Source organism: Ambystoma mexicanum, chromosome 7q, assembly GCF_040938575.1.
Source record: "Ambystoma mexicanum isolate Mex_15411 chromosome 7q, UKY_AmexF1_1, whole genome shotgun sequence".
NCBI classification, from domain to species: domain Eukaryota; kingdom Metazoa; phylum Chordata; class Amphibia; order Caudata; family Ambystomatidae; genus Ambystoma; species Ambystoma mexicanum.
In genome coordinates this window covers 1,171,248,963-1,171,309,910 of record NC_090941.1, presented here as the reverse complement: position 1 = coordinate 1,171,309,910, position 60,948 = coordinate 1,171,248,963, and the positions used below count along the sequence as shown (strand labels likewise).

The 60,948-nt window shown below is 45.5% G+C and overlaps 1 protein-coding gene across 1 annotated transcript; it reads right to left on the bottom strand.

The window, feature by feature from the left end:
• Positions 1–213: 213 nt before the first annotated feature.
• Positions 214–41,131, bottom strand: LOC138528250 (vomeronasal type-2 receptor 26-like). The gene is made up of 5 exons (XM_069639702.1): positions 41,040–41,131; positions 40,403–40,454; positions 34,081–34,170; positions 32,293–32,416; positions 214–1,115 (listed from the first exon to the last, which is right to left on the bottom strand). The coding sequence occupies exons 1-5, from the start codon at positions 41,129–41,131 to the stop codon at positions 214–216; spliced, it is 1,260 nt and encodes a 419-aa protein (XP_069495803.1).
• Positions 41,132–60,948: the final 19,817 nt, after the last annotated feature.

The window sequence follows — 60,948 nt, the reverse complement described above, 5'->3', positions numbered from 1 at the left end:
CATATTTATCATGGTTGCTAGTCTGGATTTCCAGCTTGAGATGGCTAGCAATGCCCTATACCTGACTACCACATATTTATCATGGTTGCTAGTCTGGATTTCCAGCTTGAGATGGCTAGCAATGCCTTCACCCGACTATAGTTTATTCATCATGATTAAATGGTTGCTGGTCTTTGTAGCCGGTTTCAGATAGCTAGCAATGTCCTGCACCTGTCATTTATTCCGCATGGTTAAATGGTTGCTAATGTTAAGATCTGGCTTGAATAGAATGATGTAACATTTGGGGATGAATATACAGCCCAGCAGTCCAGCGCTGGAAGCCAAGATGGCAAAGATCTCCACAGCCACCATGTACCTGCCCTTAGTGCTGAGGTAGGCTGGGATGAAGGAGACCCAGACACTGCAGAAGACCAGCATGCTGAATGTGATGAGCTGGGCCTCGTTGAATCTATCGGGCAGGTTCCTGGCTAGGAAAGCCATTATGAAGCTGGCAAAGGCCAAGAGTCCCATGTAACCAATCACACTGTAGAAGGCAGTGACAGAGCCCTCGTCACACTGCAGGATCATCTTCCCAGTCTCAGAATGCATGTCAGTGTGAGGATGAGGAGGAGAGGTGAGCAGCCAAGAGAGGCAAATTACTAACTCCCCCAATGTGCACAAGAGAACCATAGAGAAGGACACCCGGGACCCCAGCCATCGGCTCAAACTGCTCCCAGGCCTGGTGGCATTGAAGGCAATGACAACAGTGATGGTTTTTGCCAAAACACAAGACACAGCAACAGTAAAAACAATCCCAAACGCAGCTTGTTGGATGAGACATGTCCATGTTGCTGGGCGCCCAATGAATAATAGGGAACAGAGAAAGGCCAACATTAGGGAGACGAGGAGTGCTTCGCTCAGATCCCGGTTATTGGCCTTTACTATTGGTGTATCTCGATGTCGGAGAAATATTCCCAGCACTCCAGCCGTCGTTATAGTGAAGAGAATTGCCAGGGATGCCAAACTCCCACCAAGGCTGTCACTGTATGAGAGGTATGTTACGACCTTCTCCATGCAGGCATCTTTCCTTGCATTGGGCCACTGGTCCTCAGGACATTTCAAGCAGTTCTCCATGTCTGCAAGTAAAAATAATGCATGAGTGCTTTCAGGAATAATTTCTTTTGGTTTAGGGATCTGAACTAGGCTGCAAAATGGCAGGTGTTGGAAGAGTATAAAACTGAGGGCTGTTCTTTCATTGTTTATTTGCACTCAGAGAGATCATACACTCATTTATTCAATCATTCATTAGATAGATTTTTTTTGTGCAGCAGATATCACTCCTAGGAGCTAGGATTAACATTCATCATCAACATTATCACCATCAACATAACCTATTTCAGTTAAAAAATTAAAAAATACAAAAATTAAAGATCAATAATTAAATGTTTTAATGCAATTCATTGTAAGATAGAAGTATATAAACTCATAAAAAATGATATCTCACAAAATCCAAAGAGATTCCTTGCAAGGACACAGACCTAAAATATGGAATAATAATCCCGAGAAGGAAGGAAGTAGATCTGAAATACAAGAACGAGACCTAAAATAGGGACCAGGAAGCCCTACTAGTAAATGAATTTACACTACAGGAACAAGACCTAAAATAGGGACCAGGAAGCCCGACTGGGAAAGAGACTTAAATTACAGGAACAAGACCTAAAATAGGGACCAGGAAGCCCTACTGGAAAAAAGACATACACTACTGGAGTTAGACCAAAAAGCGAAACCAGGTTGACCTACTGGTAAATGTACTTACACTATGTGAAATAGACCTAAAATAGGGACCAGGAAGCCCTACTGGGAAAGAGAATTACACTACAGGAACAAGACCTAAAATATGGACCAGGAAGGCCTACTGGGAAACAGACTTACAATACATGAATTAGACCTAAAATATAGACCAGGAAGCTTTACTGGGGAATAAACTCACACTACAAGAACAACCCCTAAAATAGGGAACAGAAAGTTCACTGAGAAATAGACCTACACTAGAGGAACAAGACCTAAAATAGGGACCAGCAAGCACTACTTGGAAATAGACTTACACTACAGGAAATAGACCTAAAACAGGGACAAGTAAGCCCTACTGGGAAAAAGACTTACATTACAGGACAGAGAACTAAAATAGGAGCAGGAAGCCCTATTGGGAACTGTACTTACACTAAGTAAAATAAACCTGAAATAGGGACCACAAAACCTATTGGGAAATAGTTACACTACAGGATATCGATGAAAAATGCGGACCTGGAAGTCCTACTGAGAAAGACACTTACACTAAAGGAACGAGACATAAAATAGGGTTCAGGAACCTTTAATGGGAAATGGGCTTAATCTACAGGAAATAGACCTGAAATAGGGACCAGGAAGCCCTATTGGGAATTGAACATATACTACAGGAAATAGACCTAATATTGGGACCAGGAAGCTTCCCTGGGAAATGGATTCACACTACAAGAACGAGACCTAAAATAGCGACCAAGAATTTTCACTTAGAAATAGACTTACACTAGAGGAACGAGACCTAAAAAAGGGACTCGGCTACCCCACCAGTTAATGGACTTAGACTAAAATAGGGATCAGGAAGTCCTACTGGGAAACAGATGATCCCTACGGTAAATAGACCATAAATAGGGACCAAAAATCCCTACTGTGAAATATACTTACACTTTGGGAAATAGACCTTAAGAGCAGAGAACTCCATCTTGGCATTCAGATAAAAACTGAAAAAAATCTCTCTTTTCAACTAACTCTACCTGCATCCTTCCAATTGCCCAGCCACACAGCCTATACACTCTACTGCATGTACTTCTCAGGGTCTCGGCCACTTCTGTGATCGCGCACAGCTCTGTATCTGTATGCATTTCCTCATCTGTACAAAAATGTAAATATTGTTTAACTCCTGTAACTAAGCATTTCTATGTAAGAAGTGCCACGATGTCCCCGGGCTGTTTGCGCACTACAAATGTGAATAAATAAATAAATAAATAAAGACCAGGAGGGCGCATTGGGAAATGGACAAACACTACAGGGAATAGACATAAAATAGGTTCCAGGAAACCCTACTGGTAGATATACTTACCCTGTAGGATTGAGAGCTAAAATAGTGACCAGGAAGAATTACTGGGAAATAGACTCAAACTATGGTAAATAGACCTAAAATAGGGACCAGGAAGCACTACTGGGAAATAGACTTACACTATGGGAAATATACCTAAAATAGGGACCAGGAAGCATTAGTGCAAATGGATTTACAATACGGGAAATAGACCAAACATAGGGACCAGGAAGCCCTACTGGGAAATGGATGTACACTATGGGAAATAAAGCTTAAATAGGGACCCGCAGGACCTCTTCCTGCTCCCACCGGTGAGGCTAAAAACCTTGGAGTTATCTTCAACTCCATACTTTCCTTCTCTCCTCACATCTCTGACGTCTCTAAGAAATCACACTACCAGCTGCACCTTCTTAAAAGTATTCTTCCTTTCCTCTCCTTCCCCCAGCCCAAGAAGCTCACTGTCTCCAGAGCTCTGGTTCTCTCCAGGCTCGACTACTGCAGCAGCCTCTTTCTAAATCTGCCTGCCTCTACTCTAAGCCCTCTGCAACTCATCCAAAACAGCAATGCACTACTTGTCCTTGGCCTCAAGCCCAGGGATCGTATCTCTCCAGGAATGACATCTCTGCACTGGCTCCCAGTGATGGCAAGGATTAAGTTCAAAACCCTCTGTATTGTCAACAAGGCCTTCTGGGGCCTCAATACCTCAACTCTCTCTTCCTAAATATCTTCCTTCTCGAGCTATTCGGTCAACCGCCTCCAACTCCCTCAGGGTCAGTCGCTTTTCCAAGCAACAAGTTGGTGGTAGATCTCTTTATTGTGCAGGGGCCTCTCTCTGGAACAGCCTCCCTGCCTCCCTGAAACTTGAGGAAAACCATCTCCAGTTCTGGAAGCACATCAAGACCTTACCTGTTGCTTCTGCTTTCTCTCCTCCTCTACCCTGCTGATCTAATGGCTGAAACTTAAACCGCACTGGTTACCTGGGTATCCTCTGATCTCAGGCCCCCTCCCCACCAGTTGCACACCTGCATTGCCCCCCTGGCAACCCTTGTACTTGGGGACTGTTTCTGTATCCCTACAGCCCCCTACCAGTTCTTGACACCAGATGTTTGCACTTACTCTTGCACTTGCCATCAGCTGGCCGCACTTTTATTTATTATCTTTATTTATTTTATTGTTATCCTATGTACTGCACTACCCCCTTCCACTTTCCCCCGCACCTTTCCCTTCTCGCCTCCCCTGCACTTGCGCAATCTCAATGTCATCTGGCCTAGTAAGATCATTGTCTCTGCCTTCCCTCTGTTCCCCCTCCCTTGCCTCGTCGCACCTTTAAACACTTGCGTATAGGCGCATTATAAATGCCATATCATATCATATCATACCAGGAAATGGATTACACTACAGGAATGAGACCTAAAATTGGGACCAGGAAGCTATACTGGGAATATAGATGTACACTTTGGGAAACAGACCTTAAATAGGGACCAGTAAGACCTACTGGGAAATGAATTACACTACAGGAACAAGACCTAAAATAGAGACCAGGAAGCTTCACTGGGAAATTGAATTACACTACAGGAACAAGACATTACATAGGGACAAGGAAGCCCTACTAGTAAATGGGCTTATTCTACAGGAAATACACCTGAAATAGGGACCAGGAAGCCCTATTGGGAAATAGACTTACACTACAGGAAATATACCCAAAATAGGGACCAGGATGCCCTACCAATTAATTTGCATATTTAAGTAACATTGGGTGTCACCCTAAATTACTAGGGGAATCCAGACGTGGACCCCTTGCTCACTATTCTTAGAGAGGCACAGCTACACCCTACTGAAGAGGTTGAACCAGACCGAAACACGTGTCTGGGGTTGCTGTTGGTACTCTTGTTCAGAGGAGAATTGTCTAGCATTTCGGTGCAGGACAAAGACTGATATGTTTGGGATATTTCTTCTCTGTGAAAGATAGTGAGCTAAAGACTCTAGCTAAGTTTCTCTTAACCAGGACTAATGTCTGACAGAGGAACTCCCAGGACCCCCCGTGTTAATTCACTAAAGGAAACATACCTGAAATAGGGACCAGGAAACCCTACTAGGAAATTAACTTACGCTACAGGAACGAGACATAGAATAGTGACCAGTAAGCTCTACTGGGAAAAGACTTGCACTACAGGAAGGAAACATAACACAGAGACCAGTTCTCCCAACTTGGAAATGGGCTTACTCTACAAGAAATAGCCCTGAAATAGGGACCAGTAAGCCCTATTGGGAAACAGATTTACACTACAGGAAATAGACCTAAATAGGGACCAGGAAGCTTCACTGGGAAATGAACTCACACTACAAGAACGAGACCTAAAACAGATACCAGGAAGTTCACTGAGAAATAGACTTACACTACAGGAATGAGACCTAAAATAGGGACCAGGAAGCCCTACTGGGAAATAGATTTACACTACTGGAAATATACCTAAAATAAGGACCAGTAAGCCCTACTGGTTAATGGACTTACACTACAGGAAATAGAGATACAGGAACATTATCTAAAATAGCTACCAGAAAGCCCTACTGGGAAATGGACTTACACTAGAGGAACAAAACCTAAAAAAGGGACCAGGAAGTATTACTGGAAATGGATTTTCACTACGGGAACAAGACCTAAAATAGGGACCAGTAATCCCTTCTGGGAAATGGATTACACTGAAGAAATGAGACCTAAAAGAGGGACCAGGAAGGCCTACTGGGAAATAAACCTATACTACAGGAAATAGACCTCAAATAGGGACCAGGAAGGCCTACTGGGAAACAGACTTACACTACAGGAACAAGACCTAAAATAGGGACCAGGAAGCCCTGATGGGAAACAGACTTACACTAGAGGAACAATACCTAAAATAGGTACCAGGAAGCCCTACTGGAAAATGGATTGGACTACATGAATGTTAACTAAAATAGTGACCACTAAGCCCTACTGGGAAATGGACTTACACTAGAGGAGCAAGACCTAAAATGTGTACCAGGACGTCCTACTGGAAAATGGATTACACTACTGGAATGATACCTAAAATAGTGACAATTAAGCCTTACTGTGAAATGGACTTGCACTTAAGAAACAAGACCTACAATAGGGACCACGAAGTCCTACTGGGAAATTGACTGGCACTAGGGGAAATAGACCTTAAATAGGGACCAGGAAGCCCTGCTGGGAAAATGATTTACACTACAGGAATCAGACCTAAAACAGGGACAAGGGTGCCACATTGGGTAATGGACATACACTATGGGAAATAGACCTAAAGGAAAGACCAGGCCGCCCTACTGGTAAATGGACTTGCACTACAGAAACAAGACATAAAATAGGTACCAGGTAGCCCTCCTGGGAAATAGACTTACACTACAGGATTCAGACATGAAATAGGGACCAGGAAGCCTTACTGGAAAGGGATTTACACTATGGCGATAAAACCTAAAATAGGGATGCAGAACACCTGCTAGGAAATTAACTTACACTACAAGAACGAGACCTAAAATAGGGACCAGGAAGCTCTACTGGCAAAAAACTTACACGAAAGGAAATAGACCTAAAATAGGGAACCGGAACCCCTACTGTGAAAAAAACTTACACTACAGGAATGAGACCTAAAAGAGGGACCAGGGCTCCCCACTGGTAAATGGACTTACACTATGGGAAATGGACCTAAAATAGGGACAAGGAAACCCTGCTGGGAAAATGACTTACACTACGGGAAATAGACCTTAAGGAATCAGGAAACCATACTGGGAAATTGACTTACACTACAGGAAGAAGACCTAAAATAGGGACCAGAAAGCCCTACTGGGAAATGGACTTACAGTAAAGGAACAACACCTAAAATAGGGACCAGGAAGCCATGCTTGAAAAATGGTTTACACTACAGAAATCAGACCTAAAACGGACCAGGAAGTCATCCAGGTAAATGGAATTACACTAAGGGGAATAGACCTAAAAGAGGGAGCAGGCCACCCTATTGGTAAATGGACTTGCAATACAGGAAATAGACCATAAATAGGGACCAGTAAACCCTACTGGGAAATGGACTTACACTACATGAACAAGACATAAAATAGGTACCAGGTAGCCCTCCTCGGAAATAGACTTACACTACAGGATTGAGACATAAAATACGGACCACAAAGCCTTACTGGAAAGGGGATTAGCACTATGGCAATTAAAACTGGAAATAGACCTAAGATACGGTAAATAGACAATCCTTGCTATTTACCGTATCTTAGGTCTATTTCCAGTTTTAATTCCCATAGTGCTAATCCATCCCCTTTCCAATAAGGCTTTGTGGTCCGTGTTTTATGTCTCAATCCTGTAATGTGGAAATTGACCTTAAATATGGGAACTAGACCTAAAATATAGGGAAAAAGACCTGATATACAGGGCATAGACCTAAGATACAGTAAATAGACATGAAATGTGGGAAATAGACCTTAAATATGGGAACTAAACCAGAAAAATAGGGAAATAGACCAGATAAACAGGGAATAGACCTAAGTTATGATAAATAGACATGAAATGTGGGAAATAAACCTTACCGGCCAATCTCCTCTCCTCCTCTTTGATAGGCAGTTCCCTCACTTCATCAACTTCCTTTAATCTCCGGCTGTCCCCTCCTCTCATTCCTTGGCTACCTTCACCACTCTTCCCTCCTCCTCTGCCCCTCTTCACGCTACCTTCACAACTCCATAGGGCATACCTCTGATTTGTACCCCTCCCCAGAAGGTCTTTAAGGCCGGCAACCTTCTTCATCTTGCCACTCTCAACTCTCGCTCTGCTGTCAAACACTCCTCTGACTTCTGCCACCTCCTTGAAGAATTGGACCTTGATGTCCTCGGTCTTATGCAGACATGGTTCACGGCCAGCTCTGTCACAAGCTATGACTCCTCCCTGATAGTTACAAGATCCTCTCTGCACCCAGTTCCACCCGGCCCGGATGGGGTGTAGCCCTGATCTTTCCTGAGTGATTCCTGCCACTATCATTCCCACTCAGATTTAGTCCTCTTTTGAATGCCTTATCTGCAGGCTCTCAATCTCTCCTAGCCACTCTCTTACTGTTGCTACTCTCTACTGGCACCCTGGGCAAATCTCCTCTTTTCTTTCTGAATGGGCTGACCTCTTCGCCTCCCTCCTGACCTCTACCACTCGACTCCTCCTCCTTGGTGACCTCAGCATCCACCTCAATTCCCTCTTTCCCTCATCTCTACTCTGTCGTGACATTTGTGATTCCCTCTCTCTCTCTCTATCCTCCCGCCTGGCCTAACGCACTCTGCAGGACACACACTTCATGGCCTGATCTCCTCTGGCCTCCCCCTCTCTATCCCTCAGTGTTAAAACGGATTTCTGAACTCTGTCCTGGTGGCGCAGAAGTTCAGAAGGCCAACCTAATTACTTGGAACAGGGTAACCTCTGGACAAGCCAGACCAATCAAGGTAGCGATCGCGGCGGTCAAGACTAGGTCTCAAGAGGGGTGAGGGTGACTGAAAGCCTGCAATGAGCACACAAAGCAAGAGCGCTTACAAACTACTCCAAACAGTTGTTATATCAAAAATAGATACACATTTATTTTAAGGCCTTTAAAATAATGACCGTAGCGAGAAAATCACAATATCACAATACTAAGCCAACACATACCATATCAATACAATATATATACAAATGCAACAGTCTCAAGCATTAGAGGCACGAAATGTGTAGTCCACCTGCAAGGGAAGGAAAACAGGCAGTGCGATAATGCTTTAGACTTAGTTCGCCTTCAGAGGCACCTAACTAGATGGAAGTCCGAGCCCTGCGAAGAGTGGAGCCTTGTGCTCAAAGTACCTGCACACGCTGGTGCCAACGGGCAAAAGGAGAAGCTCTTCGGAGGAAGTCAGGCAGTTCGGGTTAGTGCACAACAGAAGAAGAACAGGTTCCGCGACTCAAGCGCAGCCTCCACAGCGAGCAGAAGCAGAGCGCGAGTACGGACAAAAGGGTGCTGTTTTTACACAGCGGGGAAAAGCAATGGGCTACTGCAGGAGGGCGACCAGATCCTAGCTATACTACTCACCGGTCCCCGATGCAAGCAGACCCAGGCTTCTCCACGTTAGTTTCAGCAGCTGGCAGGTTCAGAAGAGTCGGGAAATGCCTCGTCGTCGTGTGGAGCAAAAAGACGTGCCAATCGAAGAAACCTGCACAGTTTTGTCACCACCGCAGGGCAACGGAGCGGCCGTGTGTATCCGAGCCAAATGTACACTTCTCACTTCAGACTTGGGAACGCCAAGTGTACGAAGCGTGTGAGAGTGACAAGGACTCGAAATACAACACAACCTGGCGGCGGTTACAGAGCAGGACTCCCTTGAAAGCTGGTCAGTCAACTGGATGGCCCAGAGACGCTTCCGAAGGCTTACTTGGCAGGAGATGATGAAGTCGCCGGGAATAGCTGTTCCTGCTATTCCAAAGGTTGAAGCACCAGTACAGGCCTTCTGGTTCGATTAAAGGAGGAAAGGGTTTCACAGGACGACAGCAGTGCAAAGGAGGATTCCTTCAGCGGGTCACCAGCGATTCCTCGGTCCAGCCTCGTGGTTGCAGGATACTTGGCTCCTGTATTCCTTCGTTCGTGAGAACTCAGGAGATCGACATGGTAGTGGTTTTTCCAGCCCCCTCTTATCCACGGTTCCCTTTGCGCCAAAACGGAGGGGAGCCAATGGGAGATCCGCTCATCAACACACATACCATACGTGGACCAATCACGGACCACGGTGGTCCCAGGCATTCACACCACCCTAGACTCTCCGGCACCCAGGATGTGTATTGGGACCAGACATCCCAGCCCACACCCTGGAGGCACACAAACGACATGTAGAAGCCCGCGAAAGCAACCACGTTTCGCGGGAAAGTACATGCCCAAATAAGGAAGGCCCCGGGTCGCTCGACCTGGGGAAGGTGAAGGGAGCAAGACGGTCAGTGGACAGGACAAAGGAGCCTCGTGGTCTGGCCATTTTGGGAGCCAGGCCACCATTTTGGGTTCAGTGCGAAAAACGCACTCAGAACGCCAAAAGGAGCTCAAAATACACAAATCGATCGCTGCCACCATTCCAGTCCCTGAATGACTTGCACCGATCAAATACCATCCTAAACGAGTATCTAGGGCCTGTAGAAGGCTAGAGACCCAAGAGAGCTGTAACTTAGCTTACACTGCCCTCTTGTGTCATGTTGCACTAAAGCCGCAACAGGATAAAAGAAACTACGGGAAACAGCGTTCCCCGGTGCTGACTGTCTTAAGGGCATGTCAGTTTCCCCCTAAGAAAAGGAGCGAAAGCCCAGAGAAGTGCGGCAGAAGGCTGCACTTCTCTGGCAAAGTCAGGAACAAGGTGAAAAACAACAGCAAAAAGTTTAGGGGTTGCCACATGGAAGGAAAAATACTTACAATTACAAAATCTTTCCTAACACTCGCCCCTCCCAGACTATGGACAGGGGGAACTAATCCACCCCTGGATGAGTCTCTTGTTCAGGTCGGTTAAACATTCTGGACAACCCATCAGCATTGCTATGTTGGACACCTGGCCTATGCTCAATAGTGAAGTCGAAGCCTTGTAGACTTATGGACCACCTAAGCAACTTTGGATTCTCCCCCTTCATGTTCATTAGCCACTTTAACGGCTTATGGTCAGTTTGCACAGTGAAGTGGGTCCCATAGAGGTAGGGCCTCTTCCTTAGGGCCCACACAACAGAGAAACATTCTTTCTCTACCGTGGACCATCTGAGCTCTCTGTCCTTAAGCTGGAGACTAATAAATCCGATAGGGTGTTCCTTACCCTTCTCATCTACTTGTGATAGTACAGCTCCTATCCCAGTGTCAGAGGCGTCCGTCTGCACGATAAAAGGTCTTTGATAATCAGGGGCTCTAAGGACAGGGGCCTGGCACAGGGAGTCTTTTAAGCCATTGAAGGCCTTCTCACACTCGTCGGTCCAAGTTACCTTCTTGGGTTTCTTCGGAGTTGTGAGGGCAGTCAGAGGAGCAGCTATGGTGCCATAGTCTGCCACAAAATTGCGGTAATACCCCGTGAGTCCTAAGAAGGCTCTCACTTGGGTTTGCGTAGTGGGGGTAGGCCAGTCTTGTACTGCTTGTACTTTACTGGGTAGAGGCTGTATCCTCCCTCCACCTACTTCATGTCCAAGGTAAACCACTGAGCCTTGTCCAATCTGGCATTTACTAGCCTTTATGGTCAAGTGGGCTTTCTGAAGAGCCTGGAGCACAATCCCGAGGTATTTCACATGGTCTTCCCAGGTGGCACTGAAAACTGCTATATCGTCCAGATATGCAAGACAGAATTCGTCCAACCCATTCAACACATTATTCACAAGCCTCTGGAAAGTGGCAGGTGCATTCTTCAACCCGAACGGCATTACCCGGAATTGGTAAAGGCCGTCTGGAGTAGAAAATGCTGTCTTCTCCTTGGCATGTTCTGCTAAAGCTATTTGCCAATAGCCAGCAGTGAGGTCAAACGTGCTGAGGTACTTGGAGGCACCCAAAGTATCCACCAGCTCATCTGTTCGAGGCAAGGGGTGTGCATCTGTCTTGGTGACAGCATTCAGAGCCCTGTAATCCACACAGAACCTCAATGCAGAAGTGCCTGCCTTTGGAACCAACACCACAGGGCTGGACCAAGGACTACTAGAGGGTTCAATCACCCCAAGATCTAACATCTTGTTGACCTCTGTCTTAATATAAGACCGTACTTTGTCTGACATCCTGTATCCCCTACTTTTGGTAGGTACACTGTCTCCTGTGTCAATGTTATGTTTGCACCAAGGTGTCAAACCAGGGGACTGTGAAAACAGGGGGGAAAACTGCCTAAGCAAACTTTTCACCTCAGCCTGCTGATCAGAAGTCAGGTGAGGGGCCACTCGGACACCCTCAAAGGAGCTATCTGAAGGACCGCTTTGGAACAGGTCGGGGAGAGGTTCAGACTCCTCTTCCTCAACGTCTGAAGCCAGTAGCAGTGCTGCGATTTCGACTCTTGGGACGAAAGCCTTCAGCCTATTCACGTGAAACACTTTTGGAGCCTGTCCAGGCCTTCCAAGGTCCACTAAATAGTTGACCTCACCCATGGGCTCCATCACTGTGTAAGGGCCTGACCATTTGTCCTGTAAAGCTCGAGGCCTTATTGGATTCATGATCAGGACTTGCTGACCAGGTGTAAAGTTGATGAGGGAAGCTTTCTGGTCGTACCAATGTTTCACCAGCGCTTGCCCTGCCTTCAATTTATCACTAGCCAAGCCCATCAGAAGTACCATCCGTTTTCTGAGCCTTAGCACATAATCAACTACGTTGGTAGTAACAGGGGGAGTGGGCATCTCCCATCCCTCTTTGACGATGGCTAAGGGTCCCCGTACGGGATGACCGAACAGAAGTTCGAAGGGGCTGAAGCCAACACCCTCCTGTGGTACCTCTCGGTAGGCGAACAGTAAGCATGGTAAAAGAAGATCCCATTTTCTTCTCTGAGGCTCCTCCCGAGCCCCAATCATGCTCTTTAACGTTCTGTTGAAACGTTCCACCAGACCATTGGTCTGGGGGTGGTATGCAGAAGAGAACTTGTAGGTGACCCCACATTCTTTCCACATAGCCTGCATATACTTCGACATAAAGTTGCTGCCACGATCTGACACAACTTCTTTAGGGAAGCCAACCCTAGTAAATATGCTGAGTAAAGCTTTTGCAACTGACTTGGCAGTTACAGTTTTCAATGGGATGGCCTCAGGATGCCTGGTTGCATGGTCGACCAGCACCAGGATAAACCTATTGCCCGAGGATGTTTGCGGGTCAAGGGGACCAACGATGTCGATCCCTACCCTTTCAAATGGTACCCCCACAACTGGGAGCGGTACCAACGGAGCTTGGATTGTCGCGCCAACCTTACCAGACAACTGGCAGGAGGCACAACTCCTGCAGTGACTTTCTACTTGCACCCCCATCTTGGGCCAGTAGAAGTGCATGGATAACCTTTGCTTGGTCCTCTTCATACCAAGGTGACCAGCAAGGGGAACTTCATGCGCCAACTGCAGAAGGAAGGGCCTAACAGCAAGGGGAACCACCAACCTCCTATGGTCTCCTTCTGTAGACTCTGTGGGCTCACTATACAGGAGTCCACCTTCCCAATAAATCCTATGCTTCCCAGGAGGTTCACCCTCAAGCTGGGAGCAGGCCTGTCTCCTTAGGCCTTCCAGAGATGGGCACTCACGTTGGCCTTTACTGAATTTGTCCCTATCAGGACCTCCTTCAACTAACAAGTCTTTTAGTTCAGGATGATCGTTGGGGTCGAATACTTCAGGCATCGCCACCTCCTCGTCAGGCCCGGGCGATTGACCAACTTCCTCCACCGCAGTGGTAGGCGAGCTCGGGGGAATATTCTCTTTCCCTCGTCGTGACTTGTTGACTCCTTTCGCCTTGGTTTTCCCCTTCGGCTGGGGCGGCGTATTGGACTTGGCCAATGCTGCCCGTGCTTGAGACCGTGTGTAGGGTCTTTCGGCAGTGTCTCCTACGAGCCCTAAAGCTCTGAGATCATTACCCAACAAGACCTTTCCCGGGATGTTTCTCTGAATGCTCACTGGAATCCTGACTGCTGTACCATTTAAAGTAAGATTTACAGGTATTACTGGAAACATACGGAGGGGGCCGTCAGCCAACTTAGTGGGCATCAGAGTAGCTCTGGCAACTTCCTCTGAGTCTACCAAGGTAGAATCCACTACAGTGCGACTGCACCCACTATCCCTAAGAGCTGGAGTATCCACTCCATTGATCAGCACACTGTCTTTAAAGTAGTGCTTGGTATTATCCGGAATCCTAGCATAAGCCTCTGCGACTTTAGGCTCCCAGGAACCCAGGGACACTAAAACTACCTCAGCCTCTATTCCGCTGGGAAATGAGTCTGAGGAGAAGGATGCTCCTGTAATCTCTTCTTCCTCGTAGGAGGAGAAGGCCAGATTAGCGGAGTGGACCCCCAAAGGTCTAACCTTACACCGGGGATCCCCCTTCACATGGTCAGTTGCTCCACAAGAAAAACAAGCCCCAGTGGGTCTGTTTACGTAGGGAGGCTTATTGTAACCAGAGTTCTGTTTCAGAGGCGGACCTCCACTACCCTGTGAGTTCTCTTGTGTCTTACCCTTGTTTTTCTTTTTGTGGCCCTTATGGGAAGAAGGTTTAGCAGATTCCCCACCCTCCATATCTTTGGACTTTTTCCCTTCCTCCTGCTTACCAGGATGAGTTTTGTCCTTATGGGACACTCGATGTGACACCCATAAGTCTGCTGCAATGGCCAGCTTCTTAGGATCTATCTCCTTCGAATCGGCCAAATGCTGCTTAAGCTCCGGGGAAGAAGAAGCAAAAATGTGTTCCAGCATGACAAGATTTATCATGCCTTCGAAGGTAGAAACCTTATAACCTTCGACCCAGCCAGTTAAGTTTTTCAAAGATTCAGCGACATAAGATACCCAAGTACCACCTTCCTTTTTCTTATACTCTCGAAAACGCTTTAAATATTGGGCCGGAGTCTTCCCAAACTTTAAAATGAGAGTTTGCTTTAACATTGCGAAATCAGCTCGCTCAGCCTTCGACATTTCCATAATGGCATTACAGCCAGAATGGGGCAGTCTACTGAGCAACCACGCAATCTTATCAGCATTGTCAACTTCTTGAACCTCGCATGCATACTCAAACGCATTCAGCCAGTCCATAATGTCATTCCTTTCTTCATACACACTGAGCAGATCTTTCGGAAACCGTGGATGAGAGGAAGCCCCAGACCCATGTCCAGGACCCTTGGACCCATTTGCAACCTGAAGCTTGGCCAGTTCCAACTGGTGATCCCTGTCTTTCTGTTTTTCTGCCTGTTCGATTTTTAGTTTGGCTATGCTGAATTCAAGCTCCTGCTGCCTAAACCGCAGCTCTTGCTTCTTGAATTCAAGCATAGCCTCCCCATCAGCACTGGCAGAGGAAACATTAGACATCACATCCTCCCTGTCCTCGTGGTCGCGATGGATCAGTGCGGCGGCAGAACCGTTGGTTCTACCAGTGAGAGCAGCCCCACCACCTTCCGCACTGTCCTCAGAAGTTATAGCGTCAAGCTGCGCTTCTTGCCACGCCACGATTCTTCGGATCATTTCCAATTTCGTGCCTTGAGAGGAAACACCTCTCTCCGCACAAATCTTCTTCAATGTTTCTGATTTGGAAGCATTTAAAGTTAACAAGGTGTTTGTTTCCATACTGTTTGATAGGACTATGGCCTTTTTAAAGTTATACTACAACAATTCACTACGTGTACTGGTTAGAATAACCTGAAATGCCTTAGTTCGAGCGCAACACTGGATACCTTCAGTCGTATCCCACCGCTGTACACCAATTTGTTAAGATGGATTTCTGAACTCTGTCCTGGTGGCGCAGAAGTTCAGAAGGCCAACCTAATTACTTGGAACAGGGTAACCTCTGGACAAGCCAGACCAATCAAGGTAGCGATCGCGGCGGTCAAGACTAGGTCTCAAGAGGGGTGAGGGTGACTGAAAGCCCGCAATGAGCACACAAAGCAAGAGCGCTTACAAACTACTCCAAACAGTTGTTATATCAAAAATAGATACACATTTATTTTAAGGCCTTTAAAATAATGACCGTAGCGAGAAAATCACAATATCACAATACTAAGCCAACACATACCATATCAATACAATATATATACAAATACGACAGTCTCAAGCATTAGAGGCACGAAATGTGTAGTCCACCTGCAAGGGAAGGAAAACAGGCAGTGCGATAATGCTTTAGACTCAGTTCGCCTTCAGAGGCACCTAACTAGATGGAAGTCCGAGCCCTGCGAAGAGTGGAGCCTTGTGCTCAAAGTACCTGCACACGCTGGTGCCAACGGGCAAAAGGAGAAGCTCTTCGGAGGAAGTCAGGCAGTTCGGGTTAGTGCACAACAGAAGAAGAACAGGTTCCGCGACTCAAGCGCAGCCTCCACAGCGAGCAGAAGCAGAGCGCGAGTACGGACAAAAGGGTGCTGTTTTTACACAGTGGGGAAAAACAATGGGCTACTGCAGGAGGGCGACCAGATCCTAGCTATACTACTCACCGGTCCCCGATGCAAGCAGACCCAGGCTTCTCCACGTTAGTTTCAGCAGCTGGCAGGTTCAGAAGAGTCGGGAAATGCCTCGTCGTCGTGTGGAGCAAAAAGACGTCCCAATCGTAGAAACCTGTACAGTTTTGTCACCACCGCAGGGCAACGGAGCGGCCGTGTGTATCCGAGCCAAATGTACACTTCTCACTTCAGACTTGGGAACGCCAAGTGTACGAAGCGTGTGAGAGTGACAAGGACTCGAAATACAACACAACCTGGCGGCGGTTACAGAGCAGGACTCCCTTGTAAGCTGGTCAGTCAACTGGATGGCCCAGAGACGCTTCCGAAGGCTTACTTGGCAGGAGATGATGAAGTCGCCGGGAATAGCTGTTCCTGCTATTCCAAAGGTCGAAGCACCAGTACAGGCCTTCTGGTTCGATTAAAGGAGGAAAGGGTTTCACAGGACGACAGCAGTGCAAAGGAGGATTCCTTCAGCGGGTCACCAGCGATTCCTCGGTCCAGCCTCGTGGTTGCAGGATACTTGGCTCCTGTATTCCTTCGTTCGTGAGAACTCAGGAGATCGACATGGTAGTGGTGTTTCCAGCCCCCTCTTATCCACGGTTTCCTTCGCGCCAAAACGGAGGGGAGCCAATGGGAGATCCGCTCATCAACACACATACCATACGTGGACCAATCACAGACCACGGTGGTCCCAGGCATTTACACCACCCTAGACTCTCCGGCACCCAGGATGTGTATTGGGACCAGACATCCCAGCCCACACCCTGGAGGCACACAAACGACATGTAGAAGCCCGCGAAAGCAACCACGTTTCGCGGGAAAGTACATGCCCAAATAAGGAAGGCCCCGGGTCGCTCGACCTGGGGAAGGTGAAGGGAGCAAGACGGTCAGTGGACAGGACAAAGGAGCCTCGTGGTCTGGCCATTTTGGGAGCCAGGCCACCATTTTGGGTTCAGTGCGAAAAACGCGCTCAGAACGCCAAAAGGAGCTCAAAATACACAAATCGATTGCTGCCACCATTCCAGTCCCTGAATGACTTGCACCGATCAAATACCATCCTAAAAGAGTATCTAGGGCCTGTAGAAGGCTAGAGACCCAAGAGAGCTGTAACTTAGCTTACAGTGCCCTCTTGTGTCATGTTGCACTAAAGCCGCAACAGGATAAAAGAAACTACGGGAAACAGCGTTCCCCGGTACTGACTGTCTTAAGGGCATGTCAGTTTCCCCGTAAGAAAAGGAGCGAAAGCCCAGAGGAGTGCGGCAGAAGGCTGCACTTCTCTGGCAAAGTCAGGAACAAGGTGAAAAACAACAGCAAAAAGTTTAGGGGTTGCCACATGGAAGGAAAATTACTTACAATTACGAAATCTTTCCTAACACTCAGATCACTCCTCTCTCCTGGAGTGACCACTGCCTTCTCTCCTCTCTCCTCTCATCTCTCACTCTCTTCCCCCCAAGCCAAGCGCACCCCAACACTGCCACCTACCTTCTTGAACATCTGACCTATAAAGCATGTGTCAATTGAGGCTTTCGCTGCTACCTTCTCTCCCCCTCTCCTCCTCTGGCTGACTCACACCCGGACACAACCCTGTCCCTTCTCTACTCTTCCATTTCTGATACTCTTGATGCTCTTGCCCCTGCCATGAGGATCCCCTTGAAGTCCAAAGTGAAGTGTAATTACTGGTATGACTCTGACCTAGCTACACTTAAAAGTAAGTGTAGGGTGGCTGAGAGGAAATGGAGGGCTTCTTTTTCATCCTCTGATAAACTGGCCTGTTGCCTACTCCAAAGGCAATATCGACTCTCTGTCTGCAACAAGAAGAGAGTCCACGTTCTAGCCTGTGTCTCTGCGGCATCTAACAACTCGGCTGAACTCTTCAAAATCTGCAAGGAGCTTGCCAACCCTGCTGCAATCTCTACTCCTCCTCTTACCTCCCAAGCTCTCTGCAATGACCTTGCCTCTCACTTTATCTCAAAAACCCAGGACATCTTGTCCACCCTCTCCTCCCCTGCCCCCCTATTCCCACTCAGTCTGCGCTTGCTAACCCCCCTTTAACCACACCCCTCCCTTCTTCTCTTCCTTTCCTCTCTTCTCCCCTGATGAGGTCGCTAGACAAGTCCGATCTATGAAAGCCTTGTCAAAAAAGGATCATCCCTGTTACTCTAAAACCATCAAGGACCACATTGAACCCTCACTCCAGCCCTTGCCTATTTTTGCAACCATTCCTTTGCTTCAGGATCCTTCCCCTCCCCCCTGAAACACTCCCATGTGCATCCACTTCTGAAGAAACCAACAGCTGATCCTTCCTGTCTGGCTTACTATCGACCAATCTCCATTACTCCCTTTCTGGGAAAACTCCTGGAAAAGCTGGCCATCTCTCAGCTTAACCTTCATTCTGATTCTGTTAGTTGTCTCCATGACCACCAGTCTGGTTTCAGAACAGCCAGAAGCACAGAAACTGCTCTCCTGAACATCCGTGAAGATCTGCTCTGCAACCTTGACTCTAACATTCCCTCTGTCCTCATCCTACTTGATCTCTCTTCTGCCTTCGACACAGTCAACCATGCCATCCTGCTCAACGTCTCTGTGAGAACCAGGTTATCACTGATCAGGCTATAGCCTGGCTGACCACTTTCCTCTCTGATCGACCCACCCAGGTCTATTAAACGGGAAATCATATTGTGCCTCCTTTCTAATATATATTGGCCTAAGCCCAGTCGCTCTGCAAAGAAAACCGTGTTGCAACGTTCCAATTTTAGATCGACTTCGCTGCCATTTTAGGGTCATCCACCATTTTGATTTCTGTTCATATGTAATTCTGTGTTCTATAATGGTGGGCTGTGTTTCCAACTTGTAACCAAGCCTTCCCGACCTCTGCACCTATTTAATGGTTAGACTGTCCGCGGGCTGAATGTTTAGACTGGATAAAGAGACCTTGTCCAATACATGACTTGTGGTGTTAGGATTATCTGCACCAATAAGCCTCATCCATGAATATACATCAAAGACAATGTAATGTAAATGTTGAGCGTGGGCACTGGCTTAACTGCATTGTGAAGGGATATGTGCTAAGTCTTACTGCTAAATCTTGGAATACACTTTGCCATTGTAACTTGTTTGAATGTAAACCAAATGTAATCCATGTGCATATTGTTGTATGAGCCATAAGCAAACTCGGCACAAACTCTGGACCACAGTTTATTAACCTGCAGAGGGGCTAAACTTTATTACTAAATTGTATAAAAGTGTGAATGTCCAGATGGTCAGTACCTCTCACTCCTCACACTGAAGGGCTGGTGCTCACTGTGATGTACTGAGGGCCAGATAGCTATCTGATTTTGTTCTTTGTAAACTGCGCAGTAGAATAAAGATCTGTGAATATTTATAGGCCCGTTTTTGGTGTATTTCCTTTTGTGGTACTCAGCCTCGATATTTCCTCTTGCTTTTACAGATGGCGTCAAATTGGGACCCTCAAGATTGATGCCATCTCGTTGAAGGTTGATGCGGCTATCGGACCGGGATCGGACGGTGCAAAAGGGAGCCCCTTTCTTGGATGAGAAGTGATACCTCAACAGTACTGCACGACCCCATCCCTGGACGGTGAGCCCGCGGTCCGAGACGGCATCTTGACGAGGGTCCACATATCGAGGCAGGCAGTTTTGCCGAAATCACCAACCACGTGTGTCCTTTGTTGTCCTTAGAAATCCGATCGGACCTCCTTTGTCCTTTGATCAGGTGAGTCGTGACCCGATTCTTATGTATCCTGATAATTTGTTTTGGCGTATTGTACTCGCGAGCACAATTATTGACCAGGTAACACCAGGAATCTGATAGGCCTGAGAAATTGTCTGCCTGCTTCAGGGCATTATTCCGCAAGGACAGACAATCTTTGGAATGTAGCCGACCGGCGCCACAGGAGGGATCTCCAGCGTGTACTATGTACTGTAAGCACGGCATTGGGAGTATAGTGTTTAATGATATTTGGCACAGACAAACTAGACATGCTTCTGAACTTCAGTGGCCAATCAATGGTAGTTTTGAAATTCCTTGTATAGAATATTTAGAGTCTATATTATTAAAGAAAAAGGCTAGACCTGCAGCATTTGATGTATTGCAGAATTGGAAAAAAGAAGCTATGCAGCAACTTAAAAGTAGAGAGAAACATGCGTACCGTCACATGTCCAATGCCGAAAAAGCATTGTTGTACGATCAAAATAGACAGTCTGAGTCAGTTAGGAATATGAATAGGGCTTTTTTACTTGGTATTCAGAAAATCTATCCGTCTAAAGACTTTCATGTATCTGATGAGTTAATTGACAAACTTCTAAATGAACGAAGGCCTGGTGCCACTGCCCCACCTCCGTATGTACCTATTCCTGCTGTTTTGCCTCTTCCTGCTGTCGTTCCTCCCCCCGTAGTTATTCCTGCTCCTCCTATCGTTCCTCCTCCTATCGTTGCTCCTCCACCTGCTCTTCCGCGTTTGCCTACTGTTACGGGTCTGGTAGATTCGCCTTCCGCACCAGTGATTGCAGCTTTGTTACCAAACTTACAAGATTTGTCTACTCTTCCTCTTCCGAGTGGTTCTGTCCTGCTTGTAATCGATAAAGGTGCGGAATCAAAGATTGTAACTCATAATACTTTGTCTAAAGAGAAGAGAGAAAGCACAGTTTGACTGCATGGGCTAGACAATGCATGGAGAGTGAACAAGCTGATGTTTTTGCCACACTCTCTAATTTAGACAGTTTTTCTGAGAAAAATGTTTTTTATTGAAGGGTTGGGAATTCATTTATGTGTAATGTGGAATAGATTGGATGATATGGGTCTCCCACAAGGGTTGAGGGATCTGAATGTTTTAGCATATTCAAGAGATACTGCGGAGAAAGTACATGAGCACGTCAAGAGGGTTTTTGAGTATAGAAGGGAGTTGGAAAGGTTAAGGAATGAAGAAATTGATGGTAGTAGTTTGAATACTATTTTTGTACAGAAACGGTTCCTTCCTTGTTAGCCGATAGGTGAGGAAACACGAATTTGCACAAAGGATGCGATTAGATGGATATCAGATAGGTCGATATCTCCCGTAGAAGTATATGACACGTATATTCAGTATATGCCTGAAATGCAGAGGAAAGTGATACAGATAATGGTAGAATACCTGCAGGATGAATGCATAAAAATGTGTTGTCCCACAGAATTATTGAATATCTAAAAGAGAGCTTTTTTGTCTGACACTCCTTCAGCTGCTTTAGCGCTCGATTTAGCTCTGTTGCTCAGTAAGCGTTTGGAGTTTCCTATCTCTCAGTTGCCTATGAGAGAGGTTCCGCCGACATTTGTCCCAAAAGTTGAGGTTCCAGCTGATGCCGGAACAGGTGCAGCTGCCTATGACATTCCTGCACATTATGTGTCGCAGTTCACATCCCGTTCTCAAGGCAGGAAGTGAACACCATTAAACAATCCATTCCCGATATTAGGAAGAATCCGACAGGGTTCTATAAAGAGATAGAATTTGTCTTGCAGTCATCAGTATTTACTCTGATTGACATAGATTTATTATTTCCCATACTCCTACCTGTTGATTTGTGGAAACAAATTAGGACTGTGGATGATGTACCAGGGTTAGGGGACACATGGGTTAATATAGTTAGACTAGATAGAGAAAGGCCAGCTGGTGAGAGACCGCCACAGGTAATACTGACTTTGCCTGATAGAATAGTGACAAAACTAAAAGTTATAATTCCTGAAAGAAGGATTATTTGGGACAAACTTACTGCTTGTGTCCAAGGGAAGTCTGAGGGTGCTACCGAATTCTTTAATCAGTTTGAACAAGTGTTTTCAGATTTCAGTGGACAAGATTTGAGCACAGAGTCTGGGAAATGACTATTTGTAGATAAATTTGTGCGTGAATTGTTGCTTGATATCCAGTCGCAAATAATGTCGTCTGAGAGCGCTTGGCAAGCTAAGTCACAGTCTGAAGTTTTGCATACGGCTCAGTACTATGAGAACCGTGTCAATAACGAAAAAGCGAGAATCGAAAAGAGAAAGGGAGACTTGAAAACTAAAGTTCTATTACAACAAATTGTTAGAGGCCCTAGAGGGGGTACTTCTCAATTTAGGGGACAGTATACTCCACAGGGAAATGTGCCATTGGGTCCTGTAAACGTGAACCAATGCGCTTATTGCAGACAAGTGGGTAATTGGTGAGCACAATGCCCAATCCTCCAGCAGAGGTCGAATAACGCATTTGGTAACATGGGTAGATGATTAAGAGGCCGCCCTGGGGCAGGGGGTCCTGGTAGAAGTCAGTTTTCTCAAAATTCACAACCTTTTTCACAGGATAATAATCAGGCACCGAGTGTGGATAATAGAAACATTTTTAATCATCCTTCTGCTGCTTATCTCTCTGAAGACCTTCCTTTTGATGACGTTTTGTTTCGCTAGGATTGGCCGAAGCAGGGTTTGGAACCAACGCCTATTCCCGTTAATCAGAAATGTCCCTACGTAGAAATGATAGTGGGAAATAGGAAACATCTATTCTTGATAGATACAGGACCACAGAAGTGTTCCATTGACCATTCACGAGTTCCAAATATTCTACTTTCAGGGCAAACCAATGTTTCTGTAGGGTTTTCTGGTACACCAGTAGTTTGTCCGGTTTCTTCGCCGGTACCGATTAAATTGGGTCCATTCACGGATCACTGTCCATTTCTTTTGACTTTGAACTGTGGAGAGAATTTGTTGAGGTTGAATCTGGTGAAGGAATTATGCGGTAATTCATTGTTCTTCGCATGGAGTGCATTTGTCGATTTCACCACAGCAACTTTCTGTCTCTCAGTTCTTGACTAGACATTTACCTACAGAATTTAGTGATGTTCCGGAGTGTTTATGGGCAGTTGATGACAATGATGTCAGTGTTCTACAAGTTGAGCCTGTTAAGATCTTTTTAAAACACGGAGTAAAGTTGCCACGTATTCCTCAGTATAAGATTTCGGTTGTTGATGAGCAAGCTCTGAAGTGCACAGTCTCCGATTTTGTACATCGTGGGGTGATTGAGGAAATTGCAGGTAGTTTGTGCAATAGTCCGATTTTGCCTGTGTACAAGAAAGGTGATAATGCAATTCCTTTTCGTTTCATCATTGATTTACGTGCCATCAATAAGATTGTTGCTCCACAATTTCCTATTGTGCCTGATGTAACGACAATATTAACTATGATTCTGGCTTCTGCTACTCACTTTAGTGTTGTAGATCTTAAGAATGCTTTCTTTAGCATTCCTAGACACAAGGATAGCAGATACCTGTTCGCGTTCACCTTAGGGGGACGCTTGTTCACATTCACCCATGCGCCACAGCGATACACGGAAAGTCTGAGCATCTATAGTAGGGCTTTGAAAGAGCAGCTTGATACACTCAAGTTACCTACCACTTGTGCATTACTTCAGTACGTAGACGATCTACATTTAGCTGCTGACTCAGAGAGTGCCTGTAAGGAGGGCACCGTGTTGTTGCTTATTCACCTAGCAAAACATGGACACAAAGCTTCACTCAAAAAGTTTCAGTATTGTCAACAGGAGGTCGCTAATTTAGGCTATCTCCTGTCAAAGGAGGGAAGAAGGTTGATGCTTGAACAGATACAAATAATTTCTAGCATGTCTGTCCCAAATACACAGAAGGAAGTCAGAGCCTTGATAGGAATGGCTTCTTACTGTAGGCAGTGGATCCCGAACTTCTCGTTAACGATTAAACCAATGTTGGCTTTGACAAAGAAGGGCATTTCTTTGCCATTGTTGTGGAACTTGGACACCAGCAAGCGTTTGATCTGCTCAAGACTGCACTGTGTTCAGCACCAGTTTTGGCCACACCAAATTATGAAAAGGCCTTCGTGTTGTATGTTGATGAATGTGATGGATGTGGTTTGGCTGTATTAACGCAGGAACATGGAGGGAAGAATAGGCTGTGCGGCTACTTTTCTTCTGCCCTTGATCCTGTTGCATGCGCTTTGCCAAGATGTTTGATGTTTGCTGCTGCTGCGTCTGTAAAACAGAGCGAGGGTATGGTCCTAGGCCACGCTTTAACCCTGATGGTACCTCACTCTGTAGATGTTCTATTAAACCGAACACAAACGCAACACCTCACCTCCGCACGATTAACGAGATACGAATTGATCTTGTTTGCACTGCACATTAAAATTCAGAGGTGTTGCGTCCTTAATCCGGCTGAACTTTTATCTTTCCCGCAAGGTAGTGCTTGCAGTGACGAAGCGTCACATGACTGCCTTTACACCACAGAGCAAGAGACTAAAGGCAGAATCGACCTGAAAGATACTCCTTTGAATAATCCACAAGGGGAGCTGTTTTGTGATGGCTCCTTTTTCAAACTTCCGGATGGTACATCCACAGCTGCTTATGCAATCACCACATTGAGCACGATTGTGGAAACCAAAAGAATCATGCATAACTCCACGCAGGCCGCAGAGATTATAGCATTGACTCGAGCTTGTGAACTTTCCAAAGGGCTTAGAGTAAATATATATACTGATAGCAGTATGCTTTTGGGGTGGCTCACAACTTTGGTAGACTTTGGGCAGAACAAGGTTTTTTGACCTCACATGGAACTAAGATTCAATATGGCTCCTTGATAGTACGGTTACTCTCAGCGCTTGCACTCCCCACTCAGTTAGCGATCATGAAATGCGCAGCACATCAGAAAATCATAAATTATGTAGGAAAAGAGAACACTTCTGCTGACCAGATAGCCAAACAAACTGCCACTAATCTCTATTCAGAAATGTATACTGCAAGGGAAGCCACCAATGTTTGTACTATAGATGAAGGTATCGAATCTGTAAAGAATATTCAAGCCGATGCCACAGTAGAAGAATCTAGACAATGGGCTCAGGGTTTGGCAAAATTGGATGATGACGGGTGTTGGGTGGACAAGTTAGAAGGAAAATGGTTGCTGCCAGATGCGTACATTACAATGATGGTCGCAATGGTTCATGGGCCCACCCACATTTGTGCGAGGAAGGTTTCCAAAATGTTACAAAATGTCTGGGTGAATGACAAAATCTCCAAAACAGCTGAACGTTTTGTTCAGAGTTGTATGATCTGTCTACAGCATAATATGGGAAAGGGCACTTCGATACCAAGGGGTAGTTTTGGTCCACCTTCTGTCCCCTTTGAGGTCATCCACTTTGATTTTATTGAAATGGAGCGTTGCAATAATTATAAGTATGTCTTGGTTGTTATCTGCGCCTTTAGTAAATGGGTTGAAGCCTTTCCTGTTAAATATGCCACAGCAATGACAACGGCGAAAACAATGCTTAAGGAATATTTTCCTAGGTTTGGTTTGCCAAGGGTTATCTGGTCGGACAATGGTCCACATTTTATCGCTGCTGTAATATGTGCAGGATTACAGTTTGATAAATGGTTCCATTTGGCTAGACATGCTCAAAGTGCTGGTTTGGTAGAGAGACATAACGGAATCATAAAAAACAAACTCGCTAAGACGTGTGCCGGCACCAAACTGAAATGGCCGGACACCTTACAGATAGTGTTATTTTCAATGAGAACAACCACACAGAATAGGACTGGGCTCTTCCCTTTTGCGGTGGTTATGGGTAGGCCAGCTAACATTTGGAAAGTGCCTAAGCCTAAATCCCTGCGGGACATTGAACATGTACTTCTTTCCGATTACTGTGACCGGTTAACTAAACATCTGTATTTGATTTATCAACAGGTGCGAGAAGCCCTCCCAGTCAAGTATGAGTGCCCAGGTCACAGCATTCGGCCTGGTAGCTGGGTGCTGATCAAATCATTCGAAAGAGCATCCTGTCTCGCACCGATTTGGAGGGGCCCTCATCAGGTCCTACTGGCCACACAGACAGCTGTACGAGTGACCGGACGAAAGCACTGGATCAATGCGTCGCATGTCAAGAGGATTCCCTTCCCTTTGCCACACGATACAAAAGATACAGATAATCCTACCTGCTCTGCTCCCAGCGATCACGCAGCATTGAGCAGCACTGAGAGGGCTTCAGAGGCTCTCCCTGACCCTGTGGGGCCTGGAGAAACAGCCGCCTTATCTCCACACTCTCCAAAAGATCCTTTTTCACCATTGTCAGAGTCTGTCACAAATCCACCACTTCCATCAGGAAGCAACAACATGTTGTTCGCAGATCACGCAGTAGCAGGAGTCACAACGTATGATCTGCTTCCACGGAGCTAGACTTACTGCACGGTTTGGCTGTGCCACCATGAAAAATCATTGTAGTGCTTGTCTTTTCGCCCTGTTCTTTTGCCCGTAAGGAATTCTTTTGGCTGGGATTAGGGAAGGACTAAGAAAACACGCGATGAGGAGATCGCCAGCAAATAAACTCTGGAGTATTTCGTTTGGAGAAACAATACCTGCAATCACTCTCACTCGTACGGAACAAATAAATGACTATGTGCCTAATCGAAACAATGAACAATCAAATGCGTGGTCTCTAAAAACGTATTGTTGTCTTGTGATTATGTTTTTGGTATTTGGAAGAAGTGCGTCCGCTTGAAGTTCTTTTGCCCACTAGAAATGTACCTACTGCTTCTACACCTTTCGTGCATCTGCACACTCTATCTCCTAGAGACCACACTACCACACTAACACTTTATTACTCATAATGAATGCCACACATGCCATTTTTGATAGGTCCAATGGTTGGGTCTGCTCGTATTTACCGCAACACGGAGATAACGGGTTGGGCTGGTATATTCATCCTTTACCTTTGACTACTGCATGCTATGCTTCTTTAAGGGTACTATTCTTTGGCCGATGGAACGATAGCATCTCGGGGAACTTCGATGGAACGAATTTGAATGATTTTGCGAAACGAGTCCTAACGCCCCTGGGATGCTCACTCTTTGCAAATAGGAGCAAGCTTAATGTTCCTTCTATTAGGCCTTCTGATAGACCGTCTCGTCCTTTTCAATCTCTGATCTCTTTCAAGATGGCCCCTATAGGCAATAGGGATGCCACGCCCCCTTCCTATAATGTTAACCACAGCCCTGATTCAGTTTCTTTCTGCATACAGAGGAATGGTACTCAGTCAATGGGTGATTTCAAGGGTTGCACCAATGTTGCGAACTTGACCAGTGAGGTCAGACCTTTGTATGTAGGCAAACCTGTCTACTTTGTTTGCAGTAATGAAGCTTTCCCATGGCTACCTAGGGATTGGCAGGGAATCTGTTATTTAGGAATTCTGTTGCCCGGGGTATTCATAGCAAGCACCATAGAAATCTCTAAGACTTGTCCAAGGCAGGATGAGAATGGCGATACTTCAGCACAAGTCCTGGATGACTTAGCGAAATCCTTTGTACCATTTTGGGGGCAAATATTAAACTCTGAAGATATCAGAAGACTAGCGAGAGTACTGGAGAGGACCATCAACCGGACCACTGACATACTCTATAACATGACTTTAGAACAGAAAGCGATAAGGTTAGTGGCACTTTAGAACCGGATGGCATTAGACGTCATCCTGGCAGAGCCTGGTGGAGTATGTAAATTAGTGGGGTCCGCTAGTTGCGCTTTCATGCCAGATTCCTCCCCAACCATCTTTAAGGCTATACAAAATCTTTATGTCCTTAGTTCAGAAGTGCATGTTCCCGAGGGAAACTGGGATCTTAGCGCTTGCTTCTGGGACTTCTTACGATCTTGGGAATGGAAGCTACTCTCATGCTTGCTGATCATCTTGGGTATTCTGTTGTTTTTCTGTTGCTGTATACAGTGTGTTCCTGGCATATGTTCGGTGTTAGGAGGATGTTGTGCACAGACGATGAGAACAGTAGGACTAAAGGTACGCGCCCCGTAGAGAATGACAAATGAATTTGTGTTGAAAGAAATTTCGGTTTTAGACATTATGGCGATCGATATCTCTGATGATTGTGATTCAGGGTGTATGGACGTTGAGACGTGGAGTTATTCGTAAAGTGACTAGAAGTAGTTTAGCGCTTGGCGTAGGCCAAAAGGAGGGTTTGTTAAACAGGAAATCATATTGTGTCTCCTGTCTAATATATATTGGCCTAAGCCCAGTAGCTCTGCGAAGAAAACCATGTTGAAAAGTTCCGATTTTAGATCAACTTCGCCGCCATTTTAGGATCATCCTCCATTTTGATTTCTGTTCATATGTAATTCTGTGTTCTAAAATGGTGGACTGTGTTTCCAACTTGTAACCGAGCATTCCCAACCTCTGCACCTAGTTAATGGTTAGACTGTCTGCGGGCCAAATGTTTAGACTGGGTAAAGGGACCTTGTCCCATACATGACTTGTGGTTTTAGGATTATCTGCACCAATAAGCCTCATCCACGACTATACATCGAAGACAATGTAATGCAAATGTCGAGAGTGGACACTGGCTGAACTGCATTGTGAAGGGATATGTGCTAAGGCTTACTGCTAAATCTCTGAATACACTTTGCCATTATAACTTGTTTGAATGGAAACCAAATGTAATCCGTGTGCATATTGTTGTGTGAGCCATAAGTGAACTCGGCACAAAATCTAGACCACAGATTATTAGCCTGCAGAGGGGCTGGACATTATTACTAAATTGTATAAAAGTGCGAATGTCCAGATGTCCAGTACCTCTCACTCCTCACACTGAAGGGCTGGTACTCACTGTGATGTACTGAGGGCCAGATAGCTATCTGATTTTGTTCTTTGTAAACTGCGAAGTAGAATAAAGATTGGTGAATCTTTATAAGCCCGTATTTGGTGTATTTCCTTTTGTGGTACTCAGCCTCGATATTTCTTCTTGCTTTTACAGGTCCAACTTGGGTCCTTCCTATCATCTATCTCCCTCTCTACCTGTTGTGTTCCCCAGGAATCTAACCTCTCACCCTGGCTCTACAACCAATCCCTGGCAACTCTCGCCCACTGCATTGCCATTTTCTGCTCAAATTTCTAGTGCTATGCTAATGTCACTCAACTCTTTTTCAAACTGCCCTTGGCCACCTCCTCTCCCTCCCTCATCGCTGATTGCCTAACTGCCATTCAAGGTAGGTGTGCTGCCAATGATCTTTATCTGAATGCCAGTAAGACAGAGATCCTCCTAATCAGCAACGCTTCTCCATCCTTTCCCGTCTCTCTCTGGCCGGCTTTGGTTGGCCCTCCTGCTATCCCCACCTGTGAGTCTATGAACCTCGGGGTCATCATTGATTCCACACTTTCCTACTCCGCACACATCTCTGAGGTCTCTAAAATGTCAAAATTCCTATTGCACCTCCTCAGAGGCACTTTTCCTTTCCTCTCCTTCCCCCAGAAGCTCATTGTCTCCCAAGCTCTGGTTCTCTCTAAATTGGACTATTGCAACAGCCTCTTTGTACAGGGAAAATACATAAGATATGGTAAATAAACATGAAATGTGGGAAATAGAACTTAAATGTGGAAACTAGGCCTGAGATATAGGGAAATAGACCTTTTGCATGGAATAGATCTAAGATACAGTAAATAAACATGAACTGTGGGAATACAGTACATAGACATGAAATGTGGGAATACAGTGAATAGACATGAAATGTGGGAAATAGACCTGATGTACAAGGAATAGTCCTAAGATACAGTAAATAGACATGCAATGTGGGAAATGGACCTTAAATATGGGAACTAGACCTAAAATACAGGGAAATAGACCTGATATACAGGGAATAGACATAAAATATGTGTTTTTATTTTTTTATTTGCATTTTTATAGTGCTCACACACCCGGGGGAATTGAGGCGCTGTTAGGGCAATATGTCTTATTTGCGGATTTATAACGCACTTAATACTCAGATGTTTCTAAGCGCGGACCCGGGGATCAAACCTGTGCTGCTTCGTGTCGTCTTGTTTCCAAGGCGTGCAAGTTGCCGCTGAGCTATCCCCCGAGACGAAATAGACATGAAATGTGGGAATACGGTAAATAGAAATGAAATGTGGGAAATAAATCTCATATACAGCAAATAGACATAAGATACAGTAAACAGACATGAAATGTAGGAAATAAACCTTAACAATGGGAACTTGACCTGATATATAGGGAAATAGACCTGTTATGCAGAGTATAGACATAGGGTACGGTGAATAGACATGAAATGTGGGAAATAGACCTTAATTATGGGAACTAATCCTGAAATAAAGGGAAATAGGCCTGATATACAGGGAATAGACCTGCGATACTGTAAATAGACATGAAATGTAGGAAATAAACCTTAAATATGGGAACTAGACCCGAAATATAGGGAAATGGACCTAATATACAAAGTATAGACCCGGAACTAGACCTGATTTATAGGCAAATAGACCAGATATGCAGGGAATCGACCTAAGATATGGTAAATAGACGTGAAATGTGGGAAATAGACCTTAAATGTGGAAACTAGGCCTGCGATATAAAGAGATAGACTTGATATGCAGGGAGTAGACATAAGATACAGTAAACAGACATGAAATGTGGGAATATAGTAAATAGACATGCAATGTGGGAATTAGACCTGATATACAGGGACTACACCTAAGATATGGTAAATATACATGAAATGTGGGAAATAAACCTTAAATATGGGAACTAGATCCGAAATATAAGTAAATAGACCTGATATACAGGGAATAGACCTAATAAATGCTAAATAGGCATGACATGTGGGGAATAGACCTTAAATATGGGAGCTAGATGAGAAATATAGGGAAATAGACCTGATATACAGGGAACAGGCCTAAGATATGGTAAATAGACATTGAATGTGGAAAGTAGAACTTACATATTTGAACTAGACCTGAAATATAGGGAAATAGACCTGATATACAGGGAATAGACATAAGATACGGTAAATAGACATTGAGTGTGGGAAATAGACCTTACATATGTGAACTAGACCTGAAAAATAGGGAAATAGACCTGATGTACAGGGAATAGACCTAAGATACAGTAAATAGACATGAAATGTGGCAAATAGTGCTCAAGTATGGAAACTTGAGCAGAAATATAGGGAAATAGACCTGATATACAGGGAATAGACATAAGATACGGTAAATAGACATTGAGTGTGGGAAATAGACCTTAAATATGGGAACTAGATGTGAAATATAGGGAATAGACCTGATATACAGGGAATAGAACTAAGAAACGGTAAATATACATGAAATGTGGAAAATAGACATTAAATATGGGAACTAAACCAGAAATATAAGGAATTAGACCAGATATGCAGGGAGTAGACATAAGATACAGTAGAAAAACATGAAATGTGGGAAATTGACCTCAAATGTGGGAACTAGACCTGAGATACAGGGAACAGGCCTAAGATACGGTAAATAGACTTGACATGTGGGAAATAGACCTTAAATATGGGACCTAGACCTGAAATATCAGGGAAATAGACCTGATAAAAAGGGAACAGACTAAGATACGGTAAATAGATTTGAAATGTGGGAAATAGACCTTAAACATTGGAACTAAACCTGAAATATAGGAAAATAGGCCTGATAAACAAGGAATAGATCTGAGATACTGCAAATAGACATGCAATTTGGGAAGTAAAATTTAAATATTTGAACTAGACTGGAAATATAGGGAAATGGACCTGATATGCAGGGAACAGACCTAAGATACGGTAAATAGATGTGACATGTTGGAAATATACCTTAAATATGGAAACTACACCTGAAATGTAAATGATTAGACTTGATATACAGTGAATAAACCTAGGGTACAGTAAATAGACATGAAATGTGGGAAATAGACATTAAATATGGGAACTAGACCTGAAATATAGGGAAATAGACCTGATATACAGGGAATAGACCTAAGATACAGTAAATAGACATGACACGTGGGAAATAGACATTAAATATGGGAACTAGACCTGAAATATAGGGAAATAGACCTGATGTACAGGGAATAGACCTAAGATACAGTAAATAGACATGAAACGTGGGAAATAGACATTAAATATGGGAACTAGACCTGAAATATAGGAAAATAGACATGATATACAGGGACTAGGGTGAGGTCATTATGAAGCATAAGCGGAACAGGCTTTACTCACCGGTGCTGTTTGAAAACTCTCCCTCTGCACAGGGTGCACAGTCAAAGCAGCAGATGGCACTCCCCTCCATGTGAACTTTCCGAGACCCAGGGAGGCAGCTCTCACTGCAGACAGAGCGCGGAATCTGCAAGAAAGAGATATTTATAAAGAAATATTCACTCGTAAGAGTCAGGTTAGGGCTCGGGATCTGCTGTAACCCTTGTTAGTTGGGATTATGACAGTCACACATTTAAGTAAGGCATTTATCAGAGAAATGGAAATGTATACTTCAGTCTTTTTCAGACCTGTTAAGATGCTGTCGCTATTGAGCGCATAGATAACGTTCATCTCCATGGAACAGTCAAGTGGGGGCTGATCACTCACTCCAGTAGCTTTCAAGTTCTTTACTGTGTCTTAAATTACTGTTTATGCATGTTGTATTTTTCTTGAGCAATTTAATTAAGTTAAGGAATGTTATTTTAAAAAATGATTGGTTCAATGTTTTCAATCCCCAGAGCTATGTCTTTGTGTGTGGGAAGCAAGCATAGACTTAGTACACCATTGTATAAATAGGGGCATAGCTCAACATGGGCCCTAGTTGATGCAGTCTCTGGACATATTTCCTAAACTGTGGAATAGCTGTGTACAGACCAACAAAGGTTTTGCAAGTGAGCATGGTGTGGTGCAGAGATCAATGGACACCTAACCATCTCTCTCCTGCTCCTTCCATATGAAGTAGACTCCCCAGACCAGATTTCTTCAGAATTGTATTTTTAAAAGTGAGCTACAGTCCAATGAATGTCACTTGTTTCAAGTGGTGACTATTAAAACTGCTCTCTTTACTCCCAAACCCGCCGATTGGTGGTCGGTTGCAAGGAGCAGTGTTGTGCGCCAACGCGTTGAGTTACATGAGGTGAACAATGGGCAGACGGAGTGCGGGTCTTGGCAGCCTTCGCTTATGGAAATGCTGTGCCATATAATAGCAGTAAGTAATACACAGCTATCCTGCTTGTGCCCCTGTTCAGCTGTATTGGCAGTGAGAGACGACCATGGATAAAGACTCTAGCTATGGGGACTCTGTAAAGTAACTTGACACAGCCTATGCAGTACGGGCCTAGATGGAGAGTGGCCAGCACTGTGTGAAGATAGTTCCAGGAGATTGAGTCAAATGCCTTCTCGGCATCCAGTGTTGCTGCAACCGCTCATGCCAGGGAGATTAATTAGCGATAATATACAGAGGAACCTTAGTAAGTTATTGTTGTAATGTGACTTGAATGGAACCAGCTGACCAGGTCCAGCAACCCAGGAAGCAGGCATCAAGTTATTTTGAGCAAGCCCAAAAACCCCTGCTAGGGGCTGTTTGGGTGCGGTCCTGGCGCCAGGCTCATAGAGTAGAACTTACCTGATGCAGACCATGCTGCAAACTTATCTGATGCAGACCATGCTGCAAGAGCTCCAAGCCAAATGAGGCTTGGAATGGGACTATTTTACCTTGGGACTATTTTTTACTTGGGTGGGGCTGGGGAGGAATACTTACCTGGGACTACTTTGGAGGCTATTTAAACCACGCCCGAAGAGCAGCACATGCTTCGCGTTATTCTGCATCCAGCAGCGTAACGCTCACCGTGTCTGCTTGCCTGCATCCAGTCTTCTGCCACGCCCGCCTCGAGTGTGCAGCTCCTAGAAAAAGGGGGAAAACAGAAGGAGAAAAGGTTAGAACAAGAGCAATACCTTCGATCCTTAGCTGAATTTCGGATCCACCGCGTCTTCGAGCTGGAAGAAAGAAGTATTTCATGCACGCCGCCTCGCCTGCTGCAGCGCCGCGCTGAATTTACCGGCCTTCGAAGCATTCTCACGATCCACCGCATCCTTCTGCACGTTCCCGCCGCACTCCGGCACCTAAGGGGAACACAAGAACAGCAAAGGTGAGCTAAGGGAATAAACAGAGGCAATAGTAACTACCCCCATAGACTTACCTGATTTACTGCCGGGGGTACTATTCCTCTTCACGGGTCGGCACAGTCTCCATAGCATCCTCGCCGTACCCCGGCCCCTAAGGGGAACAAAGGAAAACAATATGAGACAAAGGGACAAGCAAGGGGAATCCTTCTTACCACAATAGACTTACCTAATTTTACAGTCTGAGGCATTATTCCCTGAACTTCATATTTTCTCTCCGCACCTGAATAAGGGAGAAAGCAATAGGTTACATTTTGGCCTTATTTTATTGAACTATGTAGGATAAGCCAAATCCTTACCTGAACTTCGTCCGCTACCACGAGGAACTCTTCGCTGCGGTCAAGCTGCAAACTGCAAGGAATCGGACAAGAGTGAAAGTCAGACATTTGAACTCTTACGAACTACAATGTTCAGAAACTCACCAATTCCTTCAACCAGTGAAGCAACTGGTTATCTATGCGCCCCTGCGCTCGATGCAGGATGGAGAGCTCATCCTTCCAAACCATCAGGTGAGACTTTAAGAAGAGACTTTAGAGGCGATCAGTGGGGAGAACAGCAGGGGGAGGTGAGGGTTAACTCTCAACTCCACGGGTGGTTAATTCCCTTTCTCCATTTACAGAAGAATACTCCTATGGGCCAAGCAAACTAAGCTGGGTGGGCCAGTCCAGTCTGTCATCTCGGCACTACACATCACATTGGTGGAGACCGCAGCTGTCCAGTTCGGATCGATGCCCCTGTGGGAGCCAGGTGAACGTAACAGAACGCGAAGCCTACCCACAAATTCCCACCCGGGCGTTATGGAAACTTCAGAAACTGACCAATTGGCCCAACTACTAGGGGAACTGAGGGCAGTCCGCCCGTCAAGAGACCAATGATCTTAGGAGAGAGCTGATTTTGTCAAAGGAGCGAACTGATGATCTTGTTAGGCAATTACTGCAAAGCCAGGCTGGACAAACGCCCCTACCAGGACTCCGGGGGAATCCAGCTCCTGTTTCATTGAGTAACCCTGTGCAAATAAACCTACCAGGAACTATTCCATTAGCTCCGCCCGAACACTTTTCCGGGGACCATAAAAGGTTCACCGTGTTCATGAACCAATGCCGCTTGCACTTTTTATGCAGACCTGGAGCCTTCCCAAACGATCAAGCCAAGGTAGCCTTTGTATTGTCATATCTCAGTGGCAGTGCAGCTGATTGGTCAATTCCACTAGTTACTCAGGATGACCCAATTCTTCGGGATTTTCAGGGCTTTCAAACGAGCATGGAAAGACTGTTTGCCCGGCACTCCCAAGGACAGGCCCTGGATAACAAACCTTCTATCCTACATCGCGACCTTTAATAGGTTGATAGTGGAAACTGGATGGCCTGAGGTAAAACGAATCACATTATTTCATCGAGGGCTTTCAGGAGAACTCAAGGATGTCTTGGCTCAAGTCGTGAACCCACCTCAAGAATGCACTGAATATATAGACTTAGTGGTCCAGTTAGATCACAGACTTCAGAACAGAAAGGCTGATCGAGCCATGTTTGAGAATCGGGTGTTGGTTAAAACCCACGCTAACCCCAAAGGAGCAGATGCTTCAGAACCCATGCAAATCAGAGGGGTTAAAATACCCTCAACCCAGAAGGAAAGAGAAAGGAGACAGCAAATGCAATTGTGTCTATATTGTGGAACTTCTGGGCATTTTCTACGCGATTTCCCTGTGAAACCACCCAAGAAGGTGGTAGGAGCTGCTGATAAAAGCCATATGGAGTCAGACTCGGGATACGACAATGCCCGACAAGCATAGAGGTCCGCTTGCCGAGCTTGAAGAAGGATACTCGGACCTCGCATTTCATCATACCAATGGTCCTCGTAGATCCAGGGCAGCCATCGCGTATGCACGCAGTGAGGGTATGCATAGATAGCAGGGCCATAGGAAACTATGTGGACTACGAATTGGCTTCCAGGATGAATCTACCTCTCTGCCAAAAAACCACCTCAGATGTCATCACCACAGTCGATGGAACTGAAATTGCCTCTGGGCCTGTGACTCATTCCACCGCAGAGATGACACTATTAGGTCAGGATGGGCATCGAGAGACTATTGTGTTTGATCTAATCAAAGCCCCACAGTTCTAAATAATACTGGGGATACCTTGGTTGGAAACACATAATCCTTGTGTTTATTGGCGAGAGAAGAGAATAACCTTCCAGGATTGTGCACGAACCTGTTACCCAAAGAAAAATCTGAACGCAGGCCTGGCCACAGTAACCACAGCAGTCATGCAACTACCTCCAGAATACCAAGAATTCCAGGATGTCTTCCAAAAAGAACAGGCAAACACCTTACCTCCTCACAGATCGTACGATTGTCAAATCGATCTCATACCCGGTGCACAACCCCCTTGTAGCAGGATCTATGCCCTTACGGAACCTGAGAACCTTCACCTACGACAATACTTAGACCAGTACCTTGCCAGTGACTTTATTCGCCCATCCAAATCCCCTGCATCTTCAGCTTTGTTCTTCGTGCCCAAAAAGGAAGGTGACCTCAGAACGTGCATAGACTACCGCGCATTGAACCAGATAACTGTTAAGAACCGATACCCATTGCCTCTGATCCCTGAACTACTGGACCAAGTGAAGGACGCTTGCATATACACTAAATTAGATCTCCGGGGGGCATATCATCTGGTACGTGTAAAAGAGGGCAACGAATGGAAGACTGCTTTCTGCACTAAGAATGGGTTATTCGAATACCGGGTGATGCCTTTCGGGTTGTGCAATGCACCAGCAGCCTTCCAATACTTCATGAACGATGTCCTTTGTGAACTCATTGACGTTTGTGTTATCGTATATATCGATGATATTCTAGTATACTCCTCTTGAGAATCTGACCATGTGAAGCACGTCCGAGCAGTCCTTGAGAAATTGCGCCACCACAAACTATATGCAAAACTGCAAAAATGAGTTTTTCATGCCACAGAAGTTGAATTCTTTGGGTTTATCCTGACCCCAAAGGATGTCCGAATGGACTCACAAAAGGTGGACGCAATCCTTAAGTGGCCATCACCAAGTTCAGTTAAAGGAGTACAAAGCATGCTCGGCTTTGCCAATTTCTACCGCAGATTCATCCCAGATTTTTCACATGTCGTACATCCCATCACAGCACTCTTACGAAAAAATAAACGCTTTATGTGGACTGAAGAAGCTGAAAATGCCTTCCAAGAGCTGAAAGCGAAATTCACGTCTGCACCTGTATTAAAGCACCCGCGCCCTGAACTTCCATACATAGTGGAAACTGATGCATCCAGTCTAGCCATAGGAGCTGTCCTGTCCCAGAAGGATCCTGAAACTGGCCAGCTTCACCCAGTAGCATTTTGGTCCAGAAAGTTCTCGGCACCCGAGTTAAACTATGCGGTTACCGACAAGGAGTTATTAGCCATTAAATCCGCCTTCAAGGCTTGGCGGCACTATCTTCTCAGTGCCAGGCATACCATTACTGTGATCACCGAACTTACAGTATCTAAAAACAGCCAAGGCCCAATCGTCACGTCAACGCCGATGGGCATTGTTTTCTGCTGAGTTCGATTTCGTGATAACCTATCGACCAGGTTGTAAGAATGGTAAAGCAGACGCCTTATCACGAATAGGGATGGGAGAGGCAGAAGTGAACCCAGAACCAGTACCTATAATTTCCGAACAAAGGATTTTTGGCATGCCTACTCTACAGACACTAGAGGACATTCAGGTAAAGATCCAGCAACTCTTTGATCCTACAGCCCTGCAGGACTGGGTAAAGAAAGTCCCGGACTACTCTGTCACCAATGATCTGCCTTATTACCAAGGGCGGCTATTTTTGACACACAAGGAGCTACAAGAGCTAGTCATTTCCCGTTATCATGATACCCTAATGGAGGGGCACCCAGGTATTGCAAAAACTGAAGCTAAAATTAAAAGACAATTCTGGTGGCCCACCTGGCAAAAGGATATTAAATCATTTGTGATGTCTTGTAGCGTTTGCGCCCAAAACAAAAGTCAAAAGAAAAAAACAGCTGGACTCTTACAACCTTTAGACATTCCGCCTACACCATGGCACACCTTATCGTTAGACTTTATTACTGATCTACCTCCTTGTAATGGATTTAACACCATTCTAGTTATTGTGGATCTTTTTTCCAAGATGGCCCACTTTATTCCTTTAAAAGGATTACCTTCAGCCTCAATCCTGGCCAAAGAATTCCTCGAAAACATTGTTCGCATACATGGATTTCCGTCCGTGTTGGTCTCTGACCGGGGCAGTCAATTCATTTCACATTTTTGGAAGAAATGTTGTCAATTGGCGCAAATCGACGTGAGATTATTGACCAGCCACCACCCCCAGACCGATGGTCAAACGGAGAGGACCAACCAGACTCTTGAACAATACCTGCGTTGTAAGTTACATCAGACTTTGAGTAATTGGAAGGACATTCTTTGGCTCGCCAAATATGCATACAATAATTCAGTACATTCCAGAACTGGACAACGTCCCTTTTATACCCTATATGGGCACCACCCTCGAACCTCAAACCTTGACTCACCCCAACACTTAGAAATGCCTGCAGTGGACCATCTACACGCTACGATTACACAAGCCTTTAAGGAGGCAACTGCACATTTAAAACAGGCGAAGGAGAAATATAAGAAAGATGCTGATCGGCATAGAAGTGATACTCCACAATACCAGATAGGGGACCAAGTATGGTTGGCCACAAAACACATACCTCTCAAGAGAACACTGACCTTTAACCCTAGATATTTGGGACCTTACACTTTTAAGGCCATTATCAACCCAGTGGCCGTCAAGTTGGACTTACCTGCTAATATTCAAATTCATCCCGTCTTTCATGTGTCACTTTTGAAGCCAGTGCAACCAGGGACAAGACTAACCAAGCCACCAGACCCCATCCTTATAGATGAGGAACCTGAATTTGAGGTTAAGAACATCCTGGACTCCAAGATGGTGAAGTCAACACTTTTTTATTTAATTGACTGGAAAGGTTACGGACCACAGGAAAGGTCTTGGGAACCTAGTGACCACGTGCATGCACCTCGATTGGTGAAAAGATTCCACCGAAATTTCCCAGACAAACCAAAACCACCAGGAAGAATGACTTTAGGAGGGGCCTTGGGGGTGGAGTGCTGTCATGATGCCTACCCCCGGGGACCCAGACCAGGTCCAGCAACCCCGGAAGCAGGCATCAAGTTATTTTGAGCAAGCCCAAAAACCCCTGCTAGGGGCTGTTTGGGTGCGGTCCTGGCGCCTATGGCGCCAGGCTCATATGGAGAGTCATAGGCGCCAGGCTCATAGATTAGAACTTACCTGATGCAGACCATGCTGCAAGAGCTCCAAGCCAAATGAGTCTTGGAAGGGACTATTTTACCTTGGGACTATTTTTTACTCGGGTGGGGCTGGGGAGGAATACTTACCCGGGACTACTTTGGAGGCTATTTAAACCACGCCCAAAAAGCAGCACATGCTTTGCGTTATTCTGCATCCAGCAGCGTAACGCTCACCGTGTCTGCTAACTGCCAGTCTTCTGCCACGCCCGCCTCGAGTCTGCAGCTCCTAGAAAAAGGGGGAAAACAGAAGGAGAAAAGGTTAGAACAAGAGCAATACCTTCGATCCTTACCTGAATTCTGTATCCACCGCGTCTTCGAGCTGGAAGAAAGAAGTATTTCACGCGCGCCGCCTTGCCTGCTGCAGCGCCGCGTTGAACTTACCGGCCTTCGCAGCATTCTCACGATCCACCACATCCTTCTGCATGTTCCTGCCGCACTCCGGCACCTAAGGGGAACACAAGAACAGCAAAGGTGAGCCAAGGGAATAAACAGAGGCAATAGTAACTACCCCCATAGACATACCTGATTTACTGCCGGGGGTACTATTCCTCTTCACGGATCGGCGCAGTCTCCATAGCATCCTCGCCGTACCCCGGCCCCTAAGGGGAACAAAAGGACAACAAGGTGAGACAAAGGGACAAGCAAGGGGAATCCTTCTCACCACAATAGACCTACCTAATTTTACCGCCGGAGGCATTATTCCCCGAACTTCATATTTTCTCTCCACACCTGAATAAGGGAGAAAGCAACAGGTTACATTCTGGCCTTATTTTATTGAACTGTGTTGGATGAGACAAATCCTCACCTGAACTTCGTCAGCTACCACGAGGAACTCTTTGCTGCGGTCAAGCTGCAAACTGCAAGGAATCAGACAAGAGTGAAAATCAGACATTTGAACTCTTACGAACTACAATGTTCTGAAACTCACCATTTCCTTCAACCAGTGAAGCAACTGGTTATCTATGCGCCCCTGCGCTCGATGCAGGATGGAGAGCTCATCCTTCCAAACCATCAGGTGAGACATTAAGAAGAGACATTAGAGGCGATCAGTGGGGAGAACAGCAGGGGGAGGTGGGGGTTAACTCTCAACTCCACGGGTGGTTAATTCCCTTTCTCCATTTACAGAAGAATACTCCTATGGGCCAAGCAAACCAAGCTGGGTGGGCCAGTCCAATCTGTCATCTCGGCACTACACATCACATTGGTGGAGACCACAGCTGTCCAGTTCGGATCGATGCCCCTGAGGGAGCCAGGTGAGCATAACAGACGACCTCATCTTAACATTGGTGACGAGGATTTTGAATGAAGCGGTCCGTCAGCAGCAGTAAAGCCGCTCCGCTTCATCCAAGCGTGGTAGCGGCCAATGTGGGAGTCAGCATCGTGTCCCTGCACCAAGTAAGTGCTACCTGATCTACCGCCCGCCCCTCTGAATACTTCCTTACACATATTCAGGGCTCCGGAGGCCTCCAGAGAGCAGCCGCAGCCGCTCTGACTCCAGTGCGAGCCTCAGTACTCGTATCCCGGGCCCTACCATATTACGCGGTATAGAGGCGCACTTGCAACAGGCAACGTGCGAGTAACTACAGCCTCGGAGCCTCTGCCAAGTACACAAGGAACACAATATATATTGGAATAAGGAAGGAGGAAAATGGAGGGAGGGGCAGGCCAAAGAATTTGTGCTCACTCTCAAGGACAGTTGCTTACAAAGAAGGATCATGTTATAAGGAGAGGATCCACAAAGGTCAAGGAGCCAGGGAGCAGGAGCGTGAGCGACAGGCTGTGCAGCTAGCCAGACACAGAGTCATACTCACATGCCATAGTTCAACGAGAGGATCCACAAGGGTCAAGGAGTCAGGGAGAAAGAGAGTAAGAGACAAGCTGTGCAGGCAGACAGAGACACAGTCAGTCATAGAAGTTCATAGTCAGTCACAGAGTAATACTATCCAGAGTCACGTGAGAATATCAAGTACATCCAATAATAAGTACCTGGAAGAGACACTTATGGATACAGTGGAATATCACTTAGCATAGTGAGAAAGTGTTCAAGGAGCCCAGAATACTGTTTCTTACAAGACTTTGTGTGTCAAAAGTGAATCAAGATGGCCTTACCAGGTATAGCTGGTCCTCCAATTTTTAGGCCCACTCCGGGACCTGCAAAAATATTATGGGCTCAGTGGCGTAAAGGTTTAAAGCATTACCTTAAAGCGGCTGGTGGCAATTCATATTCCAATGAGAGAAAACTTGCTTTATTGATAAATTTTTTGGGATACAAAGGGCAAAGGATTTTTGAAACACAAGCAACCGGAGACAGAAGTGGTGACTCGGTGAATGAATTTGAAGTGGCCCTTTTCAAATTGGATTTACATTTTAATCCCAAGACAAGCACAATATCGGAACGGTTCAATTTCCATATGCGAGTGCAATATCAAGGGGAATCTGTAGAGGAGTATGTGACTGCTTTACGGCATCTCGCTTTGTCGTGTAAATTTCAAGGGTCATTTGATGAGCACATACGAGACCAATTTATGACTCATTGTAATTCAAATAAAATCTGTGAAGAGCTATGTTTGATGGATGAGCCCACCCTTGATGAGGTATTGGACATAGCAAGACGCGTGGAGCATTGTTTGGCTTGTGTGGCAAAACTATCGAAAAAAGAAACCAATGAGTCAAAGGAAGGGAAAGTGGACATTTTAAATGTGGTTGATGCCAAGAGTTAGAAAAGAGGGAAGGACAGACAAACAACACGTGGAATCGTGGAAGACAAAAGGAGACTAGGAGGATTTCAGAAAGTAGAGAAAAAGGAGGAAAGACTATGTTTCCGATGTGCGAGCAGCACTCATTTTGCAGCATTAGTGGTGTGTCCAGGCCGAAGAACTATTTGTGCAAAATGCAAAAGAAAGGGGCATTTTGCAAACTGTTGCAAGAACTATCAGATGGGCCAGTTTAAACAAAGAAGGGTGTTATATGTCAACGAGGAAGACGAAGCAAGATCGTCAGATGACGATGTTACCCTACCATTACAGAATGTTATTGTTAATACCATAAATGTGGTGTGGAATAATGAGGATGAGGATAAGTGTGAGCATCCCTATGCTACAGTGAGAGTGAATGGCCATGAAGTATGCATGATGGCTGATTCAGGGTCTAAAATTAAGTTAGTGTCGAGAGATGTATTTGAAAGGGAACTGAAGGGTGAAAGACGAGAGGTATTGAAACCAGATATCAATCCTGGGGATATAACCAAGACAAAATAGAGTTGTTAGGTGATACTGTGGGAAGATTCGAATTCAAAGGTCGCTGTTGTGAAGGAAAGATATATGTCACTAAGAAGGGACTTACTTTGCTAGGATGGAGGGAGCAAAGGAATCTGAAGATAAGGTTGGATCCCAATGAAGAAGAGCAAGTGATACAGGTGTCGTGCACACCCGTTGTGAAGCATCCCAGAGTTTTTAGGAAGACATTGGGCAAGGTAAAAGGGGTCCAGCATCAGATAATTGTAAAAAGGGGAAGTGTACCCATAGTTGCCAAATTCCATTGGTATTGAGAGTAGGGGTTAAGAAAGAATTGGAGAAAATGTTGCAGATAGGAGTGATTGAAAAGGCAGGAGGGGTGGAATGGACTTCACCAGTGGTGGTTTTAAAAAAAAGGGTCTGGCGAGCTGAGGTTTTGTATTGACTTACGTGAGCTCAACAAGTGTGTTCTAGTGGATAGACATCCATTACCGAACATGGGAGAGATGCTGACAAGTGTGGGACAAGGTAAGGTATTTACAAAACTGGACATGGTGTCAGCTTATAACCAGGTGGAGCTGGAGGAAGGTTGTAGAAAATTGACAGCATTTATTACAGATGAGGGTGTGTACCAGTTTAAGAGGATGCCATTTGGTCTGGCGTCAGCTTTGTCAGTCTTTCAAAAGGTGATGGACTGGTTGTTGAAAGGAGTGAGAGTCATTTTCTGCTTTCAAGATGATGTTTTGATCTGTGGCGAGACAATGGAGGAACATGATAAAGTGCTAGACACTGTGTTGAGGATATTTGAGGAGAAAAGAATTATGTTGAGAGAGGAAAAATGTGAGTTTGCAGTGCCCAAAGTAAAGTATTTGGGGCATGAAGTGTCCAGTGAAGGCGTGAAACCCAAATGGAGTTTGGTGAACTCGATAAAGGAGGTTAACAGACCGGCAAATAAAGTTGAATTGCGATCATTCCTTGGCATGATAGAGTTCTACCAAAAGTCTGTGGAGAATAATACTATCAAGGTGGTAGAGATGAGAAAGCTGTTGAAGAAAGGTACTGAGTTTGTATGGAATCAGTGGTGCGAAATGTAATTCCAAAGGATAAAGGATGCGATAAATTTAGCACAGCCGTTAGGTTCTTTTGATACGAGGAGAACTAATGTCATCACGGTGGATGTAAGTGAGGGCGGTGTTGGTGCTGTTCTATTACATATATGTGATGATGGATCAGAGGAAGTGATTGCGCATGCGTCTCGAGGATTAAGAGGTGCAGAATTGCAGTACTCTGTATTAGAGAAAGAAGCTTTAGCATGCTATTGGGCGGTAGAGAGGTTCAAAAGCTTTGTGTGGGGAACTGATTTTGTTATTCGGATGGACCACAAACCTCTAAAAGTGATTTTTGAGAATAAGGGACTGGACAAAGTTTCACACAGGGTGGCTGGATGGGTCACTAGAATGCAGTGCCATAGATTCAAGATGGAAGTGATTCCAGGAAGGGAGAATATTTTAGCGGACAGTTTGTCAAGATTAAAGGTATCCTCATATGACGTGGTGGAGGATGTGAATATGGAGATGGTGTTTGTAAATTCCGATGGCATTGTGTCTGAGGAGGAGTGGCTTGAAGAAGTGAAGAAAGATGTGGTGATGATTAGAGTATTAATGTATGTGATGACATCGGTGTGGCCTAAGAGAGCTGAATTATTGGAAAGAGAAAAGCCGTTTTGGGAGGTGAGAGATGAGATATTTTGTTTAAGTGGGAACCAGCAGTGGTTCCCGAAGGTATTTGAGCTAAAGTAATTGATCTGGCTCATAGTGGTCATGTAGGTGTCTCCAAGACCAAAGTAGTTTTAAGGTGTGATTACTGGTGGCCGGGTTTCGACAGAGATGTTGAAAGACGTCTGAATGAATGTCCTATGTGTGTTAAAATTGGTAAGGGTAGTGAAGCAAGGGAGCAACCGTTAGTAAAAAGGTGTGGTGTGATGTGGCCATGGACATTCTAGGTCCTGTTGATTTGGGATATGGTAGGTGCAGGTTTGTGGTGTTGATCATGGATTTGTTTTCTAGATGGTGTAATTTCAAGGTTGTGAGGGAAATTTCGGAGGAGAATATGGTAGATGTTCTTCAAGAAATTTTGCGAGAGAAGATGCCCCGGAAAGTATTCTCACTGATAATGGCACACAATTTACTGGAGGATGTTTTGCCAATTATTTAAAGAAGTGTGGAGTAAAACATAAGAGGTCTGCCCTATACCACCCTGAAACTAATGGGGTGGTTGAGAGAATGAACAGGTGTGTAATGGAAAGTATTCGCATGGCATAAGAGTGCGGATATGAAAGGAAGGTGGCTATCCAAAATAAGATGTGGGCTTGCGTATGGCTCCTCACAATACCACTGGGTTGTATCCTTTTGAATTGATGAGAGGCCGTAAGCCAAATTCGGTGGTGAGTCCTCCGTGGTTGGGTAGAAGTAGAGAATCTGATTTGGTTTGGGGGCCTGTTGTCGAAGATCACACAGTCAGATAGTTCACGATTCAATGTAGCCAAGAACACTTCGATACTGTCAATTTTAGGAAGCAAAAGAAGCGGAGTCTTCTTCCCTTCAGCCTGCTGGGGATAACCAGCTCATCTTCCACAGCCAGAGGATCCTCTTCCTTGGTCGAAATCACTGCACACTGCTGTAGTGGTCCGGATAGCCATCTGGAGAGCCTCTCCTGTTTTTAAGGAGCACACCTTTTATTCACGTCATTGCTGCCGGCTTCATCCCTGTGTGGTGCAGACCCCCTTCAGACGTCCTCTGAAAGGGTGCTGAAGAAATTGTGATTCAAGACCAAAAGGGTTTTTGATATTGGAGAGTTGTTGGAATTTTCTTTTGGTAAACAGAGTTGAAAAAGTAAATTGAGAATGTTTATTTGACCCGGGGAGGGGGAGAGAAAAAGAGGTGCTAGACAGGAGCCAAGGTAACACAAACGCCACTATGAGAGGGAGCACGCACTAGCACATATCTGTCAGCATTTCCCTCTATATAGCGAGAAAATACAGAAGTATCATGTTCAACGGGTGACGGAAATAAAAGGAGATAGCGTACAGCCCATATGGCCGGAGGGAGGGTCCTTCAATAAGAGGGTATTGGATCTGGTATCGACACACCTACTAGCGAAATATAAAGGTAAGCAGTTGCAAAACAGAATGGAGGTACTAGATTTGGGGCGCATGTTCGAGGAGGTAACACCTAGCAGTGATGTGAGTAAAGACATGATAGTAAAAAAGGAAGAAATACAGGAGGGAGGAGACGGGTGCACAGGGGGGAGTGTTCAACACCACCAAAAGAGAGCGAGTCGACAAAAATGTACCCGTGGCTGGCAAGGCCTGCAGTGGGGTACAATGAGCCCCTGTATGTTCCTACGTGCACAACCGCAACACCGAGAGCAGCAGCCTCTCCCACTGCTCCGCCCCCCTATGAAACAGGAGGGCTCTATGGACCAACTATCGTGCCCCCGGTGAACATAGCACGACCAACGCAAGACTTAGATAGACAGCTAGCACATGCACAGATGGAGATAGCGAGGTTAAGAGCATTGTGTGACAGGAGCCAAATGTTGCAAGGGGGAGGGGAAATGCCACCATTGACCACTGGTGAACTCACACCACCGTTGAGTGTTGCAGGATCAAGTATCGCTGGAAAAAGTGTTGTATGGGGGACACCACCACCACCTGTGCAGATACCAAGGGGACACGAGCAAGAGTGGCAGTCTGGAGAGTTCCTGTTTCATCTAAGGGCAAACCGGTTAGGATAATACGACCGGCAACACCAGACAGCCAACACGGAGAAGGACAAGGGGAAAGGGAGTCAGAAGAAGAGGCAGAGGAAGTGTGGAGTGACTTAGATGAATATGAGGAAGGAGCAGCAGCAGCAGGACTACCGCTGCCACTCCACTTTGACCAGGTAGATGCTAAATCGCCACCAAGGTGGCAAGGGAGGTTGAGACAGAGAGTAGGAAACATGCTGGGAAGTAAAACAAGGAAGGGAACGGTAAGTAAAAGAGGGGCAAAGACAAAGCTACAGATGCCTCTAATACACATGGGGGCAGGGAGGCCCAACTTCATACCATGGGCGCAAATGGACAGGAATAACTTGTTGAAGTTACTCCCCCGACTCTCGACGTGGGGCGGGGAAGTGGATACACGCATTCGAAAAACATACGGCAGGGGTACCTCTAGCGATAGGGGATGTAAAGAGTTTGTTGGTATCAGCGGTGGGTGATCAATCAGATGCAGTGTGGGTAAAGGCGGGGTTCCCAGGAGAGACTATGAGTTGTGATCGCCATGACGGGTCAGCATTTAATAATGCCAGGGCTATGGTGTGGGATGCATTACGAAGGACGTTTCCTGATACTCCAGATTTACACTTAGTGATGCAATGCTCTATGGGAGAGGAGGAGGAGCCTACGCAATTCATCCTCCGGGTGCAAGACCTGTGGAGAAGTGAAACTGGCATGCCCTGGGACCAATCAACAGCATTATTTTATTTTATAATAAATCAAGGGTTCCCGAAGGAGGTTCAGAAGGCCTTGAATAAAATAGCTGGGATAGAAGCCAAAGGATGGCCAGAGATTCAAAGCATAATTGGACACCATTGTAGGAGGATCAAAGAAAGGGAAAAAGAGATTGGTAGCCAAGCAAAATTGGTACAGAATAAATTAGTGAAGGTCACGTCTATGAATGCTACAACATCAACAGCCAGACAGGAGGAAGGCGTAGAAGAGGGAGGAAGCAGCCCAATAAAAATGGCAGCAACATGGACAGGAAACGGGCAGGAACAGTTGGATGGAGAGGAGCAATACGGAGGGCAACAGTGGCAAGGAAGGACACCAAGAGGACGAGGTGGGTGCAGAGGACCGAGAGGGGGTTCGGAGGAATGGGAAATAGATGATTTGGAGGGCCTGGGGCAAGGGGAGGGCCACAAGGATTGTGTTGGAACTGTAGAAGTGGGGGCATTACTCACGACAATGCAGGATGAGACATATGGGATACTATCAAGGGCATCCCCCCATTGGAAATGAGCAGCAATATGGCCACCCCCACCCAGGCAGTCCTTATGGGTTACCTATGGGTGGAAATGGACAACAAGAACAAGGGTATAACGAACAACAAATGCAACAGAGACAGCCACCACAGCAGCATGTGCAGCAGAGAGGTATGCCACAGCAGATGGCAAGACAAAACACTATGGCGAATGCAATCAACAATATTTTCGCAACATCTGCAAATGGTGCACCAGCACCTTTACGAGGTGTGACAGTGGTAGGGGATAATGTATTCTCCGTTCCAGGAACAGAGACATATTCAGATTAGGACAGCCCACAGAAAGCACTTGCGTGTCCAGTCCTATCCACCACCCTACGTGCAGAAGAGGAACCACTAGTGGGGGTGGAGATAGGCAACAAACAGTTCATCTTTGTGGTGGACTCAGGAGCTGAAAAATCGTGCCTCATGGAAGGACGGTTCCCACTCTCGGGCAGACATTTTGAAATGCAGGGGTTCTCTGGGGCTATTTTAAAAGTTCCTTACACAAAAGATCTCGACATAACAGTGGGGCAAAAAACAGTACGAGCACCGCTTTTGTATCATGAAGACTCGCCAATAAATTTGCTGGGAAGGTACCTTCTGAGCAAATTGAACATGACCATTTCCTTTACTAAGCGGGGAATAGTTTGTTCCACCCCAGGAGTATGCCCCATGCGGGCAATGTTAATGATCAGCACAGTGACAAATGAGGTGGTGGTCAGAGGGGTACTTATAGATATGGACATGTTCATTTGTGGTATCAGAGTGCTGGCATGGGTGTTGCCTGAGATAACAAGAAAAGAATGGAAGGGGCTGTCAGATTTTGTTTCCCGCCCAATTGTAAATACAGACAGTGTCGCTGGAACGATTTTGTCTATTGATTTGGAAGCAGTACTAGTATCAAACAAACGTATTGCGGTCACAGGACTGGCCACATATGGGTGCGAATGGCGCACAGTGTTATGCATAGACCCGTGTATGATGCTGCGAAATCTAACTGATGAGGAGCTATTTATTGAAAATGAATGTGATGGAGATATAATAATGGAAATTAGTGTGCCCTGTGACATCATGATTTAACACAGAGAGGTACACAACCTCGTCATGGCCAGTGTCTACATACCACCCACTGCATTTGAGAAAGACATGGAAAAGGTATTGCCAGAGATTTGGACAACAGGCCCACACGAAGTAGGACTACTACAAGAAGTGACACCAATCAGGATAAAATTAAAACCAGGTGCCCTCCCACCTAGAGTAAAACAGTACCCTTTATCAAGAGAGGCAGAGGAAGGGATAAGAGAAACTATAAACGCATTGCTTGAGCAAGGAATAATAGTGCCATCGAACTCACCATGTAACACAGCGATTTTCCCGATCAAGAAAGTGAAGGGAGGGGCTTGGAGGATGATCCAACACCTATGCCCACTCAATGACGTCATACAGAAAGCGTTCCCACTAGTTCTCAATCCGGCATCAATATTTTGCAGCATCCCAAAAGACGCTTCCTGTTTCACAGTGGTAGACTTGAAAAATGCTTTTTTTCTCTATACCGCTCGACACAAACTCCAGGTATCTCACAGCATTTACACTGGGGAGTAACAGGTACAAGCACTGCAAATTACCACAGGGGTATTGTGAGAGTCCCAGTATTTTCAATAGGATATTACATGAAGATCTTGGCAACATTGACGTGGAGAGCACCATAATACAATGCGTAGACGATTTACTCCTCTGCAGTGACAGTGAGGAAAAGTGCAGGGCTGACTCGATAGCACTACTAAATTTGTTGGCCAGAAAAGGGTACAAAGTAGACAAAGGAAAATTGCAGTATTGCCTAGCAGAGGTGCTTTACCTAGGGCAATTGATTTCAAAAGATGGCAAAAGAATTTTACCAGATAGAGCGGCAGCAATATGTCACATGATCATACCGAAAACTGTAAAAGACATGCAAAAATGTCCCAGCATATGTAATTACTGCCGTGCATGGATTTTGGATTACACAGCTTACACACGCCCGCTGTTGCAGGCCCTGAAAGACGCACAAAAGAATAATGTCCAAATAAAGTGGTCGCAAGATATGATGACACCACTTTTTAAATTACAAGAGCTCATCACACACGCTCTAATACTAGTGATCCCTGATTCTGATCGGGAATTCTATCTCTTTTCACACAGCAATGGTATACTCATGACCGCAGTGATCACGCAAAAAAACATCATTGGGCCACAAGCCATTGGCATATTACAGCAGCACACTAGATTCTGTAATACAGGGTCACTTCGCATGCAAACAATGTCTCGCTGCAGAGGCCTTCACAATAGAAAAAAGTGCCATAATTGTCATGGGATGTTCAGTAACACTATACACTGAGCACTCACTGTTTGCAATGCTAGAGAGATCAAAATCGACATTGACAACACAAAGAGCAACAGCGTATGAAATCATCATCTCCAGTCCCAATGTCCATGTGGTCAGGTGCAAATCCGTGAAACCCCACCACGTTCATCACAGAGCCATGAACAGTGGAAGACATTAAAACACATGATTGTGCCATGTACGAAGGTGAAGGGGATGACATACCAAAGGCTTGTGAAAATGCATTGCAGGAGGGGGAGATATACTTTGTTGATGGGTCTGCATCAATAGACAGTGAAACAGAGGAAAAACATGTAGGGGCAACAGTGGTACGATTGGAAGAGGAAGAATATGAGATAATTGTACAGAAGCGCCTACCGTCTCATTACTCAGCACAAGCAGCAGAACTAACAGCTTTAATTGAAGCACTGCGCACAACCAAGAGATGTGCAGTGACAACATATTCTGACTCAGCATATGCCACAACAACAGTGCATTCAGGGCTATCACGATGGAGACGCAGAGGGTTTTGGAGGGCAGATGGATCACCTGCGCAACATGCCGCCCTATTGAACGAATTGATAGACGCATTGGCAGAACCGTCAGTAATAGCATTGGTAAAATGTCAGCCACATACAGCCAATACAGATTTCATCTCACTGGGAAACATGGCAGCAGACACAGCAGCAAAAGATGCCGTCAATTTCAATATGCCACAAGCAAAAGAGTGAATCATTAAAACACCAACTACAGAGACTCTAGGGGAAGGGTAAAACAATACCCCAACCTCCCAAGTAATAGAGCTTCAAAGGCGGGAACCAATGGAAGAGAAAGAGTTGTGGGCCAAAAGAGGGTGCAAGCAATCAGTGACTGATTTGATATGGAGGCAAGCATTAACAGGAAAAGTAGTAATGCCATTAGAACTACCAGAAATTGCATTCCAGCAGCTGCATTTCCCAACACATGTAACAAAACAAACATTGCAGCGGACATACAGGAACATTGGTTCATTCCCAACTTGCAAGAGCAATTGTCAAAGTTCACAATACAGTGTACAACATGTCAAACATACAGCTCAGGTATGACACTAAGAACATTAAGGGGAACACTGCCACGACCGATAGGCCCATTCAGAGAACTGCATATTGATTATGCAGATATGGGACAAAGATGCAATGGAGCGAGATACTTAATTGTGATTGTGTGCCCATTTTCAAGGTGGGTTGAGGTTGGACCATGCGCTCACCCGGATGCTAAATGTGCTGTGAAATTTTTAGTGCGGGAGGTCTTTTCAAGGTGGGGCATTTGTGATGTGATACGATCAGATAACAGCACAAACTTTGTGAATGACCTCTTCAAAGAAGTGACTACACTGCTGGGGGTCAAGCACAAACTGTGTTCGATTCATTATCCTATGGCCAACGGAATTGGTGGAAAAGATAAACGGCCTACAGAAAAGCAAATTATCAAAACTGTGCAACACGTTGAGGAAAACTGGGTTTACTACCTGCCCCTAGCTCTGTTCCAGCTCAGAACGCAACCAAGCAAGGACCACCACTTGAGCCCCCCACGAAATAGTGACGGGCAGTCACATTCATATGCCACTATCCTCCATAAGAGGAGCTTTGGATGCTCACAAAGCTGGACGAGTTTAAGGAATATCTCACCAACTTAACTCATGCAGTATGAAGCATAGCAAGACAAATAGCACCACCATTCACAGATAATGCTGCGACTGATACTGCCATGCCAGTGAATGATAGCCCAAAGGGTCAACTAATGCCTGGGGAGAATGTTTACGTTCGGAGCTTTGTGCGGAGATGGAATTCTCCAAGGTTTACTGGCCCATATGAAGCGATCTATTGCACACCCACAGCTGTTAAAGTTAAGGGATTGAAATATTGGGTGCATTTGTCAGAAGTGAGAAAGTCACACGATAGTACAATCCCTGAAAATGAACTTGGTACGAGCAACGAAGTTGCAAGCGGGTGATGGAAAGTACATAGTACAACACTAGGAGTATAAGAAAATGATGAACTGACCAACAGATCAATTGAAAATATGTATATATTGGTATCCATTTAATATGTCAAAAAAATAATTTCGAATGACAAAAATGTCGAAAAAACAATACCTAAAATACATTTCGAATGTCTTATTTTTTAATTTACGTGTTTTTTTTGTTTCACGAGTAAAAAAAAGGGTTAGCAAAAAAAAGAAAAAGGGGGTTGGGGGAACCCCCCCATTTCAAACAAAAAATGTAAAAAAAGACATTCGAAATTTTTTTTAGGTATCATTTTTTCAACATTTTGCCATTCGAAATTATGCAATTCGAAATTGTCACTATAAACCGTATATATCCACTGACATATCACTGTGTTTCCCTCTTTATCTGTCTCGCCATATATGACTTCCTACTTTATCTGTCTTTACTGCTCTCTCACTGTCTGGTTCTCGCTAACTGCCTACAAATACTTCGACTTATACTTCTATCTAGAGTTCTTTAGCTATCTCTTATCTATAGTTACATATCTGGTAGATGTCTATCTCGCCCTCCCTCTTCTCAACATTAGCACCACTAAAGTGACCATACGCCTATTGTGTGACAGAATATTTGCAAAATATGAACAAACGTCTTGATGACAATATGGTACAAGAGTAAAATATAAAAATACATGTAGTGTGTGAAATGGTAAGAAGATGACTGCCAAAGTTGAAAAGGTACTAAAAAATAGTAAGATGTGCACATGAAAGATTAGAAAAAGGAGTACTGGAAGAAAAGAGTAGGAGAAAATGATATGTGTAAAAATTATGATGTATAATATGCATGTTACTCAACAACTTTATATCGCCACTTCAGGTAACACAATGGCAGAAAGGACTGCGCTCACGGGTGATGACACAATCTTAGTTAGAGATAGGGTAGTAAATATAAATAATAAATTGTACAATTATGAGTGTGGGGTGAAGTACAGTATCATCTTGTTTTCCGTAATGTTATTTTTATGGCGTGGTATTACACGATTTCTTTTATTGTAGAGGACATAAAAGAAGATGGGGTGAGGTAAACCTAATACGAGAAGACTCAGCACTGATATGGGCCAGGGTCAAAACAATGTGGAAACAGATTCCCTCTAATAATGTAAATCTCACCACGTTGCATAAGAATCGAACTGAACCAATGCCTCTCTTTCCCCTTCAAAGTACTGTAAGTGAGACCAACCAATATGATGGAGATTATCTTTGGGAAAGTGAACATGATTTAATGTATACTGATGCACAGACAACCGTAGAACCTACCTCGACAAGCACTGTAATGCACTTTAAAATTGCTGCTACTAATAAATCAGAAACGCCAGACACACAGGCCTGGGAAGCTGCTAACGAACATACTACCAGGGCATGGGTAGGGGTATTTCCCATACACTATCGAAAAGTGAAAATGTCCCAGAATCACAAAGGGGGAAGGAGGAGATGGAAAAGGGGGGGCATGAGGGAAGAGATATGAAATTTACCAGGGTTGGGATTAGATGAAATAGAAAACCCCCGCCACCCATACCAGTCCAACAATTGGTACTCAGATATGAGCGCAACCGCAAAACAAGCTACTAATGAGAGCTGCTACGTCTGTTCCCTCATACCACACGCATCAGGAACTCCTAAAATACTAGTACCCCAGGAAGTACCCTTGCAAGACGCCCAATGTTTGATTCATCTAGTATTATGTAGAATTTGGAGTACCTTCCAGGCACACACAGTTACAATAGAAATGCTGAAGAATGAAAAGACGTGTACAAGTAAGCGCCAGGGAGTGATTTGCATCAAAGAACCATTTTTTGTCATAAAGGGGACCAGATTCACAGACAATAAGTGGCATGACAAGAAAATAGAGTGCAAGTGTGAAGCACTAAGAGGGCTAACTGAAGAAAACTTCCAATGGGTCAAAGAAACGTGTGCTTCCATCTGGTCCCAGAACATTGGAAAACTGACATAGGTTACCGCTCTCGAAAAACCAATCAAAACACAAAAGGAAATTTCACATGAACCATGCTTCCATGGAGAGGGGAAGGTACAAATGGGCACCACCAAACAATGCAACAAAACCATCACCATCCCCGACATGAAGAAAGGTACAGCCACACTTATGGACATGCATTGGGTGAGTGGCAAACAAGCGTACCGGCAGTTACAAGCATCATGGAGAGGTACTTGTGCCCTGGCCACTTTGCACTCTGCGCTAATGGTGATTCCAGAAAGCAATATCAAAAGAAAAGGGAAATCAGCTGGCATTTTGGCAACCGGGGAATCAGCTGGCACATCGGCAGCAGGGCAATCGGCTAGCACACCGGCAGCGCCCCAACCAACACCGAGAGAATTGTACACATACGATATCATATCCGTGAATGACCTATGAGAAAGACTGTCCTGCAGAAAAAGGTCAAACTAAATTTCCACTGAATCTTTCAACCTCCTAGCTGAAATTCCATCAAAATACAAGCTCTTCAACGCAGCAGAAACATTCTTTGTGTCCGTCCTAACGCCAGGGCTCCAGGCATGTACCAATGCCAAGTGGTTACAGATCGTCCGCTGGGAGCTGATCCAACTGGCCAACGACACTGAAGAGGGGTTCAATGTCACTAAGGTGGAACTGCGTGCCTTGCGTCTAATGACAATGGAGAACTGGTACGTCCTAGACCTCCTTACAGCGATGGACGGCGGTGTTTGCCCAAAAATCGGGAGCGTGTGCTGTACATTCATACCTTCCGAGGACGCAGACAATGGGATCCTCACCCACGTTATCTCAGCAGTGCACAGTTTGGGGGAACGCATGCGGGAAGAAGGAGGAGTTGAGCCAAGCAACTGGTTTGACAACATGTTCAATTGGATACCATCTTGGTTCAGTATCATGATGAACATTTTTGTTCCAGTCATTGTTTTTATTTTACTATTTTTCTGTGTGTGCCAACTAGGGATCCAATGTTGCGCAATGTCTATGCCTAGTTCAGCAATGATGATGGTAACAATGGGCCGACAGGCAAGGGTAGCAACAATGATAGATACACAAATGCAAACTGGAGAACCAAAACCCTCAAAATTCCGCATGACTGCTGTCTACCGTCAATATGGGGATAGGGTAGATAACTTATATCATGCCACAATCATAGAGCTAACAGAGCTGCAGTGGTATAGGGAGGTGTGGGTGGACCTGGGTGGGGATGGAGGAATTTACATGACCTGTACACCCGATGAGTACGCCAGGAAGGGGCATAGTTTGGGAAGTGTATGTAGAGTGTGGATGCCCATCAATGGCACACCTGCATGAGACGAAGCACTAGCTGAAGCAGAGTATTATCGCAATTAGAATAAAAACAAAAAGTAATTTGTTACTTTAGATGTAACGAAAGGGGGGAATGGGTGGGAGTGTCAGGGCCATTCGAGCCCCACCTCACCCATTCAGTTTAAGATGCATCACTTGCTCGACCAGCAGTGGAGGACGCTTCTTATTTTTGCCCCAGAGTACAAAACCAGCCCCCGTGGTGATGACGACGCAGGTGGGGAGGTTGTAGAGACACTTGGCATCCATCTTGGACACCTTCGACTCCATCTTTGGATTAGGCCTCACCACAATACTATGAGAAGGCTTCTCTCCCCTCTGCAGCGCCACGCACAGCGCTCTCAAAGGGCCCCACCTTTTCTCCCCGTCTCTGAAAGCCGGAGGTAATTGCAACAATATAAATGTAAAGCCTCACCCTTCCTCTGTTATCACTGTCCTACGCGTGTACCGGCACAAACCAGGCCTTGCAAACTCATCCATCTCCACAAAACCTGCCTATGCCCCCCTCTCCCTGGTACTGGAGAATTACTGCCAATACCCCATGGCCCAATGTTTGATTCATCTAGTATAATGTAGAATTCGGAGTACCTTCCAGGCACGCAGATACAATAGAAATGCTGGAGAATTACTGCCAATTTAACCTCATGGCCCCGATAGGTATTCTTTTGATGTGTCAGAAATGTAACCCCAGTGCGATGCCCACCCCAGTGTGCCACGACTAATAAAAGTCAACCTCTGTCACAGTATATTGCACCTCAGAACTAACAAATGTCAGAATGCCCCCTAGTTTCTTTGATGCACCTAGACCCACCCCATGATCAATGATCGCACCTGGATCGAACCCTGTCGAGTTGTGATAAGCCCCCTAAAGCCCCAGTGAATAATGATGTTGTTGTAAACTTAGAATTTATAGAGCATAATGATTTGCTCAAAGGAGCCTCAGTAACTGTTATTTAGTACATGATTGAAGCAATATGTTATGTTACATTAGCTAGGGTCTGCCCTGCTTCATCGTGACCTGACCCTCACCCAACCAGACACAGGCAACTGGACCTTGTGATATGAGCCCTCCCGCCAACTGAACTCCCCAATCCAGCGGGAGCAACATCATGTATTACATATGTAGCCAACTGTTTTATCCAATCCTCTATCTATGTAGTCCCCTATGCAATGATGTCATTTATGACGCGATATTCTTACTTAAGCTGCTACCTTTGTAATGTTTGCCAGAGCGCTCTTGGGCAGCAGAGTTCTCAGGATGCCAAATTTTATATAAATGACTAACTTTTGCAGCCTGTCCTCCTGGTCTCATTTCCCGCTGGGGTGTGTTATATTCTTTTGTATCTTGGGCGTGTAAGACGGGGAGTGGGCCTACACTATGTTAGTGAAAACAAAGTTCTTTATATAAATAAGGCTTTGATTATGTACACATACAATGACACACTTTGTGCTCAGGCAATTCTAACTTGGTAAATATATACAGTATCTATGTGGTACCACAATTACTCCTTTCATTCCATTAAAATGCATCAACTGTAGACAGTTTCAAAATGACATACAAATCCATTAATAAACAGTGAACCAACACTAGACTTGTAAAAGAAAACTAGACAATTCGTAGAATACAGGGCCCCTACCACTAGGCACAGTTATGTATTAGGATCCCCCACCTGAACACCCTGTAAATAATGCAATTCAACAAGCCCAGTCCATATACTGTCTATTAAAGTCTTATTTCCTTCTACAAAGGTTCTACCACCCAAATGTACTTCGTATAGTAGATTACTTCGATGGGTCGTCGACAGATCCATTTTGAGTGGCCCCCTTTAAGGCAGGAGCCACAGATTGTCGATAGTCCTCGAAGAAGGTGAATTTGGCGTCCAAAGTCCGCGATGAAAAGTTCAGTGGCGTAGAGGCAGCAGCTTCGTTCTGGGTGGTGCTCGTTAAGCAAAAGGTGGAGCGTTGCGGCTCCAGTCATCGGCAGGCAAGTGCTCCCAGCTTCTGGACAACACAGCTTCGATGGACTTTCAGCAGTTACGGCAGTCCTCTGAACCCTGGTCGACAACAATGGACTTCGATGGCCTTGATGTCCGGGTGCTTTACTTCGGATTCCTCAGTGGTCCCCGTCTCTGGTCAACAGTCTTTCGATGGCTGACATCCAGGGTGCTTGGGAAGAGGTCTCCTAGCAAGGTCCTCTCTTGGATCAGTTCCTTGAAGGCACGGCAGCTTTCAGATTGCATCAAAAGGGAACAGTGGTTCACCTTCTTCTTCCGGCTCAGCTTCGAGAACAAGCAACTTCAGCTTCTGAACAATTTCCATCATTGAGCGGTCCCCAGATATACTGTTATGTCTCTCATTCATTCTGCTGCATCACACTCAGGCAATCGATCATTCAGAAGGGCATTCAGGCAGGCAGGCAGCCAATCAGGCTCACAGTGCATTTAAGCCATTCTCCTCCCTCCAGACACTCACAACAAGGAATTTGTATTGGGACAAGCACCCAGCCATTCAGCACTCCACACTGCATTCATACTAGTTTGTGGCAGGGCTGTCCCTATCTTTGTATAACATACCATAAACCAGACACCCATAACATGAAGTGCATATTGGTCAGACACTCAATTCACCCAGATCCCACCCCAAGGGAGTACCCACAACATACAGTCACTGGGATGGCTCCAGCCAGTCTAGCCTGGACTGCCCCACAATACCATATATGAACTTCCACCCAACAGCCAGTCAGGGGAAGGGACAGAGTCAGGGCTTCCCAGGACTTTGGGAAAACACAGTAACAGGCAATAGAAAGCAAGAGGCCACAAGGGCCATCGTGTTTCCTCTCTGGAATAAACTGATTCCAATGTCAGGGCCTGGGTATCCCAAAACATGGTCCCCAAAACAATACACTAGGGCTGCAGGGTTGTACTCCCACCCACGGGTGCCATAAGGGTATCCCAAGGGTCCCTTCACCAAACCAAAAAGAGGAAGAGCTGCACTGCCAGGAGTCCCACATGAACTCTTGTGCAGAAAATAACACAGAACATGATAAAAGGAGAACAGGACAACAACGTGGAGGCATTTCCAGCATCACTGTCGCCCCCTCAGACTGAGGTTTGGGTGGTCTAATCTCTCACGAGATTGATACCCTCATCCAGACGGTCAACATACCTTCTGGAAAGGCCATATGCATTATTGTGACTCTTCCCTGGTCTGCTCTCTATGGTGAAGTCTATCCTTTGCAGGCTAATGGACCACATGAGCAGTTTTGGGTTTTCATCCTTCATCTGCATAAGCCACTTCAGGGGTTTATGGACTGTATGGACCTTAAAGTTAGACCCTGTAAAGTAGGGCCTAAACCACCTAAGGCTCCAAACTATGCTAAAACATTCCTTCTCAACAGTAGCCCACCTAAGTTCTCTACCCTTAAGTTGTCTACTGATGAAGATGATCAGAAATTCTCTTCCTTTGTCATCTAACTGGGAGAAGACAGCTCCAATTCCGGTGTCACAGGCGTCAGTTTGAATGATAAAAGGCTTGCTGTAATCAGGCGCACACAATACAGGGGCCCATACAACGACTTTCTTTCAAGCCAACAAAGGCCTTCTGACAGTCTTCTTTCCAATTAACCTTCCTCGGTTGTTTGGGTGAAGTCAGAGCTGTCAGAGGGACAGCTATGGTTCCATAGTCTGCCATGAAGTTGTGGTAATACCCAGTGAGGCCCAAAAAGGCGCTCACCTGGGTTTGAGTAGTGGGAGTCTCCCAGTCATGTAAGTCCTATACTTTACTGGGGAGAGGTTGGATTTGACACACTCCTACCTCTTGACCAAGATACGTGACTTCCCCCTGAGCTATCTGGCACTTAGTGGCCTTGAAAGTGAGGTTAGCCCTTTTCAAGGCCTGCAACACCTTATCCAAGTGAGTCAAATGCTCTTCCCAGGTGGAACTGTAGACAGCAATGTCATCTAGGTAGGCCACACAGAAGGCCTCCAGCCCACCAAGTGCATGATTGACCAATCTCTGGAAGGTGGCAGGTGCATTTTTCAAACCAAAAGGCATGACCCTAAACTGGTAGAGTCCCTCTGCTGTTGAGAATGCCGTCTTTTCCTTGGCATGGTCCATCAGAGCTATTTGCCAATAGTCTGAGGTAAGTTCAAAGGTGCTCACAAATTTGGCAGCCCCTATGGTGTCCACAAGATCATCAGCCCTGGGCAATGGGTGCACGTCAGTTTTGGTGATGGCATTAACCCTTCTGTAGTCCACACAGAACCCACAATCCTTGGTATTTGCCTGGGAACTTGCCTTGGGAACAAGGACCTCTGGACTGGACCATGGACTGGTTGAGGGTTCGATGACTCCCAAATTCAACAACTTGGCAACCTCAGCCTGGATGTGGTTCTTCACAGTGTCTAACATCCTGTAGCATCTGCTTTTGACAGGTACATTGTCACCAGTGTCAATTTAGTGCCTGCACCACAGGGTGAGGCCTGGTGTCAGCGAGAAAAGAGGGGCATACTCCCGGAGCAAAGCCATGTAGGCCTTCTGCTGCTCTGGTGTCATATCTGGAGAGAGATGCACTCCCTCTACTGAGCCATACTGAGGGCTGCTATGCAGCAAATCAGGAAGGGGCTCACTCTCATCCTCTTCTTGCTCTGAAGCTAGCAAGAGACATGAGACTTCTGCTCGCCTTTGGAAAGGCTTGAGCCTGTTGACGTGGAATATTTGAGGCTCCACCGTAAGGGAGGAAGGTTCTTTCTGACGCCCCTATTCATTCTGTATGGAATGTATCTCTTGCTCATCCCATCGTGGGGAGACGACCCTCTTGTCTGCCTGCTGATGACAGAGGACAGAGGCCATGGGATGACACATGTAGACTCCATTTTGTATGCCCCCAGACTCCATCTTCGTACTAGGCCACACAGAGATCGCTAAAAAGCCCTCTTTCCCATTGTCCAGTGCTGCGCTCAGACAGCCCAGCACCTCCCACCACCTCCTCCCCTGTCTGCTCCGCACATGTTCCTTTCTCACAGAAGCCAGTCGCAAATTGTTGCAAACAAACACAGTATTCTTTCTCTTCCTCTGAGATCATTGCCCTGTGTGTGACCAGAACAAATTCACTGCCTGCCTGCCCATCTGTCTCCACAAACCTGTCTATGGTCTCTCGACCCCACCCTGAAAAGTCACAGTCCCCTAACCTATCTTGATGCAGATACACATCAGACCCCCCTTTTTAATGAGCAACTCGAGTGCCCACCACAGACATATACCCCCTGCTGTTATATATCTTGGATAAAACAAACACATGTCAGTTTATATCATGAGGCATCACGCAGATCAAAACCCTCCAAGGTGGGCACCTGTGCCC

What these genes read in the sequence shown, in the direction of transcription:
- LOC138528250 (XM_069639702.1), bottom strand. Translation starts at nt 41,131, where the DNA reads ATGGTAGGGCCCGGGATACGAGTACTGAGGCTCGCACTGGAGTCAGAG. An exon ending in CTCCGGAGCCCTGAATATGT is followed by an intron (nt 40,455 to 41,039) that starts GTAAGGAAGTAT and finishes GATTCCTTGCAG; the next exon opens with TTTGCAGCTTGACCGCAGCA. An exon ending in TGGTAGCTGACGAAGTTCAG is followed by an intron (nt 34,171 to 40,402) that starts GTGAGGATTTGT and finishes TGTTCCCCTTAG; the next exon opens with GTGCCGGAGTGCGGCGGGAA.